The sequence below is a fragment of the Metopolophium dirhodum genome, chromosome 1 (genome assembly GCF_019925205.1).
Source record: "Metopolophium dirhodum isolate CAU chromosome 1, ASM1992520v1, whole genome shotgun sequence".
Classification (NCBI taxonomy): domain Eukaryota; kingdom Metazoa; phylum Arthropoda; class Insecta; order Hemiptera; family Aphididae; genus Metopolophium; species Metopolophium dirhodum.
In genome coordinates, this window is record NC_083560.1 from 29,424,335 (window position 1) to 29,496,423 (window position 72,089).

General features: G+C 29.0%; 5 protein-coding genes and 1 pseudogene across 5 annotated transcripts; all 6 read left to right on the plus strand.

Moving 5' to 3' along the window:
• Positions 1–1,343: 1,343 nt before the first annotated feature.
• Positions 1,344–5,480, plus strand: LOC132935231 (polyadenylate-binding protein 4-like). Its single transcript, XM_061001708.1, has 9 exons — positions 1,344–1,552; positions 2,821–3,014; positions 3,312–3,590; positions 3,657–3,773; positions 3,843–4,037; positions 4,178–4,393; positions 4,502–4,658; positions 4,840–5,237; positions 5,310–5,480. Exons 1-9 carry the CDS (start codon positions 1,387–1,389, stop codon positions 5,478–5,480), a joined length of 1,893 nt encoding a protein of 630 aa, XP_060857691.1. The 5' UTR covers positions 1,344–1,386.
• Positions 5,481–9,447: 3,967 nt separating this feature from the next.
• On the plus strand, positions 9,448–13,840 carry LOC132936658 (kelch-like protein 2). Its single transcript, XM_061003421.1, has 11 exons — positions 9,448–9,503; positions 10,460–10,597; positions 10,657–10,885; positions 10,959–11,134; positions 11,207–11,303; positions 11,424–11,580; positions 11,658–11,749; positions 11,809–12,111; positions 12,197–12,340; positions 13,059–13,311; positions 13,395–13,840. The coding sequence occupies exons 2-11, from the start codon at positions 10,491–10,493 to the stop codon at positions 13,580–13,582; spliced, it is 1,746 nt and encodes a 581-aa protein (XP_060859404.1). The 5' UTR covers positions 9,448–9,503; positions 10,460–10,490; the 3' UTR covers positions 13,583–13,840.
• Positions 13,841–22,869: 9,029 nt separating this feature from the next.
• On the plus strand, positions 22,870–26,207 carry LOC132935981 (DET1- and DDB1-associated protein 1-like). Its single transcript, XM_061002630.1, has 4 exons — positions 22,870–23,297; positions 24,138–24,267; positions 24,791–24,849; positions 25,989–26,207. Exons 1-4 carry the CDS (start codon positions 23,295–23,297, stop codon positions 26,124–26,126), a joined length of 330 nt encoding a protein of 109 aa, XP_060858613.1. The 5' UTR covers positions 22,870–23,294; the 3' UTR covers positions 26,127–26,207.
• A 3,583-nt stretch (positions 26,208–29,790) lies between these two features.
• LOC132935767 (kelch-like protein 2) lies at positions 29,791–34,124 on the plus strand (annotated as a pseudogene).
• Positions 34,125–35,914: 1,790 nt separating this feature from the next.
• LOC132936659 (peroxynitrite isomerase THAP4-like) lies at positions 35,915–39,245 on the plus strand. The gene is made up of 4 exons (XM_061003422.1): positions 35,915–36,196; positions 36,516–36,653; positions 37,020–37,097; positions 37,237–39,245. Exons 1-4 carry the CDS (start codon positions 36,047–36,049, stop codon positions 37,492–37,494), a joined length of 624 nt encoding a protein of 207 aa, XP_060859405.1. The 5' UTR covers positions 35,915–36,046; the 3' UTR covers positions 37,495–39,245.
• Positions 39,246–64,174: 24,929 nt separating this feature from the next.
• LOC132935777 (uncharacterized) lies at positions 64,175–64,885 on the plus strand. The gene has a single exon (XM_061002391.1). It carries the CDS (start codon positions 64,175–64,177, stop codon positions 64,883–64,885), a length of 711 nt encoding a protein of 236 aa, XP_060858374.1.
• The last annotated feature ends 7,204 nt before the right edge of the window (positions 64,886–72,089 follow it).

Here is a 72,089-nt window from a genome sequence, read left to right on the forward strand (position 1 = left end):
CAGCTATCGACTCCACTTTTTTAAACATCCAAAAGCTTCGGATAGACGGCAGGAAACCGTGTCCAGTCTATCCAATTACAACGTTCGTGACGTATTGCTAAACGCTCAAACTTTTAAACATTCCCGCCAAAGCGCGGATCCTTATCTCCAATTCATAACACTAATCCTTATCACAAATCCTAAACTTTCGTCTTACTTTTAAAATTCAAAAGACTTTTACTCCAAAATCGGAACCCACTCTCAGTCCAACGGGCCCCGACTTTCACTTAAAACTTGTGGTATAGTCCCTAGGTATATTCGACCCATGGTACGGAAAACGCCGGCTATAAATGAACCCGTGGCGTAAAAAACTAAACACCGCTCCGTCACCATATATAGACCTATAAACTAATGGACTGCGCCTGCCACACCCCCTTGCCAATAGTTCATGGGGACAATATAGAGTGAGAGAGAATAAACTATGCGTTTGGGCATATCATGGAGGACTTTTCGCATTGTTTTTTCAGCCATGTGTTTTACATATATTCTATATCTATATCATGGCTATAATGTTGATAATACTATTGATTATATAATAATCTAACCTAACCTAACCTAACCTAACCTATAAACTATTGAATTTTATATTTTAATTGGAGCATATTAGAAACATTATTATTTTATACATTACAATATTATGACGTTTATGGAGTTATCACATGAAAAATGTATACATTTAATGGTTCAATAAAATCTGTACCAGTCCAGCGGCCCCCGAGTTTCACTTAGAGCTAGTAATTAATATCAAACTAAATTTGTCATAATAACAGTCTAATGTCTATAACAAAAAGCTGTATTGGAGCTGTTTTGGTGGGAGTAAAATTCGAATATCGAATGATTTTTTTGTCGGTCGAAAGAGGCACACCTGACAATCGCAACCTTGGTCGAAGGTGGTTGTCAGGTGTTCCAAGTTGTTCATGTTGTCATCATCCAACCGATGGTTGCAGAATCAATACGCATGCGCACAACTGCACCCGACTGTGTGGAGGGGGCCGTCGACGGGAGACCTACGCGTCATCTCGTAGTGGTAGCTCAGTGCGTTCATTTTTTCCTCCAATTTTTCTTTTCAATTCACGAGGTTGTATCATACGTGTCTACGGAACACAACCCACGAGGAATAGTGTAGTTTTTCAATTCAAATAAATTAATAAACCCCAACAAATTTATAAAATTAACTAAATTAACTTAAAAAAGGTCACATTACATTAAACATAAAAAAAATTATAATTATTTTGTCTACGCGCAAAATCCGAAAGAAAAAGTATATCGCGCGCGTTTTGCCGTTGTTATCATTTTGAATTTTCACTTCATCGACGCTAAATTTGGCGCTGCAACCGAAACAACGAGATGGCTTCGTTGTACGTTGGAGACCTGCAATCGGACGTGACCGAAGCTATGCTGTTTGAGAAATTCAGCATGGTCGGTGCTGTCCTGTCGATCCGCGTGTGTCGTGACAACATCACCAGGAGATCGCTGGGATACGCCTACGTCAACTTTCAAAACATGGCGGACGGTGATTTTTTTTTATTGTTTATTTTTTTAAACGTCGTACGTGGCCGCCGCGATTGGTTTGCGACCGAATTCTCAAATCCGTCCCGAGGAATTTTGTTTTCTCCGAATTTCCCCCCCTCCCCCAACCCATCGAAACCGCCTCATACCAATGCCACGTGTGGTTTTTTTATATCGTTGGCAAAAATCTAGGAAACTGTTTTTTTCTGATTTTCCACTGTCTAGCATTAGTTTTTTGTGGTGGGGAGGGCGAGGAGGGGTCAGGTGCACGTAAGTCTCTGTAGTTAATGTAGGTAAAAACGTGTTTTACGTGGCCATGGCGCCATGCGTCTGTCATGTTTTTTCTCCCTACCCTTCCACAAACTCATCTGACACCGTTTGTTCACCTGGTGGCTGCCAATGGCCAACGGCAAATGGCTATGATGGCTGGGTGGTTTCCACCGGAACAACCAACACTCATCGCGTGCTTACGTCTTTTGACACTGACTGTCGATGTGTGACAAATAATTCGCACACATCGGATTCTACGCGATCGAGTAGTCAAATGGTTCATATTTTTTCAGGTGTGAAGCGATAAATAAATGATCGAGAATATCCACCTATTTTTTTTTATAGATCATACCTGTTGATAAAATATGATAACCCATACGGCCATACCCTCCACTGACTGCCCACTTTCTGATCAAAAATGTAGATCATCATTTTAGGATCTGGAGCGTTGTCAACTGCAATTAGATTGAAATCTCAAGTCTCTTTTAAATTCTGTTGGTAGCTTATTGCAGATAAAAATTTGATTTGTTCCAATGGAAAATATATTATAGTGTGTTGTACATTATGCTCTTGATGCAATAGCAATACCTTTTATCTTAACATAAATTTCATTTTTTAATAAGTAAGTAGGTAGAATTGTTGATTAGCATACTCAAATCATAAAAACTAGATAAGGTACCAATCGAGTATCAACTCCTAATTATTTTTTAAAACATAATAAAAAAAATAATTGTATATATATTATAGGTAATAAACCTAATACTTATTATACACAATATGATAGGTAGGTACTTACTATATTTACTTATTACTTACTTAATAAATAACAATCAGTAGGTATTTACATATTGATAACTGATAAATAATTAAAACAAGTTTTACTTAATATATAAATAAGAACACTAATAATAAAATTATCTGTAATCTAAATGATTAACTACTATTGTAATTTACATACTAATATTACATACTAATTTATATTTTAACATTTTTTTATTGTAGCTGAGCGTGCTTTGGACACCATGAACTTTGATATTCTTAAAGGACGTCCTATGAGACTTATGTGGTCTCAAAGAGATCCTTCTCTTAGAAAATCTGGTGTAGGCAATGTGTTCATCAAGAACCTAGATAAGAGTATTGATAATAAAGCCATGTATGACACATTTTCTGCTTTTGGAAACATATTGAGTTGTAAGGTAAGAGATATTTTTATGTGCATAAATTCATTAAAATTATTTAGCTAAGGTTTATATTCTGTAGGTAATCATTGTAAAAGTATTGGATCAGTTAAATTGTATGTTATATTTTTTAATTACAAAAAACATAAATCCTATGAAATATATAATAATTGAATACAAATTAAATTTAAATAAATGGATAAAAATATTAAATATATTTGATAAATAAAAGTGTATTTGATAATAGCAGTTAAACAATTAGGTATCTTAATTATTTTTAAATACCTAATTGTATTTATTTTTAAACTTGAATAGGTTGCACAAGATGAGACTGGTCAATCAAAAGGCTATGGCTTCGTTCATTTTGAAATGGAACAATCAGCCACTCAATCGATTGAAAAAGTTAATGGTATGTTGCTCAGTGGAAAAAAAGTATTTGTTGGTCGGTTTGTTGGCAGAAAAGATCGTAAAAAGGAATTGGGTCAAACAACTATACTTTATACAAACGTTTACATTAAGAATATAGATGAAAATGTCAATGACAAAATATTGTTTGAGATGTTTAAAAAATATGGATCGATTACTAGCTTCAAGGTTATTATAACGCATTTTAATTTATTTGTAGAATGTAGGTATTTATTAATTTGTTTTACATTTTAGGTCATGTTCAGAGACGACGGAAGTTCTAGAGGTTTTGGATTTGTGGCTTTTGAAGATCCAAAAGCAGCTGAAAAAGCAGTAACTGAATTACATGGCAAAGAAAGCCCAGAAGGAAAGGTTGGTATAAAATAATTATTCAGAAAATATGTTATATGATAAGGATATTAATAAAACGAGATATGTTAGACTTATTATGTAGGTCGTGCTCAAAAGAAAGCTGAACGCCAACAAGAATTGAAACACAAATTCGAACAGTATAAAATTGAACGTATGAATAGATACCAAGGAGTAAATTTGTTTGTGAAAAATTTAGATGACACAATTGATAATGAACGCTTACGCAAAGAATTTAGTGTCTTTGGAACTATTACAAGTGCTAAGGTAAATATTTAAATAGTTAAAAATTTAAATTTTATGATGTGTGTTGTCTATTAAAATGTCTTATATGTAGCGCTAACTTGGCAAAACAACTTGTCTTTTAAACAAAATTGTTGTTGATAATATATTTAAATTATTTTTAGGTGATGATGGATGATGGCCGTAGTAAAGGGTTCGGTTTTGTTTGTTTTTCATCTCCAGAAGAAGCTACTAAAGCAGTAACAGATATGAATAGTCGTATTGTTGGTACTAAACCATTATATGTTGCATTAGCTCAACGCAAAGAAGATCGTAAAGCCCATTTAAACTCCCAATATTTACAACACATTACTAATATGAGAATTCAATCTATTGGCCCAGTAAGTCGATAATAGTTTTTTTTATTTTAAATAGTTCAATTTGTAGAATTCTAGATTAGTAATTAAATAATTCCAAATATATTTTAACATACCATATTTGAATTATAGATATATCAACCTGGTGCTTCAAATGGTTACTTCGTACCTACTATTCCTCAGCCACTGAGTTTCTATGGACCTACTCAAATGACTCAAATTCATCCACAACCAAGATGGGCTTCCCAATTACAAGTTAGGGGTGGAACACCGCAAGCTGCTGCTGCCGGTACTTTTTGCATATAATTAATATAATCTTGCATCTAGAGTTGATTTTATTTTTTTCACACTCTTGGATAATGTTTGGTCATTATTTGCGTATACACCATTGTGATGGAACGATTACATATTATCTGAATCAAAATATATTTCTTTACATTTGGTATTATGATTTATAAAATATTTTTTAGGTTATCCAAATATGTTTACCCAGTATCAGAACATTAGAGCTCGAGCTCCTGTACCAGCTGGTCAACAAGCTGCATTGGCTAGAAATACCATGGTGGATGGAAATGCTAGACCTATTAGCATAGCTCAACAACAAATGCCAGGTGCTGTTGCTGCTGGAGGTGTACGTGTTCCAGGAGCACATGGTACAGGCTCTGAATATAAATATACAGCTAATATGCGTAATCCTCCTGGTCAAGCTCAAGGCATGGGACAAGCACAACCTGGTAAACCACCTGCACCAGTTCAAGCAGCTGTACATGTACATGGACAAGAACCACTTACTGCAACAATGTTGGCCATCGCTAGGCCGGAAGATCAAAAACAGATGTTGGGAGAGAGGCTTTTCCCTCTCATTCAGGTAAAATTTTAATTTATACATGTAGTAATTTATTTAATGACTTATATTAAATTATTCAATATTATATTGTAGCATATGTATCCGGAATGGACTGGTAAGATCACTGGTATGTTGTTGGAGATCGACAATTCAGATTTGCTTCACATGTTGGAACATCATGAATCTTTGAAGAAAAAAGTAGAAGAGGCTGTAGCTGTTCTTAAGATCTCCCAAGCACAACAAACCCGAGTGAAGAAAGAATAGTTGCGCAATTATTACATTTTATATAAATATTCATTAAAAATTTCTTTTTCATTAATATCTAATTTTTTTAACAGTGGGAAAATTAAAAACTTTGTATGAGTAAAAAATTAAGCGATAAAAAATTGTAATTAAAAAAAAACCAACAATAAAATGGAAAAATTGATATTGGTAAAAAAAAATTAAATAATAAATTGAATCAAACTGAAATATAGTGCGGCTTAAATTTCAGTAGTAATGTAACAACATTTTTATGAAAATTTTGTTTTTGATAAATTATTAAATTAAAGAACTGACAACTACTAAAATTATCTTGGACATTTGTCCTCTATTGGCCTTATTCAACAACTTATAAATTATTTTTTTTATAAAAACAATAATTCTTATTGTACTTGCCAATAATATTTTTTTTTTAAATATGACTTTTAAAGATCATCACATTAAATTTGTTGTACTTACTACTGCTAATTTTCCGTTTATTCATATTACATAAAACAATGCATTTCATTGGTCAATAGAATTTTTGTTAACAATAAGAAATCTTTTATTCTACAATATAATATTTAAAATATTACACTTTTGGACTATTTGTTGCATATTTATTCTCTGCCGTTTAAATTTGTATTCCAAGTACCATTGAATTATACATAACATTTTACAGATCAAAAGATGGTATATTATTCAGTCATCATTTCCTTGCTTATTCAATCCTGAAAAATATCTTTTATACACTATTACAATGTTCATTTAAATTTTACTTATTAACATTGATTATGATTACTATAGTATTCATAGTCAATGTTATTAGTTGAAAATGCAAATTCACACAATGTAGTGATAATTTAAAACTTGTGTTTTCACTGTATAGTGAAAATTGTTGCTAACAATCTAGTCGAAAACCATAATATCCTGTATTTTATACCACAGTATTAAGTTAAGGAATTCCGGCTCAAACCTTCATGCATTTGCTATTCATAATTTGATTTGTTATGAATTTGTTTAATTTAAGCATGACCAGTTTCAAAAAAAAGATGTTGTTTTTTTAGTTGAACAAAAAAAAAAATAACATCAGATACACGATTTTGCCGAAATGCAGAATATTTATATTAGCAATTTCTATGCACTGTAACATTTTTAAAATATTGAAGAAAATTTCTAGTAATAAAATAAAATAAAACATATTTTATTAAACATTTTTATTATGTAACCTACACATTTAATTGTATTACTTTACTGTACTCATATCTAGTTATGTTAGCACATATATATACCTACGTATTTAGTTTTTAGTACGTTCGTACTGTACACTAATGTAGTTTAATGTTACATAATACAATTATTATTAATAAAGCTAAGATTATTAAAACTATGACAAAGATTCATGCATATTTTATGCCTCTGAACTTGTTTTAATAAAAAATATTGATAAAATGTATACAGACTTCATGAATTAATTTAATACTAATAAATATTTTAAATATCAAGAATGTATCAAAATGTTTACAATTAATGAACAAACATCATAACTTGGAGAATACTATTCAATTTACTAAGCTAACCTACATATTTTAAAAATAATGAACAACAATTAAGAAATGTACTAGATAATACTAAATTAATATTTTTTTGATTTTAATTTTTATATTACTACGTATTTTATTTTTAGCACTTTAGTACTGTACGCTAATGTAATATAATGTAACCACCAACAATTATTGATTAAGCTAAGATTATTAAAACTATGACAAAGATTCAGTCATATTTATATGACCTTGAACTTGTCTTAAGAATAATCCGAATATTAGCTCATTCATTATGAAATAATTATTAGAATTAATTATTTACCTACTTTACGAATGTAACAAATAATGAACAAATAATAATAACAAGAAAAGCTAAATCATAATTGTTTTTTAATAATAAATAAATAAATTAACTTGGAAATATATCTAAATTTTAAATACATGCTACAAAAAAATGAAATAAATAAAAATATTTCAGAAATAATAAATAAAATTATTCTAAATTTAATTAAGTTTATAATATAAAATATATGATTACCTTGAAATGTTCTTTCTCAAATTACATCTCGTCATCATAAAATTGAAATGGTAATAATGATATTAAATTTAATTTAAAATTTATAATTATAATATTTGATATTATTAAATTAAAAGTATTTATAGCTATTAAAATTGGTCATGGACTTAAATTTTAAATAAAATAAAGTTGATTAATTTGTATCGTTATTCTCTAGAATATAAAGATGAAATAATTGAAAATACATATCTTTGAATTAAGGCTACACATAATTCAAAAATTAATATAAATATTTAAATTAAAATAATAATAATTATAAATTAATTAAAGTTTAATAATGTTATAAGTAAATGCCATGCAATTAAATTTACAGTTAATCGAATAGATAAAGAAAAAGGTAGAATAATAATTCTTATTGTTTCAATAATTGTTATTAATGGGGCTAAACAAATTGTTGTATTTAGTGGAATTAAATGTGGAATTATATTTTTTGTATTTTTATATGTTGAAAAAATTATGTAAAATAATCAGAATGGTTAAATATTATAATAAAAATTCTTTCAAAAATTTACTTATAAATAAAAAGTTATAACCGAAAAAAACCGAAAAATTAATGATGTTTAATTAAGTGTTTATACATATAAATTTTTGAAATTTATGGATTAGATAATTTCTTGAAATATAATAAAAGTATATATAACACATGATTTACTCTATCAAAGTAACCCCTTTTCAGGCATTTTATTTTTAAAAATATTGTTTAGTAAAAAAATGTTTCTTGTTTTAGATAGAGATTGGAAAATTTCTCAATCAAATTTAAAAAAAAATATGTTTTAGTGAGGCAAGACGTCTGTAGTTGTCTAAAAAGAGGGGCATGTTGAATTAAATTATTAAAATTTGTATAGTTTGATAATTTAAAATTTGCAAAAATAAAAATCTTTCATTCGATCTTTTATCATTCGTTAACTAAAATATTTTTCTTAGAAATTTCTGGGTATAACTACATAATTGTGTATGATTTTCACATTCAAATTTGGAAAATTTATTTTTATTTATTCAGGTTTTATTGTTCGGTTTAAAATTTTAGTTGATCCAATGTTGACGCCTAGTTTGACGTCCGAATTATACTGTTAGTAACAAAAGAATTTTCGGCGTCTTACGAACAATTAAAAAAACCAGAAGTACTTGAGATATAAAAATCGCCTCTCCTTTTAATAATAAAATAGGAAGGTATGGAGAGTTACGCGAAAACGATAACGCTCGAAAATGTTCACTGCACAAGCAGAAACATCTGAACTCCGTATAAGATGTTTTCACATCAAAAACAAAAAGTCGTCAACCGGAGATCGCATCGGTATATATTATAAAATTGACAAACAAATTAAACTAAAAAAAAATAATACCTCCATGGAAAATTCGCTCAGCACGAATTATTATCTCGACCGACCTCCAAGGTTGACGCCCAGTCCGACGTCCGAACAAATCGTGCTTATAGATCTTTATTATTTCTCAATTGTTATTATAACTACTTATGAGAACTTTATATTAACTTTCAAGCTTTTCACACATACAATCAGTGGCATAATTACAGAGGGATTTGGGTGTCGTATCCCCCTCATGACATAATTTTTTAAACCGGTGAACCATATTTATGTACTTATTTATTTACATAAATATAAATAGGTACTATAATTGTCCTTATATACTATATTTTATAGAAGGTGAGACTGAGAAGGGACAAATAAAAACCCAACGGTGTGACAGTGTAAATAATAATTAATAAATAACAGAGAAATAAAATGAAATGGTCCACACCGATACGCAACGGAACGAAACGTTCCGCGTAACTTTTTGTTCTGAAACTGTTTGATTATGTTGACGTGGATGTTGTTTATCAATATTTTCCTCAATTATCATATTGAAAAATAAAAACACATTGGTTTAGTTTTTCGTATCTTTCGTACTTTCGTGTAATTTCTTTAAAAGGTATGTATTTATTGATTTATTACATTATATTATATGAATAAGACAAAAATGCCTATTCTGAGCAATAATTACTCATATAAAACTTTGCGTTTAGATATTTTTATTAAATATTTAACTTGAAGTGTATACGTGCAATTCGTGACGGGGCACAATGAGACACATTTTTCTTGTCTTACGCCGTGTCTAAAGTAAATCCGGCAAGTGCGTGCGATTTATATTCTGACAGTGCTGTTCCAATTGCGTCCAACGCGGCGAAATACAAACTGTTTTGTTTTTCGACGCATCGGACGCGGCGTTATACTCTTTAAGAGCCGTTCATAATGGCTAGTTAAGTATCGGTCAAGACTATACTGCAGAAATCCATAAGTAATACTAAAGAAATTTGTCGGTTAATATTATAAGACATTGTAAGAACAGCCCTTAATGTGTCACATCTAATGTGTTAACACGTTGAATGCGTATTGACGCAATTTGGCGTCATGAGAATCATTCAGCAATGTTTTTGACGCCATCTGGCTTCTAATATACATTTAAAATAAATGGTTTAATATTCCCTACGCGTAGCTGAATGTTATTTTATTATTATTTAGCGTGGATTAAACGCATGCTTTTAAATATGTATACATACGTCGTTATGAGCAGTTTCTTTATTTTTTTTTAAAATTTATTTTGTCTTTACTTTTATCATACGCGCTGGGTGAAAACTGTAAAAATGCATACGCAGTCAACGTGTTAAATTGTATTAAAATAAGGAATAGTTATTAATACATAGATAATTAATATTCTTTTAGGGCTAAGAACCGATTTTAATTTTGTGTTTGCTTTTTTAAAATTATTTTTTTCTGATTTCAATTAAAAAAAAAAGTATTGATTTTATTATTTTTTCATAGAGGATTGTTAACGATTTTTATCGTTACATATAATTAATTTTTAAATGTTCTTTTTTTTGTTTAAAGGCATTCATACCTCGACTTAATATAATTCACAATGCAAAATACTAATGATATACCAGAATCCAGAAGATGTGAACCAGCCAAATTTTATAAAAAATCAACTTTCGTTGATATGTATGAAGGATTGCAATCCTTACGAAAGTAAGTGGTGGGTGATTTCAACTTCCAGATAAATATTAATAAAACATTTTTGTCTTTAGTAGTGAGATTTTTTGTGATATTAAACTTGAAACGGACGATCACAAAATAATAACTGCACATAAAGTGGTTTTATCAGCAGCTAGTCCGTATTTCCATGCTATGTTCACAAATTTTGCAAAAAGGAATCATGATCTTGTGGTAATAAGAAAGATAGATTATAACAGTTTACTACTCTTAGTAAACTTTATTTACACGGGGCAAATCGTGGTCACCGAAGAAAACGTCCAGGTAATAATAGATAAAGTTTGGTTTAATTATAGAAAACTAAATTATTTTAATTGTATATTGTTTATTTCTCAAGGACTTGTTACCAGCGGCAAATCTCTTGCAATTACAAGAAGTTAAAGAGGCATGTTGTGATTTTTTACAGTCACAACTCTGCCCTACAAATTGTATTGGTATTAACGCTATGGCTGATTTACATAGCTGTACGAAATTGATAAGAAGTTCAGAATTATATATTCTTCAACACTTTCCGTACGAAATATAATTTATTATTAAGTTTCTATAAGGACGTTTTATTTATTATTGTATTATTTTGATTCTTAGAGATGTTTTTGGTGGTGACGAATTCCTATCCTTATCATCCGAACAAGTAATTAAGTTGATCTCCAGTGACAAACTTACAGTTCCATCTGAAGAAAAAGTAGGCAAACTAAAATTGATTATTGTTATATTATATTATTGGGGAAGGAAAAATGCAGTAACCTTCTAATATGTAATATTATGTAGTCTAATTAATTTATTAGTATATTTATTGTTTTAGGTATTTGAAAGTGTTATCAGTTGGGTAAAATATGAATTGGATTCAAGACAATGTATTTTACCCCAATTAATGGAACATGTACGTTTAGCATTAACATCGAAAAACTACTTATTAAAAATAGTAGCCAAGGATCCTCTTATAAAGAAATGTCTTAAATGTAGGTTTTTTCTTTAAGTTTGCTTTAATTGTGAATTAATTTATATTTTAGATATATATTTATGTATAATTTTTAAGGTAAACATTACGTATCGGAGGCATTAAAAACACTCAAAGCAGAAGAGCTTATTCCTCAAAGCATCCGGATTAAACCCAGACATCAAAATAAAGTATGATTGTGTATAATTTATTTATCTTTCCAATATATTTAATAATTTAATTATAACAGGTTATATTAGTTGTTGGTGGAATTGAGTCGGGATTAAGTAATAGTTTAGAATATTTTGATCCAATCACGGACCAATGGCATTTTGGACCAGAATTGATTACAAACCATAGAAGACATAATCTAGTCGTAATTAAAGATAATTTTATATTTGATGTGGGTGGTTATAAAAATGGTTTATCACCTTATCGGTGTGTTCATGTTCTTGATTTATCTTCCAAACCACTTTGTTGGCTACCAAGTGACGATATGTTAGTTGAACGACAATTTTTAGGAGTTGGTGCAATAAATGATAATATCTATGCCGTAAGTAATGTTGAATTATAATTTATTAGTTTGATTGTTATTTCTGTAAAAAACACGTACCAATAAATTATGAATTTAATTTAAGGTAGGCGGATTAAATGATAGAGATGGAGATTTAAAAAGTGCCGAAGTTTTTGACTTCAATACTCAAGAATGGCGTATGATATCCAGTATGAATACTATGAGATCTTTATTTGCGGTTGGAGTCTTGAATGATCTTTTATATGTGGTAAACTTTTTTATGATTTTAATTTTGTATTATATTTATAATAATAATAATTGGAACGAGAATAATAAAATTCTTGTGAAAGAATTGTGTAATATATTTACAAAATAAAATATTTCGATAGATTCAAAATTTAAATTGATAATAAGCTAATAAAAATATTTGTATATATACCTCTTCAATACAATTATTTAATAATTTCATAGGAAACTGATTCATTTTCATTGAACGTCAAACCTACCTACATAATGGAAGTAAAAAAACTCAAATAGATTTTTGTTACAGATTTTTACTAAATGTAATACAAAAAGTATTATTATTCTCTTGCTTAATATGACCTTATTTATTAGTTTTTAATACTGTTCATACAATATACACAAAAAAAATTAAACTTTATTAAATGTTTATTTTTAACATTGAATATAGCTTAATTAAGTTTTTAAACTACCTAACTTTAATTAGTTTTCGTTCTGAATGATCTTTTATATTTGCGGTAAACTAATGTTTTTTTTATGATTTTAATTTTGTATTATATTTATTAAATATATAATATTTTTAATTTCTTAACATTTTCGTACCTGTGTAATATTGAAATTAATAATTTATAATAGATACATTTTTGTAATTCAAAATAAAAATGCAATAATATTTTATTCAGGAACTTTTTTTAAGCGTGAGGTATTTTTATTCCACAATTATTTGTATTAATTAAATTTTGTAGGTAGGAGGTTTTGATCAATCATTACAGGCTTTAAACACTGTTGAGTGTTATAATCCCAGTATTGATAAGTGGACACCAGTCGCAAACATGTGTGAACGTCGCAGTTGTGCCGGTGTAGGAGTTTTAAATGGTGAACTGTATGTTGTAAGCGGTCGTAATGGATCAAACCTTTTAAGTAGTGTTGAAAAATACAGACCAAGTACAGGAGTTTGGACAACTATTGCAGACATACTTTTGCCTCGAAAATATGCAGGTAACTTTTTGTTGAATAAATGTAAACTATTTTATGAAACTTTTTTTTATATATTTTGAATAAAATTTAATTTTTCATTATAGATGTAGTCGCATTAGATGGTTTATTGTATGTCATCGGTGGAATGAACAATACTTCTGTTTTGAATTCTGTAGAATATTACAACCCAAACACCAATACCTGGGCCATGGTCACATCGAAAATGAATATGATGCACTTTTCACCTGGAGTAGTAGCCATTAATAGGCCAAAACATTTTACAACTTGTTAGCATTAATTTTTTTTGGCACAATATATAAATGTTTTACTATTTTGCATTATAGTATCTTACATTATGTATAGCGCATACAATACATGTATTTTTTTTTAATTTTTCAACTTTTATGTTCAATTTCTATAGCTAAGGTTGGACATTTAAATTAAGGTTTCTCATAAATAGTTAATAATGCAACCGAAAAAACTTTAAAATATATACCCAAACCAAATTTCTTCATAGATATTTTTACTTCAAATTTGAATCAAATTAGAGAGATATTTAAATGGAGATTAACAATTTTTGTTATCTTGTTTTAATTTAAAAATAATATTGGTTGACACTTGGAATTATTCAAGTATATTATAATTTATACACACAATGACATGTCTTTGGCAATAATTATTCCAACTATCAGTATTACCAATAGTAAAATAAATTACTTTCATAGAAATAATACCACAGATTATGTCTGATTATGTTGTAGGTAGTAATACGCTACATTGTGACTGCCGTAATATGAGCACAACTGTTTTTCCCATTCTATACAGGAAAAATTTAAACAACATTATATTCTCATAATAATAATACTCGTAGTAACTTAAACTGGTATATTGTATTATTAAGAATAAAAATAAATTTGTAATACATTATTAAAAATCGGGTTAGTGGGTAAAGCTCTGCTGTACATTAGGTGAAGAATTTGCTGTAAATTATAATGGATGTGTACGTTTTAATGCATTGTATAATATACAAAAACCAATTCTAAGTGAAGTTGGTCTGTCCATATATAATAATACCAGATATACCTATATACCTATATACACGTTGATGGACAGTCTTGTGGCCGCCGTCGAAAAAAAACCATCCTTAAAACGATACTTTTCATTACTGCTATAGCAGTAATATTTTTAGTACTGCTATAGCAGTACTGACCTCCGACATCACATTTTCAATTCAAAAATTACTGCTATAGCAGTATTACATTTAAATGTTAATTTTTTAATTATAATATATGTTGAAAACTTTAATTTATTATAGGAAATTCTTAAAAATATAGGAATTTATAATTATTTATTAAATAAAATATAAAACCAAATGCAATGCAAATCTTTATTACTATCGAAAAAGTACATCTATACAATACCTAGATCATTATTTAAAAAAATTACGTTTTAAATTTAATTACTTTTTAATTATTATTTATTTTAATAATATTCATCCTTCTGGTTGAGCAGCATGGAAATCTTTGAAGCATAGTGTACACAAAGGTACTTTACATTTCTGACATTGAATGGAAGTTTGTTTTCTTGTTTTTTGCTTATAACACTGCATACAGTTTTTAAATTTTTTTTGTCGTTTAAAATTTGGTGGTAAAGGAATGGGTTCTTCGAAATGATCGTCTCTCAAATGATCTTCACGTTGGTTTGATTTTCTTGAATATTTTTTTAATTGAAAAAGTTCAGTTGCTGTTTTATTCTTTGGAATTTTAATTAAATCTTTTATAAGTAAGTCTGTATATATCGATAAATGTTATCGAAATATAAATTATAACTTATCAGCTGAAGAATAAAAATGGAAAATACGTGTATATTATAAATACGTGTATAAATAAGCTAAAAATAGAGTGCCCGATGGCCCGATGAGATGTCCGGGGTCAGTAAAACTTCCTCTCTCATAAGAGACCATTGAAAATATCACTGCTATAGCAGTAATGACACTTTTTGGACGGTTTTTGTATTACTGCTATAGCAGTAATATTTAAAAACGACCCCTGACATCAACATTTAATATTACTGCTATAGCAGTAATATCGGCAACTGTCCACCAACGTGTTAATGATATTATTGTAATTAAAATATTTATTTTACTATTCGGCATTAGTAAAACCATAGCTTAAATTCATTTTCTTAATTAATTAAATACAGTATACACATTAATACATTATTATTATATGAACTTTTGAAATTATTATTATTTTTAATTACAAATAATCCTTTCATAAAATGATGAGTTAAAGCTATTGAAACAATGTAGAGGTTCTAAATGTTGAGCTGTAATAACTAAATGTTGAAAACTTAATAAAAAAACTAGAAAAAAACTTGAGGTTCCACGGATAAAAAAAGTTTATGAAACGCTGATTTACAGGTAACACACAAAATCGTTCCAAAGAGCTTTTGTATAATAATATTACGTTTAATCAGCTTTTCAAATTATTATGATATATTCAACCAACAACAATTTCCTTCCCATTTTATACAGACTCAGGATTGGCTAGTTCTAGAATACCTAGCCACCTAGGTATGATTAAAAGTGTTTCTATAGTAAGTCTATATACATACATTATATACGCTATAATATAATATATAATATGTATTTGTTAAGGGGATGTCAGCGCACTATTTGTTTTCTCTCTCTGGCCCACATGCAACATAGACAAAACGCATTTGCGCTAAATCGTTTTTCTATGTTTTTAAGTAATCTTAGAGTAAAATCACCCATTACAAAAAAGATAGAGAATAACATTTTTGAGGGAATGACATATCGATTTCTCTAAATATTGTTTCAAAACAATTTAAATATCATTTAAATTTACAACATTTTTTTGTTTATTTTGAAATTCGAATACATAGTCAAATAACAATAAAGTATCAAATTGATATGTCATTACCTCTAAAATATTATTCTCTATCTTTATTGTAATGGTTGATTTTACCCTAAGATTACTTAAAAACAAAAAAAAACAAAAATGCGAAAATGCGTTTTGTCTATGTTACGCGTGGGTCAAAGAGAGAAAACAAATAGTGCGCTGACATCCTCTTAATGTTAATAATAATAAAAAAAGTAATATGGTTTCATTATAAAACAGTTGATCAAATATTTAAAAAATAATAGATTAGTATGCGTTTACAACAAATATTTTAAGTTCAAAATTTGGCAATCATTTGACTTTTTAATATTTTATATACAAATAAGCTTCTTTTTTTTCAGCGATCTATTAAATATATTCTATATAAAAACTTTGTAGACATCGTAAGGCCTAATAAAATATCATACAAATATAAGATTTCTGCTATTATAGTATTATAGATAATACGGGAACTAATTTGAACCGTGTATAATGATAATTAATTTTTATCGACAACCAATTCATAAAATGATAAGCAGCCTTTGTGGGGAGCACGAGGGAGTGTTTCCCCCCAGAAAAAATATTGAGGGGACAAACTTATCATTTTGGCCCCATCCTAAGTTAAATATTATTTAAACAATTTTTAATTTTTATAAAATTTTTATGTTAAAATTTGTAAACTTTTGTACAATTATATAAGAAAATTATTCCCCATGTTTTATTATCAATATTACCATAAATGAATATAAAAACATATTTAAGAGTAACTATGGATCAAGAACACTTAAGAAATTTAGCAATGCTTTAGGTACATAAGGAATATCCAATTGATTTCATGTTATAATTGATAGATTTGATTCAGAAGCAAAAGTAAGAGGTCAACGTTTATTGATGAAATAACTAACTGGCTTATAAATTATTTTTATTATAAAAGATTAATTATATACTATTTTATGGGTACTTTAAATTTTAAATATATGTATCTGTTTTCACCAAAATATTAGTATACCCGTATCTACCTATATTTAATTATTTAATATATATATTTTTTTTTTAATTAGATGTGCACAATTTTTACTTTTTAGCACAGTAAGTGTATGTGGTGACAGAACAAAAATACAATTAAAATAGGAATAAGAAGCCACTCATTAATGGGACTTGACTTAGAAATTATTTAAGTATAAAATATAAAAGTGTGAAATGTTATCTGTTCTTATTTAGATAGTTAGTAAAAATGTAGGTAGAATATTATTATAGGCATAAATTTGGCTTGCTAGATGGGGGGCTAAGATTAAAATTTAAAAGTTATAACCATAAAACGTTAGAACAAGCCCACGACGCGAGCTTTGTTCTCCCCCGGACCATCTACATCAACATATTTTTAAGATTTCATAACAAGTATAGGTTTATAAATATTTTAAAATTTTTTATTTTATAAAACCATACAAAATTTAATTTAATTATTGATAAGTGATAACTAATTACCAAGACCAAGTAGTGAAGTACCTACCTATAAAAATGACACCCACCCCTGACTTTTTGGTGATTCAGTGACCCACAAATTGCATGATCTCTGCTTATCTCTTCGTATCGTGAGATGTGTTATGTATCGTGAGATAAGCAGAGATCATGCAATTTGTGGTTTCACACATTATATAAAAATAAAAGTAGCAAGTTAGATTTTTTAAACAAAATATTCCGTACACTATACACTACGCACGATAAAGACCATACTAAAACTAAATTCTGTGTTACCCAATACGTATTATTGTACAGTATACTATAATGTTATCTAATGTGGACGTGTTTAGGTAATAATAAATTTACCATTAGAAAATCCAATATTTGTCGTCATTCGTCGACCGTCGATAACGATGATGTCGATTGACATATGAACTTATCGATGTATAATGTGTTATTTATAAATTATAATCGACAGCAGGTATCTTTACAGACGTAAATTCTATGAATTGTAGAATATGCAACATTTATGCAACTATCAATAAATATGCAATAAATATGCATTTTCATACAAATATGCAAAAATATGCAAAAAAAAAATTGAACCATAGAATCTACACATTACGAAACGTCGACATTTATAATCAAAATTATTCTAGGTGAATTGTAGAAGAACATGCATTTGCATATAAATCCGGGCCCTAGTAATTACTAATCAGTGTCCGGTATGGCCTTATAGGTAATATAAAAATGGTTAGTTTGATGGCCAATTCATTATTAGCAACAAATAGAATTGCATTAGCAATACAATGACATACATAAACAATCAACTTGTGATGTTATAAACAGCTTTATAACGAAAAAGGTGGGTAAGTGGATACTGATACCAGATAATGTATATACTATGTATACTGCTGTACAATAGGTTACAAGTGGGTCACTATAAGTATATAAATGATATAATAATATTGAATACAAAATATGATTCTCAGCGGTAACGGTTTGTCAGTGTGGATATCTTATATTATATTTATATTGTTAAATGTTATTAATTATTATTAAGACGGTAGTCGGTTGAATAAATATTGTAAGATTACAATAAAATAACTAAAATAGCTATTCTTGGTTTTTAATATGTAATTTCATCCAAATTTGAATTTAAAATAACTATAAAAATAACTGTGTTTATGTGTTTTTAGATTTTTTGCTAACAGAATTAATTACTTACGTGGAACATTGTTTTAAAGTTTTAATCCTTAGCGATAAAAGTTGAACAGTTTATAAATTTTTAACAACTAAATAATTTATTTGCTATATAACTCAATTTGATAAATTTTGTCAAAATTCAAACTTTAAATAATTATAAAAAAAAAAATTGTGCTCATGTATTTTTAATATTTTCCAACTGGTATTGTTACAATATAACAGGAGCCTTGCATTAAATTTTCACGCTTTTTTCCCCAACAAATAAAGTTTTATTGACATTCATGGAAAAAAAGACTAATAAAAATGGAAACAGAAAATGTTCCTTAACAGTACAAAACAAATCAAATTTTTTTGAAAATTTTATCGTGTATAGAAAATGCAAATATAAACGACAAGTGGAAATTTCATGTACATACGTTCATTTGATATAGAGTTACACCAAAAACCAAAATCGATTTCCTAGAAAACAGATTTTGAATAAAAATTCAAGTTTTTCCTTAATTTTTCTTTTGTTTTTCACGGCGCTTTTGAAAACTACTAGGAAATTTACTTTTGATTCCTCCCCCCCCCAATGTTTCCTATCAGAAAACATACTGTTGAAGAAAATCCAAGCATTTTTCTGTCCTAAAATGTGATGACATATACACAATACAAAGACTAACACTGTAGTTGTGTAGTAGTATAGAAGTCTGTGCTATAATATTGTAATACAGTCGGGTCTCAATAACTCGAATTTTTTTTGTCCCATGGAAATTTTTTTAAAAAATTTCGAGTTATGTATCTCGAAATATACATAAGTCAAATTAATTTTTATCTCCCTTGACATTCGAGTTATCGAGACTCAACTGTATTGTTAGTTATATGATCATCGAGATGAAGAATATTTAATAGGTATTATAATAATATGACTCTCACAAAATAAAAAGTAAAACATAATAAATAACCTAGAAAATACTGTACATATAATTTTGTTCAAATTTGAACTTAAAATGTTTATAAAAATAACTGTGTGAATATATTTTTAGAGATTTGGGTTACAATATCAACTACTTATGAAAAACTATGTTTTAATTTTTCAATATTTAACTAAAAGAATTGTCATTTTATACATTTTTAACTACAATACCTATAATTTGCAATTTTTGTAATTTTCTTTTCATCACTTACATTTGAAACGTTTTATTAATTTCTAACTGAAAAGTAATTTGCAAACTTTCGAGACTGATGAATTTCGTCAAATTTCTAACTTCAGACAGTCGTAAAAAATTATTAAGGACTTACGCTCAACTTTTTTTTAATTTCACTGTTAACAACTTATGCGGAACCGTACCAATTACACTTTCAAGTGTATTGCCCTACCAAAACATTTTTTACCAACAGCAATTAAAAAAAATTACATATATAGCTATAGGTACATATATAGATATATAATCTAAATATTTTTCCAATATTCGGTAAGACAATTTCATGTACCTATCTATACGGTTGTTATTTCATTATAAATCGATTTTGTTGAAAATTGGCTTTGCGTGGAAATTTTCATTTTAGATTCTGAGTGGAGCGACAGTATATTGATTTTACAATAAAATGTGTTTTTATTTTTTTAAATTTTTAAATTTTTTTTTTTGTATTTGTCATCACCTTTTAGGACAGTGAAAATGCTTTGATTTTCTTCAACAGTATCTTTTCTGATGGAAAAATAAATACGTTAGGGGGTCTAAAATCTCAAAAATCCTAATAGTTTTTGAAAGCGCAGGGAAGAAGAAAAGAAAAATTAAGAAAAAACGGAAATGTTTACGCAAAATCGGTTTTTGACAAAATTGATTTTGGATTTTGGTATAACTCTTAAACAAATGACATGCAAATTTCACTGAATGTTTATATTATCATTTTAGTGCCGAAATCACCTTCCGTGTGGCGAACGGCGGACACCCAGCTAAATGGATATTATACAATACATTTAGGGGCACAACTCAAACTTACTGCACCTACTTGAATTGATTTTAAAATGTAATATCTTTTGCCCTGGGGCATAAAAATCCTAATAACTGCGGTATCTACTGACGCGGTATAACACATTTACTTTACACACAAAATCACCTCCCAAAACAACCCAACTTTGAAGAACAATATCTCATCAACGGATTAACGAAAAATGACAATTTAAACGTGATAATTCATAAAAAATAGCCTTATTAATTTATGACATTTTAAGTATAAGTTACCATTTGAAAATCAAATTTGATAGTAGTTTGCTTAATTATTATAACGGTGAAAAATATAAAACATTTATACAAATGAAGAAATACATATAACTAAAATTAAAAAAAAAAAAAATTTGGAAAAAAATCAATACTTTTTGAAGTAATGAGTTTCAACGATAAAAAATCACCTTGATACACAGTAAAATTTTCAAAAAATATTGATTTGTTTTGAACTGTTTACTGACATTTTTAGTTTCCAATTTTTTTAGTTTTTTTTTCTATGAATATCAATAAAATTTTATTTGTTGGGTTAAAAAACTTGAAAATTTAATACAAAGCTCTTATATATTGTTACAGTGACAAGTGTAAAATATTAAAAATCCAGTCACAATTTTTTTTTCATAGGTAAGCATTTAAAATCAAATTTTGAAAAAAAGCGTAAAACTCACGAAAATGTGCAAATTATTTTGAGTTAAAAATACCTTAAAATTTTTCTTTTTAACTCTAAGATTTTGTAATACAAGACTATCTACCTTTATAAAAAATGTCTATAAGAAAGTCAAATTAAATTTTTATGAGCGTTTGAAGTTCAAATTTTTACAACATTGGATATTCACTCGACTTCTTATGTAGCTATTTATATAAGAAATATGTTATAATTCAAAAACGGATAACTGTAGATTCTTGAAATTTCTATCATATATTCCTATACTTGATAAAACTTTCAAAATATTTTGAGATGTTTAGGTGCAATTTAAAATTAAAATTTTTTTTTTTATAAATTACAACAAAATTGTTTTTGTTTGGCCAAAAATCATCAAAGTTTATTACAAAGCTCCTGATATATTTGTTAAATAGCAGTGTAAAAATGCATAAGCACAATTTTTTTGTAAGCATTTAAAGTTAGATTTTTGACAACATTTATCAAATTGAAAATTAAAAAATGGTTTTGTAGTTAAAAATGTATAATACGTTCAACTTTCATAGCTAAGGATTGAAAACTTACAACAAGGTTCCCAACAAACCCAAAAAATCTCAAAAATATAAAATGTTCAAATTTGGAGGAAATTACATATTAAATAACCAACAATAACGATTTTAGTTATTTTGGAAATTTTACAATATTAATTCAACTTTCCGGCTACCGTATTAATAATAAGTAATAACAATATAAATATAATATAAAATATCCACGCTGGCAAACCATCAACGCTCAGAATCACTTTTCGTATACAATGATATTATATAGTTTAATTCAAATTGAATACCATCCATTATACAGTGACCCACTTGTAACCTACTGTACGGCAGAGGGACAATCACTTGCCCTCCTTTATTACTTACTTTTTTCAGTTTTTAACCACGTTTTTGAAAATGACTCAATTTTTTTTATTCTACCCCCCCCCCCCCCCCCCAAAAAAAAATACCCACTAGATTGACTTTCCTATCAGAAAAAAAGTCTCCAGCTGTTTAATTTAACATTAATACTGATTATAGAGATTCATTTCGGTAGACACTTTTCAAGTATGGGAATCCAGCTGTTTAATACTGATAATGGAGATTCATTTCGGTAGACACTTTTCTAGATTCGTTGGGCAACCATACTATCTTAAATCGTGTGTTTTTCGTAGGTTCAGACTTCCGAACCAAGACCCCAATCAGCTGATCAAGTTTCGCTTCTATATTGTTCTATTATGGTATTGTGGTGAACCAGCACCACAAAACTTCTCCTCGTTGGCTGCACTGCCGTGGTTGGCACCACCGCCCGACCCACCACTACACTACCGGCGTCCCGGCTGCTCGGGCCCGTTTCTCTCTCTTGTCACCACTCTCGACAGTCGACACGCGAAAAACTTAGCGATCTTTTCCCGCCATCTTGTCCGACGACGAAAAGCGTATACGATCTCTGCGAACGACGGATCTCGGCTCCCGCAACGAGACGTATCACGTAAGTACGATCGTGGCCAACTTGTCAGTTAAATCGCGAAAGTCTGTCGCGACTCCGATCACTCGTTCGCGGTCTTCAATTATTTACCCTGACGACCACATGCAGTGCCGCCGCACATTTTAACAATAACACCACCATAATATACAGTTATCCATCAATCATCAGTCATCAGTCATCACCTAACTGTCATCACCACAGTCATCACCAACTACAATTTCGATTTTCTAGAACGGTTTCCAGACACAGTTATCCGTGCACATTTTAGACATCTTAGCTTCCGACATGGTAAGTACAAGATACCATACCTCACACAATAAATAAAATATGGTGTGCACGTTCCGTTAAAGGTCGTATCAGGTTTACATTCTGCTGTAGCAATTCTTGATTGGGGATTGGTTTGAGAAGATTGTAGACAAAAACTGAATCTACAGCACATCAAATTATTGTATATTTGACATATAATAATAAATAAATTAATAGATAGGTTAGGTTAGGTATAATATAAAATTAATAATGTCACATTTGAATATTTTGATAATAGTACAATCATACCGACCAGATCGTTGTCGAATGCACTAAGTGCAATAAGTTAAGGTCGGACAACTATACATTATCAGCATTCCGCTTAGTGAGGTAAATCCATTTCAAAACTTGGCCGCTGTACAATTAAGCGCTGCACTGCAGAATTTTTTTAAGATTATGGCATTATAGTATTATACAAGTTTAAAATAACCTTTGACCATATAAACTAGTTAGTTTATTATAAACCAACTAGTTTATATAGTCGGAGAAAATAATATAATAATATAGTCCATAAAAATAACCTCGAATGCCATATAAATATTGTTCTTAAACTAATACATATGAACTTGAAATTTCGAATCATGGTTGCTCTAAAGCTCTAGATGTCCTCGGAAATTGCTTATAATGCCACTGCAGTGTTGTATCTATATACATCATAAATAATACTTTTAATCATAATTGTATACATAAACTATTAGCTATTAGTTTTCCAAGCACTTGGAATTTGTTATTTTTAAATATACTAGTAAGATTCAGAATCACTTTTTGTTTCTAATCTATCAAAGATAAAACAATATTTAATTATACTTTTATATATTTCAGTCTATAGCCGAATTCTTGGATGGCTTGCCATCCTATGACGAACGCAATTTTTCCAGTTTCACTTCAAAAAGTTGTGGAAATAAGTCTTCACTAGTTTACATAACAACAAAAGATCAACCTTCCGAACAAAGTTTGTAGTAGTTCTATTATTGAATAGTACATTATACTTTGTTCTAAAAGAGAAGATACTGTAGCAAGTGCCTATGTGTGAACTTAATTAACTTTCGTTCACAGTAAATTTAATCATCAGTTTAGTGCGACAGTTTAAGTCCAACTTAGGAAGTCTGGTATCACGTGCATTTGTGAATAAAATCAAGTAATTTACATGTATCTTCTCTTTTTGAGTAGAGTTTTGGTATTTATTTTAATATACTATATTTATCTATACTGATAATTATTATAATGTAATGATAATAGAAAATATTAATATAAATACTAATACATTATATATTTTTAATTTTACACTTTTTTTTAAATACTTATCAACTCAAAATTTATCTGAATATTACAAAATGCATTCAGAACTGTTCATTTAATTTGTATACATTATAGAAGAAAATAATAAGAATTACTGTAATATGTGTATGTTATTTAATATAATATGTAAAATGTTTTATGTTTTTAAATTAAAATTATATTGTTTTTAATTTCAGTTGTTAATGACTATTCAAATTTGTCATTCCAGGATTTACCTATACTTTGGGATTTAGAGGTAACCTATTTAAAATACTAAAACTTCATACAAACGGGTTTTTAAATAAATATCTTATTTTAACATATAATACCTACTAATTAATATATTTATAAAATTAAAAAAAAAAAAAAAAAAAAATACTGTTCTTACATTAAATTCGATATTAGAATTGATAAAATATTCAAACAGTTCGACTTATCAGTATAATTTATTTTATTATATAATGAATGTTTATTATACATGGTGATCCATTTAATGTAATACTCTAGTTATTTCAAAAACTTTTTATTTATTGTTTATTAATTGTTTTTAATTTTTTTCAAGCATTTTCAATTTCTTTTTTTAAAACAGAATAATTTTTGGAGTATCTTGATGTATAAAAATGTATTTTATTTGATTAATTTATGAGTTGTAAGTATTTAAAATTTAGGGGTACATCTAAATTTTAAAGTATCCCTTAAAAATAGCCACTGCTGATCTTAACTTTAAATACTTATAAGTTAAAACTAACAAACTACATGTCCAAAATTATATTTTATAAATGGTATTACTCTGCTTTGGAATATAAGATTATTATATTCAAATGAGCATTTAAAATTATTGTATTTTCTAAAAAGTTGTTTTTTATTACTTTAAACTAGGTATGTAAAAGACTTTTTTTGAAAATGTTAAAGTTTCCTGAAATAAAGACTGTCTTATGTCAAATGAATAGCCAGTAAATGATATACTTAAATTGAATGCATAAATATAACAGTATAGGTTATTACTTATTAGTTATTACTCAGGATTTTCAATCATAAATTATTAAGTTATCTTCTTAGAATGTAGCCATATAAGCTTTTCAAATGTAATAATTTAATAAATAGCTATTTAGTATTTACTTAACTTTCATATTGTTTTAGAATATAATATAGTATCTATAAAATCACATAAATATTACTCCAGATATCCATATATAATTATTATTTATATATATGATATTTATTTATTTTTATTAAAACTTTAATATGTACCTTTTATACTAAAACGTACCAAGCTTGTTCTATTTTTATCTTATATATTTATTTTTATATAATTATAAATTATAGTAAAATCTTATATTATTTACACTAACATTTATGTTGTATTAATATTAATATGTATTAATTATATTCTAGAATAGATGTAATGCATTGGATGAAACGAGTGAAGAATCTGACACATTGGATGAAACGAGTGAAGAATCTGACGCATTGGGTGAAACGAGTGATGAATCTGACACATTGGATGAAACGAGTGAAGAATCTGATAACTAACTAGAAGACGGCAATTCAGAAATGTAGATATAGATATTATATTGTAAAACTTCTTGCGATTAAATAATTCCAATGCAAACACTTTTAATGTTTTTTTGACTATAACTCCTGATTCGGCTGTTTTTAAGAGAAATACAATTTGCTAATTTAAGAATATATTTTATAGTCTATAGACTATTGTTTAATACAACTATTTACTAATAGGTACACAAGGTATTATTTTGAAAGATTTTTAGAGTCAGCAATAATATTAAATTTACAACTGTTTCTTCGGGTAGCACTTTTAAGCATAAAGGATTTAAAAAATGTTTTTGATGTGTAGGTATTTTCATCGTTATCATATAATTTTTCTTTTTTTTTCATTGAAATTTCCTTTGATAATTTCTAAGCCTAATCCTTAGTTAATTTTCCGGATTTAACAAACATAATTTGATTACTTATTACTATAGTAAGTTAACTGTTATTCACTCGCATATTTTAGCTGTTTGCCTGAGATGAGTTTGGATTAGGATTACCGGGTTAGAAATATAATCATAAACTACATCTCGAAAATTTAGTCTCTGTTGATATTATGTATTCACATGTCAGAAAATAGTATACAGAATTTGGAAGCGGCAGGCGTCAGTATTTTATAATATATGGTAGTTGTAATGATTGTATTGTTTGATACAATTGTACATCTAATAATAAGTGTTTAACTATCAGTTCTAATATCAGTTGTTTGACCTTTTTACATTTGTTTTTATTATATTGTATTTATATGTTAGTTTAATTTAATGTATCACCAAATTAACATTTATTATTTGTATAACAAAACTATATGCTAAGAATACTATTGTAGGCCCTTCACAATATTATAATTAATTAATGACTTGGGTAAAAAAATCTTACAAAATGACTATATTTTATACTTCATAATAAAATCAATGTGTGTGGTTAACATTTCTAATATTAGACATTAGAGTGAATTTTGACATATAAAATTTAAAGATATGAATATAAAATAAGGTATCTTTTAGGGTTTTATTTATATTTAAATTTCTAAGTGATTTATGAACATTTTGAAATTGTAATATTTACTATTAAAGATAGAAACACAAAATTGGTTTTGCTGAACTTGAATTTGCCATTGTACCTTTGTAAGACAGAGACAACAGAAACGTGACATTAAGTCTTATTGCTATAATATGAAATATCCTTAGCCTTTATCCATTAGAACTAAAGTATATATTATAATACTATAAGTACTGTTTTGTAATTCTACAGGGCTATACAAAATATATAGTATTATAAACATTAAAATCTACCACAGTTAATTAAATACTTCTCTGTAATATTGACTATTTTTGAACTAAATACCTTGCTGGACACCATAAGCAAATAGCAACTACAAAACATACATATTTGCTATTCGTATTAATTCATAATATAAGAATTCTAATTGAATTCTTTATTGCGATAATTCTTGAGTTTGAAGACAAGAAATGGCCGTTATTTTCTGTTGTTAACATAATATTATAAACTATACAATACATTATGCTTTATTTATAATCATACACTATTTTAATATAAACCAACAGAGCAGTACCTACATAATGTAGTATGATTGTGTATTGGTTTCTAGTGCAATACAATATGTCAATGTTTCTTGATTTATATGAAATAAAATATATGGCTATCGTATTATGAGAAAAAATATAATTTGTTTCGTGTTGAGGTCTGGCCTATACCATGAGGAGTAATGGCAAACTGACTTGTATTATAGATGCTATGCATGCTGTACGGTAGCGCTTCGTGGATAATCATTGTACTAATAGTAGAAAACATCAAAATTTATTTTTATGTAACATGTATAGGATACAGTGGTTTTTTTTTGTTACAATCAGAATGAATATTAATTAATTAGAATAAATAAATAAAATATTTATAATGATTATATTCACTAGGTTATAGGTAATAAAATACAGTACTCTACTTGATAGTAATTTGTGATTATAAGTTCGTACACAATAACATATAATTTAATATCAATTATCATCTCTTATTCAGTACCTATTCTCTTTATTTTGATATTTAACTAAAAGTTAATTGTACTTGTTAGTTTTCATTGCTTACTAGTATTATTTAAAAATTATTATGAATAACGAAAAAAATATATAATGTATACAATTTGTGATTTAGTGTTGTGTAGTGTCATAAAACTATGTGAACACCTATCAAACAGGGCATAAATTATTCAGCTTACTACATTTTTATTATTACCCAAGTTAATTTAACTTTGACCTGTCGCCTAAGATTTTATATATAGATCAGGCCAGGATTCATATTCAACACTAATGTAGATGTAAGAAATGGGGAGACTTCGGACACATATTATATTTAATTAAAAAACCAATGTTATAATAATTGAAATGGTTGACTTCGGACAGTATAGTTATTTTTTTTAAAAATGTAATAAATTGAAAAAAAACCCCCTCATACATTTATCACAAATACAACATACCTAATTTATTTAATATTCTAAAAAAATAATTCTTTATTTTTCTATAAAAATATCACCTTAAAATTTATTTTTTATTTTTCAGTTTTTATTTGTCTAACCTATTGTCAATTTTTTATATCTGATAGCGTCACTAAATTTTTAATATTTCTTATACGAACGACCTCCTATATTTTTGTCATATTATGATCTGGGCATAGTTAATGTGTTGTCCGAAGTCGTCCCACGTTTCGTAATAATTCAGTCGATTTAACAATACAGTGTTAGATAAATAACTTAACAATTTGCACTTATATTTATTAATACAGACAAGTAAACGAGTAGGTTATCGAAAACCGCAATGAAATATCATGTCTATTTGTTGTTGTGCTTCAGTAGTTATCAGTTATATAATTTAAAAATCCAAAATTATAATATTTTGTATTTACCTCCATAACATGTACTATGGAGCATTATTTCATCAATAAATATTATTTTCTATGAAGGTTATAATAGATATTAAAGTGTAGTAGGTACCTATAAGTTTTCAACTTTCATTAAACATGTATTCTTAAATTATAAGATAACTAAAAAACCATGGTATTTTCCGGAATCGCCTCATATTGTGTCTGAAGTCACCCCATTTTACGGTGACACTTAACTGGAGGTGTTAATTGTACTTTATGCTATAGTTTTAAATTAAAATTTGTTTTTTATCTTTCATTAATATGAAAAATTTCATAAAAGTTTAGTGATATAAATTTCATGAAATTTCAGAACCCCAATGATAATACAAGAGTGTAGTGATAACGGCAGCATAATATGATAAATGATAATGTTGTGACAATTTAGTGTATATTGCTTTAGGCGGAAAGGTTTGTGGTGAGGAACCTTTGAATAACGATATAAGTGTAGTAACCCGTTGCTGTCACCAGATTGGTTATTGCATACTTCTTTAACGACAAAGGCACGTAGGTACCTACAATACGCCACGATAAATACGGCGGCATTAAAGGTGGAACTTAAAAAAATAATATAATAATATATTGATTTATTGCAGCGGTGTATTATTAAAATATTATAATGTATTGTAGACACCCGAGAAGAGCGATATCCATAATACATATAGTTATATATACCTATTAAAGTCAGTTTTCCGCGGGATGGATTCGAGATCGTTCATTTTTCCGCGGGCAAGCCGGCCTCGCACAATCCACGGCCCTCTTCATAGGTAAGTTTTTATTTCGCATTATTATTACTATTATTTAATAATATGATCTAACTATATAAGTTGGTAGGACGTACCTAACTAGAATAATATTATAGTTCGCCCTCCATCAGTGTATTCATTATCTGTGTGATAAAGAGATGAGAAAAATAATTGATAACCCAACGATAGCCGGTCGATTAGTCGCATACGGCAATCTGCTGCATTCCGCCGCGACGGCAATATTATAGTGATAAGAAATAATATTATGTTCTTGACGTTATATTATGCTGTCTACATAATTCTTATTCTGTAATATTTCTATTGACTACAGAATAATATAATATAACACGGCTTTAAACACGTATAACACTAACTGATGTTAACTACAAAACAAAATAGGTAAGTTCATACATAATATTAATATGTGTATTATATTGAATCAAATATTTTATCATGTTTTTAGGTACTCGTGTATAGTTACCGTACTTAATGTCCGTAAAAGAGATGGATTCTGTAAAACGTGTTTTACCATGGATAAGTGGCCAAAAGTAAGTTCTGAAAACTAACGGATGTAAACCTCAAATACATATACATACAGACCTCATACATACAGATACATAAACAGCTGTCACATTAACAGTTTATTTGAAGTCCTACAAAGTTTACGCAGGTGCCTATTACGTTTTAGTCATTTTAACTGTTATCAAAATAAATAATAATAACGAGTTTTATGTTTTTAGAGAAGAAGTGTTATGTGATATTAAGTTAGAAACAGATGACGGTAATAGTGTGTGCACATAAAGTTGTTTTAATATCAGCTAGTCCATATTTCCGTGCGATGTTCACCAGTTTCGCCGAAGAGGATAAATGTGTTGTAAATTTAAGGGAGTTTGACTCCAACATCTTACAACTGTTGGTAGATAATATTTATACTGGTGAAATCATGGTCACCGAACATAATATAATGGTAGGTATATAATATAATTGTTTAATTTTTGATAGCCATAGGCTATGTGTCAAATAAAAGGATGTAGTAAAGAAACTCCAACACAATATGGATTTTTATGTAGTGTTTACGGTGTACTTACCATAGGTCATACAATTTAAAAAAAGAAAAAGGTAGGTTAGAGGGTACTGGTCAGCTGTACGCATGAGGAGTCGTGTGGATAACTATAATGGATGTGTTAAATTTGAATTCAATGATATAATATTGAAGATAATATATTGTTATACTATTCTTAAGTTTAATTTATATTATAATATTTACCCAAATAGTTATTTCAGATTGCCATTTATTCCAAAATAAATTAATTTATATATAACGATTAACGATGGTATAAGAAAAATGATTGTGAGCTAAAACTAGGTCTGTCAGTCTATATAATAGTTATCATTATATTTTTGAATTATAAAAATTAATTTAGATTAAATTTGAGCTTAAAATATCTATTGAAAAGACTGTATGTGCAATTTTTTAATTTTAAGTTACACTATGAAATAGGTACATATTGAGGAGAAATATTGTTTTAAATTTTCAAACCTTAAACTATGATTTTTAAATGCTTATGAAATAAAATCATGACAATATCATTTGATAGGAAATCATTAGTTTACGGTTTGAAGAAAAAAATGTATGAATTTCTATCTTAACTGTTCATTTTCTTTTTTAAATTAACTAAAAACAATTGTGATGATATAAACAAGACTAAATGATTTAACAGTACTCCACGTATCTAATAAAGAAACATTCTGAAAGATGTAAGTTTCTACAAAACTATTTTAAAAGATTTGTTTTTTTATGAATTCTTCCAAATTTACTGAAAATTAAAAAAATTTTATGGAGTTTTGAATTAGATCATATGCATCATCTAAGCTTTTTGTAATATTTTAATTTTAAAGGGAGTTATGAATATTATATTAAGATGTACAATCAATTTACAATTCTAAAATACTCAACTTGCTTAACAATTAAAATATAATAAAAATCCATAAGTTGCCCTAGATTATAATCACACCTTTAAATTTTATAAGAGGTTATTCACTCTAATTTTTAAACAAACAGAGCTTAACGTTATTTGCTGACCGTATCATTTGGTATATTACGCATTTTTAAGACGTAGACAACAAAATATGTCTGTGTAGAGTCCTCTTAAGTTAAGAGAACATAAGATGATATTTTAGAAGTTAACAGTTGAAAAATAATAAATTTGACTCGATAAGTTAAAAGTTATTCTTGAAAAAATTATTAACTTAACTCAGTTTAATAAAAAGTTTATGTACTTTTTTTAATTAGTATGTGGATTACATAAAGAATGACTGCGTTCTTTCTAATTACTTAAATTATAATATTTTAATGTACAGTATCTATTTTACATCACATGATTGTTTTTTTTTTTTTTTTTATTGTTAGATAACTCACGGCAACATAGGCCATTGGGTGTGGGGGAGGGAACTGTAGGTTTTTAAATTGGGTAGGTTGGTATATGTGTGTGTTGTGTTTTGGTGGAATTTCTAATGGGGCACCTGTAGGTTTCTGCCATGCCCCCCGAGTGGGGGGATGGCGGCACTTGTTCTCCGGACACCGTGACTTGCCCGAAGAAAAATAGTATTTTTTAAAAACCTTGAACCCCAAACTAACACCATATTATGTAATTATTCACTATTCATAAGTTCAATCGTTTAAAACATAATATGTATATTTAATTTTTGAGCAATACCCTGAAATATTTTTTTTTGTTTTTATCTTAACAAATAAGTACTTCTTTGCGCCAAGGAAAAAAAATGTTTGCTTATGTAATTTGATTTAGTTATATATTAATTTAACCATATTTATTTGTTGCAGATATTTGAATGTGTTATTAATTGGGTAAAACATGAATTAGATTGTAGATATGACAGTTTGCCTAAATTAATGGAACATATCCGTTGGTTGTTAGTACCCCAAGAGTATTTATCAATAATAGTAGAGGAGGAACCTCTTCTTAAAAATAATCCTAAATGTATGTTTTTTTCGGCATTGTGCTTTTACTGTAAATTTATAATCTTATATAATATTTATAATATTTTAAGATGAAGATTTTGTCAATGAAGTTTTAAATTTCCATATTCTAAAGAAACAACGGCACATTACTATGTCACAAACAATTCGTAATTCACCTAGACAGACTGGACTTAAAGTATTACTGAATTCAGATTTCAAATTATCTTTTCAATGCCATTATATTTACTTATTTTTTTTTTGCAGTTTCTTCTTGCCATGTGTTATACAAGCTGGTATGATCCAGCAACCAAATTATTGTATAAAAAAATAGAAATGAGTATGCAGTTTGGAGGAGGATGTCGTCTAGCCTTAATAAAAGAACATTTAGTTTTTGCCTTGGCTAATAAATATATTAATTCAAGATCAATTGAAATGCTTGACTTATCTTCACAATCACTCCAATGGAAATCAACAGTTAACATGTTAGTCGATCGCAATTTTGCTGTTGGTGTATTAGATGATTGTATATATGCTGTGAGTTATACCAATAAATAACCTAACCTATAACTTATTTTGTGTTATTTATAATTATAATAATATTGAATGCTAGGTTGGCGGAGCAATTGGTGTTTCTCCTTTAAATAGTGCAGAGGTGTTTGACGTAAGTATTCAAAAATGGCGTTTGATATCTAATATGTAGAATGGACCCTGGTGTTGCAGTACTCGATAATCTTTTATATATGGTAAACTTTTATTTTTAATTATTAGTTTTGAATATGTACATTTAATTAAATTAAATTTTGTAGGTAGGAGGTCATAACCACCCATCTTCTTTGAGATCTGTTGAATGGTATGATCCTAGCCTTGACACGTGGACACCAGTCGCACAGATGTCTACAAATCGCCGAGCCCCTGGTTTAGGAGTCTTGGACGGTCTAATGTATGCTGTTGGTGGTCAGTGTCAGGAATCTACTGGTACGGTGATTCTTAAAAGTGTTGAGGCCTATACACCAATTGCTAAAATTTGGTCTCCTATAGCTGACATGCACATATGCCGATTTCATCCAAGTAATTATAAAAAAAAAATTTTTAAGAAAAACTTTCCAATGAACTTATTAAATTTAAATTTCATTTTCAATATAGGCGTTGTCACATTGAATGGTTTGTTGTATGTTTTTGGCGGACATGATGAATTTGGATTCTGTAGAAATATACGATCCTAATACCAACAAATGGACTTTGAAAACATTGCCAACAAGTGTTGAGGTAATTCATGGTGCAATGGTCGTTGATATGCCATTACATTTGAGAACTGATGTTTCTGCATAAGCTATATGTGGTCTCATTGTTGGCTGTTATATATTATATTCATATTAATTTATAATACATAAACACTTGTTAAGTATCTTATACATTTTTGATAAAATGTTTGAATAAAATTGTTTTAAATAATTTTAATTTTCTTTTATATTATCTCTGAGTAGACTTCTAACTAAATCATCTACATATTTTCTTTAAATATTCTACTGAAAATAAGGTTATTTATTTACAGAGTAGGTAATAGCGTAATACTATACAGTTGACAGAAGTATTACACATTTTTGCCCTTCACCTAAATTATTTTTAGTAGAAAAGGGTAGGTTCTGATTTGTATAACAGAAGTTTGTATCGACACATTGCACTCTTCAAGTAGTACAAAATAATCCATGCATTTGAAAAAATAATCCCCATAGGTGCTTTAGTATATACAAATTTCTTTCTATGTAATGTTAATTCGTTGAAAATGTATTGTGTGTTGTTACCAACTTAGCGTGTTTAGAAAGACTAGTAGACTAATAAGAGCAGATTTCTCATTTTTTACCATTTTTTACTGCATTTTTTACGATTAATGATAATATTATGTTTATAACAAAATATTTAATTTTGAAAGTTTTAACTAGGTATTATTGTATCGTGTTTTTCAAATTCTTAGTTGACATACAATTTCCTGGTTTTATTAGAATATTTAGTACAAATTCTAAAATATAAAAATATTCTTTAGAAAATATTTATATTAATGATAACTGTAAGTAAAAATAAAAATAAGTGCATATTTTCAAATTATAAGTGTACTATTTTTAAGTCCATAAGTGCATGCATATTTAGTACTTTTTAAGTTCCAAGCCTCATGCATATTATCATAGGTAAATTCATACTACGTATTGTTTGTAATAATAACTAATAGGTAGGTAAGAAAAATTACAAATTAGTAGAAACGCTTCAAAATGAATTATATTGTCAAATAAAACTAAACATATCATAATAATATTATTGACGATTATAATGTAAGTAGGTGCTAACTAATTTTCGTTGAGATAAAACAATAAAATATGTTACACATTCAAATAATTAATTTGCTTATGATTTTTTTTGCTTGGTGTGATATCATAAATTCTAGCCACGATCGTTACATACTTATGGGCCAGTTTTCACAATTTTCCAACTGCTTACCCACGTAAAAGAAATTGCACATTTAAACACGTGCAAGTCAATTCTTATAACAATAGCCGATAACAATAATTTGTTATATTAATTTTTTTATTATTATTGATCCTAAGCATCGGCAACTATGGCTATTAGCATAGAAAATAATAATAATAATAATAATAATAATAATTTGTTTTCATCCAGTTTTATTAATTGAACAATACACGAGGAAGACGGCGTTGTACAGGCAATTTAGGTACATAACTGCTCGCAATACTAGAAGAATAGCACCAATGAGTTAATACTAGTAATAATATTTAATGGAATAAAAGAAAATAGAGGAATATATTTCTCACATTATTGATTAAAACTCTATGTTATCATTCAAAAAAGAAAAAACTTAAAAAATTATAAGGTTAAGAAATATTTAAAAATTAAATTTTTTTATAAAAACGTTGTATAAAATAATTATTCTGTATAATCATGTAGATTATGTAATTAGTGAGTTTGGGGCAACAAACCAATAACTAATAATAAATTTATTACGTACTTACATTTAACTTACCGCGGCACAATCTATAAAGAAGTGTAGCTTATAATAATATGTAGTAAGGCTCTATAATATGTGAGTATGAGCATCCGCCATTTTGTTTGCAATAACATATTCTAGATAACCGTAAAATACCGCCAAAATCACAGAACAACATAATAATATGTACGCATTTAATTTTATCTGATTAATTTCTTTACGTCTTGACTTCTTCAGATCTTAATATTATATTAAAATGTCGTGTTCTGCCGTAAACTGCACGAATCAAAGTAGTCAGGGTATACGTCTATTCAGATTTCCGGCTCAACTTGAACGCAGAAAAATTTGGATAAATAATACCAGAAGAGCTCAATGGCAACCTACAGAATCTGCTCGTCTGTGTGAAGTAAGTATTATTTGATATTCAATAGTGATTAAATAGGTACTTCTGTTTATTAAAACTATTAGAGTAACACAAAAATATAGAAACGTAGTTTCTTACAGTAAATTTTCATACAAATCTACCGAATTAGCCTAAAAATTATTAACATTATCATAGTTTCAAATAATTAACAAATATGTGGGCACATTTAAATTAATTACACTACCTGCATTTTTATGATTTATCAAGGTTTAAAATTAATATACGTAAATATTTATGGTTTAATTCATTATTTTGATTAATCAGTTGTTGCTGCCATTAATGTATTTTTTTTAAATACCAGGTTCATTTTGAAGAGAACCAATTTGAAAGAAAAAGGATAGATGGCTGGATTAAATTAAAATGGGACGCCATTCCTACAATTTTTAATGTTCCAAATCCATCGAAGAGAACAATGACAAAAAGTAAATCCAAATACAAGGTGTGCATTATACAAAATACATTAAATTATTTTAAATTTGTTTTCTTTCTTGTCAAGAATTAAATGTACCAAATAATGTATTTTATATTATTACTCTATGATTTTGGACTATCACCACAATTGAAAATGTATAGGTACACAGTGAGGAATACAAATATATAATAATTTAGTACCTAAAGCAACCTTTTAATTCCCTTTATAGTATTTTTTAAATTAATTTAGTAATTGTACACACAATTATTAGTTAAATATTTAATTTAATTAAGTAAATATGTAGTATTATGTAGCTACGTTACAGTCTCCCTTCAAAAAAATAATAAAATAATGTTTTTAATTATTTACTGAATAAATAGTTTAATGTTTTAGATACTTGATCCTCCTTTGAATGTTCAACCAAATGAAATTGAAAATACAACTGGTGCAAGTATGCAGTCATTGCAGTCTGTAAGTATGATCATAAAATAAAATATTAAACTAACTACCTATGTGATTTGGTAGTATTTATGAAACAATACATTTAATTGTGTTTTCTTTGTATTATGCCATACACTAATTTATTTTTTATTTTTATTTTTATTTACAGTCATTACAAATGGAAAATGAAGTGTTGAGAAAGGAAAACGACCATTTAAAAAGAGCAAATGAGCAGTTTGTTAAATATCTAGAACAGACAAATGAAAATTTTAAACAACAACTAGAGGATCGATCAAAGTTGTTAGAAACATTTTTGAATAAAGACCAAATTATGGCGTTGTCAACCAACAAAATGCATGAATGGTCTAAAGAAACTATTGTCAAATCACTAAAGCTAAGATTCAGTCTTGGTGTGAGTGTGGTATAATTACTTACACGAAACAAAATTTCCTATACCTTCATACAGCACATTAAACCGTAAATTGCAACAATACCCACTACAAACAGGTATTTACAATCACATGAAGGATCCACTCATTCAGAAAGTTCAGTTTATGGATGATCTTGATAAATTCTGTGCCCTATCTGTAGATGAAATGATGATTTCCACTCAACGAGATTATGATAAAAATTTACACAAATACTTTGGGCATGTAACTTTAGGGAACAATGGAATAACATTAGGCAATCACATTACAGTAGTTCTTGCTCGTGGAGTTAAAAATAACTGGAAGTAGGTTATTGCCTGTGAAGTGACTGATAAGACAACAAACCGAGAACACATGAAGACATTAATTACAGATAGTATTTTATTTGTTGAAAGTTGTGGTCTAACTGTTTTATCTGTTACATCAGATATGGGTTCTAATAATAGAGGATTGTGATCTCTTTTGGGAGTGACAATAAAACCAAATGGTGATCGAGAAAATACATTTCAGTGTAACAATTATAGTATTTATATAATTTCGGATGTTTGCCACTTGCTCAAGAACTTGAAAACTGCAATACTTCGCACAGGACTTCATATATCTGAGAAATTGCAAGAATTTGAAAAAATGCCTTCCTCATTTGTGTCAGGAGTTTATATTTATGATCTTTGGAAAGCAGAAGTATCTGCGGAAAAGCCTTTTCGCTTGCTTCATCATCTTAGAAACGAAGATCTCAATCCCTCGAATTTTGATAAGATGAATGTAGGAGCTGCAATCCAATTTTTTTCATTGAAAACTGCTGCAGGTTTAGAATTAGCAGTAAAATTAAAACTGATTCACGAAGAAGCCCTTACTACTGCTTGGTTTATAAGGCGAGTGCATCAGTGGTTCCAGTTAATGAATTCAAGAGTAAGAAAAACAAGTATCACCAAACGCAATAAAACGGAAAAGCGCAGTTTTTATATAAAATAATTAACATCTTTGAAGGTATATCATTTGGTAAAAATTGGAGACCTCTAAATTGCGGTCTAATTCTATCAACCCTATCTGTAATAGATGTAACAGATTATTTGATAATGTGTGGTTATGATTTTGTACTAACCCACCGATTCAATCAAGTAGCCTTGGAAAATGTATTTTCACAAGTTCGTCGCAGAGGAGGAACAACACCATCTGCTCTTGCATGTTTAAGAGCTCTAAAAATCATAACAATTTCTCAATTCGTTTCGGATGTGAAAAAATCTTCATACTGTTCTGACACTGACGTTTTCCTCATTGACTATTTTTCAAAGAAGAAAACCCAAGTGAAAAAAGTTAATTCTAGTGTTCCTGTTATTAATATAAATGCTGAATTTGATCTTTCTATTATTTAAATGTGCAAGATCAAAATATGTTATTTTTTATTGGAGGAGCTGTTGTAAATAAATTGCTTAAAAAATCATTATGTGAAGAATGTAAAATATTTCTAGAAAAAAACTCTTTAAAGGATTCAAAATTAAATTATAATTATTATGTAAAGCAGTTGGATAAAGGTGGCTTGATGTATCCAAATTCATTTGTTTTTCAATTAATTTTAAACTGTGATATCGTCTATAAGACATTTTTAAATTATATTATGCATAATAACTCAAAAATTATAATAGATAAATTATGTAATGATATAAATATATCCTTCCCATCTTGCTGTAATATTAAAGAATTCATTGTTAATTATTTATTTACTATACGATCATTTGCCTTAGTTAGTTTGAGTTGTGCAGTTAAATGTAAAAACACTATGTAGGTACTGCTACTCTAAAGAAAAAGAAAAATTGATGTAAAATTGATTATCCATATTAAATATTGTTATTAGTAATCTATTGTTTTATTTTTTTTTAATTGAATTTTCCTCATTTCATTTTATAATATGTTAATATTTTGGTAAACGGAACTACAAAAAAAATAAGATGTAGGTATATAATATATAATATATAAATGAAAGGGTTGAAAATAAATTGTATCCTCTTGAAAATTAACAGATTAAAAGATACCAGTCCAAGTGCATTATGTTACTAAGTTATATAAATTGTTGTATTTAAATTATGTACGACTATATTAATATAAATGATACAAATTTTACAATAATTGTCAAGTTAACAAAGTTATATAGGTACTAGTGACTTTTAAAATAAAAAAAAAATGGTACGGACATTTACCAAGACGCTTAGCACTGTGCAAACATACAACTTAAAATTATTATTATATTTCATTGTTAGCAGAAACTTATAAGTTATAGGTTAACTTATAAACTTTAAATTATACTAAACTTGTTAGAGTCTAGAGAAGATATTAATTATTAGTAGTAGTATACATTTTACTGTAAGTCTACTATCCTAGTTAGACTTATTATATTTTATAATATATATTAAGTTTTAGAGAAGTTTAAAACTAAAAAACTACCATAATGATAATTATCCTTAAAAATCTAAAAAAAACTGTTTGATTAACTAGTATAATTAATAATAAAATCATAAATACTGAAAACCCTATAAAGTGAAAATACACTGAATTACTAATTACTATACACTTTTATAAGAAAAATTATTCATAAGTACCTATTAAACAATAGAAACAAAAAATACCTAGTACCTTAAGTAACAACAAACCAAAATAAAAATGTTTTTAAAATATTATAATACCAAAAATAAATAATATTTGATATTTAAATTTTATGATTTATTTATAGCATTATTCAGTCAGGCACTTACTAACTGTAATAATAATAAATAATAATATATATAATATAATAATTATAATAATAGTAACAACAAAAAGAATTTATAATTTAAAATTGTCAACTTAACACTTACAAACAGGAAATTACCATACTTTTGGTAAAATAAAATAAGCTATAAGAATTTCAATGTTATTAAAATTAACAATTAACAATTAAGATATTTGTTATGCTTAAGTAAATACGTCATCTCAAAATTCTTGTCAGCCATTTTGCCTCTTTTTTATCCATCAAATGCCCTCCACCACTAAAAAGTCTTTCCACTGGAGCTGATAATGGAATGGCTGTATTAAACTTAAAATATGCTTTTTTCAACTGTATTGGTAAGTCATTAGGAGTTTTTATAGATGCATTGGATAAATAATTATCCACCAACATTTGAATATTAATTTCATTACAATTAGAAGTAGGAGTAACACTAAATGATAAGAAATCATCTTCAGATTCACTTTCTGTATGTTGTTCAATTGATAATAAAGTTTGTGAAGTAGAAGTAGTATGTACTGAGTCTTCTTCACCAATGTCTTCAAATAAAAAATCTATTAAACATTGTCTTATAGCAATCTTTTCCTGAGGTTTTGCCCAATTCAATTTAAACTTTGGAACTGAAACCGCAGCCATTTGACAATTATCACAAGTGATATAACGCTGGAATCTAATAAGTAATAGTTAAATTTTAAAATTAATATCTTATAAGTTATATATAGTAATGAATAATGATTGTGTCAACCTTTGAGATAGTCCTATATTTAAAGTCTGGACTAAAGGTTTACAATATTTAAGGTTTCCTATACCATCATAAGCTCTATTGATTGCTCTTAATGCTCTTATAGTAGATAATCAAAAACCAATACAGATTTGTTTATCTCCTTGCAAGACATCTAAACCTCAAGCAATAGGTTTTATTACCTGAAAAATGAAAATACACTTAAATATTTTAAAAATTATTGAAATAAATGCAATACATTACCTACTCATATTATATGGGATATATAATAACTATTACCTTACAATATTCATTTAAAAAATCGACATCTTGGGGCTTTGTAAAAAAAGGCACCTGAGGTTTAGCACAGACTTCATCCATTTTGTCAATATTTTCAAACAACAAGTTAATTGAATCATAAAATGAATTCCATCTAAAAACATATTTTACAAAAAATAGTCAGAAATATTATGTAGGCCAAGTAAAATTATGACTGAAAAAACAATTAAAAATTAAATTATCAACTAACAATTAATATAATAATATATACCTTGTGGCATTTGGAGTAAGTAAGTAACGACCAAGAATAGCTTTAATTTGATCTGCACTTTGACTAGATTGGTTTTGCTTATTGAACAGTGATTAACATTTTCCAAACACGTGTCTATTAAGCCTCTTGAAAGCCACATCATTTTCAGCTGCTAAAATATCTACTGTTGCAATAAGGTTCAATGTGTGAGCAGCACATCGTTGGTGAGGAGGTAAAGTCAAACTATCTAAATTATCGATTACAACATTATCCAATACATCAAAGATTTCAACACTCCTAACAACTTCTTCATTTTCATCTTCATTTGGGGTAATTCCAGTAATTTCAGAATTCTCATTGAAAATTCTAAAACAAATCAAAAATATTTTAAGAAATTATTTAAGAACCTACCAACATCAAGAATATCACATTAAAAATATAAAATAATAATGTATATTTTAACTAGTAGTAACTAAGTAAATACTAAATTGTTATTAAGTACAAAATTGAAAATAATAAGTACACATTTGAAGTTTAATTGAAAATTTAACTGAGAAACTAAAAATTAAAACATACATGAAAGCTTTTACAAAGTTTGATGCATTATCTGTCACAATTAATGTAATTTTATTTTGTAAATTAAACTCATTGACTATTCTATCCAGAATTTCAGCTATGTTATCGTACGTGTGTCGTCCAAGCATTCGCCTACAAGCTAAAGCTTTATTGTGTCTTTCCAAATTGCTGTCAAGCCAATGCACAGTTACACCAATATAAGCCCTTTAAATTTTAATAAGCATAAGAATTTAGCATATTTAATAAAACTAGTTAATTTCTCTATAGTTTAACTAGCACATTAATAGTACCTACTTTCAATAAATAATTATTTTATTTTATAATATATTTGGTATTTACATTTAAATGTTCATTATCAATTATCATATTGTTTCTCAAAACTGAATGAAATTAATAATATATTTATCCAAACAAATAAAAAATAAACATTGGTAAAGTAAATACCTATTATATTATTATAACAATGAATGAATTATTTAAAGTTCATAATACAATTAAATTATTAAGAATTAGGTTTTTAAACATACAACTATGTAAGAAGTAAGAATAGACTGAATATTAAATAGTAGTATAACTTACGGAAGAAGAACATCGAAATATTCGATTAAGAGTGGTTAACTTGATGGTAAATAATTGGGATGTGTACAAAGAATTTGTCATTGGTGATCTTTCGTATAGACTACCTATTTATAATTCTAATGATTACGAACAGTTGATGAGCCTAGATGGCGAGTATGCTGGTCACGTCGAACTTGAATGCATTAGTCGACTTTATTCAAATCATACATTTCGTGTGTATAGATCTAATGATCTTAACATAGGCGTGCGCAGGAATTTTGTATGGGGTGTGCCATGAAGAAAATTCGGCCGCTTTCCCTTATATGGGCCTAAGCAAATCTAACCTAACCTCAATCTAAAAAAGGATAAATTTAATGCAAAATATCAATTCATAAAAATGTATATTGATTAAATGTTGTGCTTCACAAAATGTTGATATATTTTTACAATAAAGTATATACCTATATACCTAATGGATAGTAACCTACGTTAGAACATAAAAAATAAAAATAAAAATATTATAATGGTAATCTTCTTTCTACAGGACTTAAAACTTTAAACTCTTCAATTACGGTATTGAAATCTACTGATTTTGTCATTTCTTGCTCAACGAATAAAAATAAAAGTGATTCTAAACGTTCTTGTGACATTGTTGAACGTAGTTTCGATTTAACAATAGATAATTTGGAGAAGGCCCGTTCACAACCAGAACTTGTGACTGGTATAACAACGAACTTGGTAATGGCTTCGTAGAAATTGGTAAAAATATTTTTCCTATTTGAAGCCATTAACCAATCCAACCATTTATAAATAGTGTGAGTACATGTACCAATTGGAATATCTTTTATTGATGCAAGTATTTTGACTTCAGAGTCCAAATCTTTATTTAAAATGTTGAAAAATGTTTTTATAACTGAATAATCTTCAATAGTCGGTTGTAATTTAATTAAATTACCAACCGAAGTAATTACTTCTAGAGTACTATCTAAAAATCTATTATCAATTTCTCCTAGTAAATCATCTAGAATAGGATAAAATACATTAATCCTAATTTCATCATATTTAGTTTCTGAAAAAAATTGTGATTCTCCATTGTCATCAATTTTTCTAGCAACTTTTCTTTTTAATACTTCTGGAATATCAATTTTGTTTTTATTGCAAATATCAATGGTGGTTTGGTAAATGTTATCATACTCTTGTTGATCATTTCTCATTTTACTCAAAAACTTTTTCAGTCCTTTTACAATTTCAACAGCAGCTAATAAATCTAGAACAGGAGCTTGGAGTGAAGCACTAACCTTTAATACTGCTCGAAAAATTGGTTCCATTAAATTCATTGCAAAAACAAAGTTAAATGATTTTAATTGATATTTTAATCCTAATCCTTTTGCCCTGACATCGGGTACTTGAGTATTTTCACATATCTCATCAATTGCTGGTACCAACATATTATGGATACGGCATAATGATATCACTGGTTAGATAATGGTTTGATTTATTGGTTATTTAAAGTTGTTCATAGCGATAGCGTTCATATTGTCTGTATTATCATTTTTGCTACAGCGCTTAATTTATTTTCTCTAATTTTTACTATTTGTAGCTTAAAATTTAAACGAAGTCCCTGAATGAATAAAAGTTGTACAAAAAGCCACGGGCCACGGGGTGTGCCACGGCACACCTGGCACACTCTGTACGCACGCCTATGGATCTTAATGAATTTGTAGATTATGGTTCTGGTGTTACAATGGGTAATTTATTTTTTTCTGGCAATGGTGACGCAGGACATTCCCAGACAGCATTTTGTAATGATAATATTATAATAGTATTATAATAACGTTATACTAATATTATTCATTATTACAATGTTATAATAATATTATTAATCATAAAATTGCTGTCTGGGTTATAGTGTTTTAGTTTTTGGTAATAATATGAATATTCAAAATTCATTTATCCTACCTAAAGAAATAACTGCAAACACTAATAGTAAGCGTAAAACACATTCTTTAACTGGTAGACGAGAAAGAAAAAAATATAAAGAAATCCGGAATCACAGTGTATTATTGTTTAAATTATTTTATAAACGCGCTTTATCACATAATATAGTTCACGTTACTCCTTATAATTTGGGTAATTTAACATTTGAATGCGAGCATTGTCATTCGTTGCACTTTGAGTGTGAAAAAACGACTAGAGGGCATTTCAGTTTATGTTGTGGTAATGGCAAAAATCTTTACCGGAGAGCCGTTTGCCTAGTGAAATATTTGATTTGTTTGTTGGTGAAAATGATGAGTCCAAACATTTTAGAGAACATATACGTCAATATAACAGTGCGATGTCATTTGTCTCTTTTGGTTCTCACATAACATTACCATCGGGGTATGGGCCTTATTGTTTTAAAATACATGGTGATATATATCATCGTATTAGTTCCCTTTATCCTAGCTCAGGCTAAAATCCATCGTATGGTCAATTATATATTTTAGACTTTGCTGAAGCAAACAAAGTTAGATTAAACAAATCACAAAATATATTACTTAGAAGTTATTTACTTGATAAATTACACAATGTATTATCTAAAATAAATCCATAACGAAACAAATACTACCAAACAACAAAAAAGATACAATGAATATTGTTTATAAAGAAATTCTATAACAATATCAATACATCGTTGAAAATCATTTGTTTATCAATTGTTATGTTTTAGGTGGAATATTTAGTTTTCCCGTGTATAAATATCTTGCGTATACCTATCTATAAATGTAATTAAATCTTAAGAAATTAAATTATTGTCCATTATATGTTTTTCCTTTACATTAATTGCACATTATTCTAACGATGTATACATAAAAGTATGATACATCTTTATATTTATTTATAATATACAATTATTCAAAGATTTGTTTTTTCCCACCGTACCCCGGCAGCGACGGGTAATTCAGCTAGTATATATAATTTATTGTTATTAATAATGTAACTTATTCAACCTGCATTATTTTTATTATTAAAAACAAGAAAATGAATGCTAAAATATTAAAAAGTATAGGTCCTAGGTACTTACTTTTATACTAGGTATAAAATAAATACAATTTATTGTTATTAATAATGTAACTTATTCAACCTGCATTATTTTTATTATTAAAAATTTAAAAACAAGAAAATGAATGCTAAAATATTAAAAAGTAAAGGTCCTAGGTACTTACTTTTATGCTAGGTATAAAATAAATAAAATTTATTGATGTGTATGTAGGTAGGTACATATCAGGGGCTAAAATACCATGTCCCTTGACACACTTTGTGTCCCCTGAAAATCAAGGCATGTCCCATGGTCATGAAGTTAGCCCCCCCACTTTGGCGGATTCACTTCAAACCAGCGTCAATATTTAGCAAATTAATTGCAAATAATTGCAAATTGGTTTTTAGGATTTGCAAATTTAGTGCACGCTCGCAAACTAAAAAAATGATTTGGGGGGGCTAACTTCATGCAGCCCCCCCACTTTGTCCGATCCGTTCCAAACCAACGCCAATACTTAGCAAATTAATTGCAAATAATTGCAAATAGGTTTTTAGAATTTGCAAATCAAAATTGGAATTTTGGCGAATTTTTTTGCAAATTTGGTCAGCCCCCCCACTTTGTCCGATCCGTTCCAAACCAACACCAATATTTAGCAAATTAATTGCAAATAATTGCAAATTGGTTTTTAGAATTTGCAAATCAAAATTGGAATTTTGGCGAATTTTTTTGCAAATTTTGTCAGCCCCCCCCACTTCGTCCGATCCGTTCCAAACCAACACCAATATTTAGCAAATTAATTGCAAATAATTGCAAATTGGTTTTTAGAATTTACAAATCAAAATTGGAATTTTGGCGAATTTTTTTGCAAATTTTGTCAGCCCCCCCCACTTGGTCCGATCCGTTCCAAACCAACGCTAATATTTAGCAAATTAATTGCAAATAATTGCAAATTGGTTTTTAGAATTTGAAAATCAAAATTGGAATTTTGGTGAATTTTTTTAAAAATCGATAATAGTCGCATTTTTTTATAAAGTACGAATTTTTTATCAAAAATCGATTTTTTTTTTTATTAATTTTCCTTGAAATACAGATTTTTATTGATTTTTATCCAACATTCCAACAGATACATTTTTTCAGACTAGATTTTTTAAATTATGAATTTTCCATCAAACAGATTTGTATTCAATTTATATTTTTTACAAAAACCTAAATTGAATTAAATTCTAAAAAAAAACTGTTAGATAAAAAAGCAATAAAAAACTAATAAAAATGTAAAATCAATAAAAAAACCATATTTGATAAAAAAAAAATTTGGGTAAAAAATTCACTTTAAAAATATTAATTAAAATATGTTTGATAAAATAATCTTATTGTATAAAAATTCTTAGTAAAATTAAAATCTTAAATGATTAAAAAATATTTAAAACAGAGATTTATCATTTTGAATCATTATAATTATTATATTTAATATAATATATTATATCTTTAGTCACTTTAATTTTTAGTTTTTATTAGCATTGATCATTTTATTAAATACAGATTTTTATTAAACATAGATTCTTTTAACAGATATATATTTTATATCGATTTTTTTATCAAATATAGATTTTTATTAAATATATATTTTTTAATTAAATACTGATTTTTTTTTTTTTGAATTTTAATGGTTTTATCAAATATAGATTTTTATTTAATATACACAGCCCCCCACTTTTTCCGATTCGTTTCAAACCAGAGCTAATATAAAATTTAGCAAATTAATTGCAAATAGTTGCAAATTGGTAAAAATATATTTGTATTATTGTTATAATGTTTATGAATGTTTATGAATTTTTTTAAATTTAATAATAATGATCAAAAAGATTTCTAAAAATAATTAATTAAAATAATGTAGGTTTACTAGGTATAGGTATCTAAAAGTTATAAGAATAATTAATAACAATGATTTATACATAAATAATTAATACATTTAATTAAAATTAAAATTAAAGTATTGAATTAATTTTAAATAAAAACAATAAATTGAATATACTAATTATGGATTATAAATACAAAATATCAAAACGCTAAAAGTAATTAGTAAAAATTATGTTTATTGAAAATTATTAAAAGTAAAATATTTATAAATAGTGCATAAATAATGTATATTACAGAAGCTCGAGACTGTTTAGTAGCATGGTGTAATAAATAAGAGAAACAAAATACAAATAATAAATCATATAATCATATAATCGTATTCTAAAAACCAATTTGCAATTATTTGCAATTAATTTGCTAAATATTGGAGTTTGTTTGGATCGGATCGCAAGAAGTGTTAGTTTTAGTGTTCGTAAAATTCATAGACATTCATAAACATTATAACAATAATACAAATATATTTTCACCAATTTACAATTAATTTTCTAAATATTGCTGTTGGTTTGGAACGGATCGGACGAAGTGGGGGGCTGACCAAATTTGCAAAAAGATTCGCCAAAATTCCAATTTTGATTTGCAAATTTTAATGGTCTTATAAAATATAGATTTTTTATTGATTTTTTTTCAAATATACCTAAATCTTTTTATCAAGTACATATTTTTTTATTTAATACAAAATTTTTATTGATTTTTATTAAATACCTATAGATTTTTTATCAAACGGATTTTTTTAAGATTTTAATTTTACTAAGAATTTTTATACAATAAAATTATTTTATCAAATAAATATTAATTAATATTTTTAAAGTGAATTTTTTACCCAAATTTTTTTTTTATCAAATATGGTTTTTTTTATTGATTTTACATTTTTATTAGTTTTTTTATTGTTTATTGTTATATACGCATTCGATTTATAATCACAACAATATTTTACAAAATTGCATTATACATTAAAGTTGTGAACAAAAACACATAATATATTTTAACGCATAGTACTATTGTATTTTATTATTATTGTCCATAATATAGAAATAAAATAAGTATGTAATTAACTTAAGTTAACAGAATAGGAAACTAGAAAATTAAATTATTAACCGTTTAATGTTTGTTATTTTTAAAAATACTATAAACACGTTTTAAAACTTGGGACACACATTTGTCATTCAGGGGACATGCATGGTCATGAAGTTGGCCCCCCACTTTGGCGGATTCACTTCAAACCATCGTCAATATTTAGCAAATTAATTGCAAATAATTGCAAATTGGTTTTTAGGATTTGCAAATTTAGTGCACGCTCGCAAACTAAAAAAATGATTTGGGGGGGCTAACTTCATGCAGCCCCCCCACTTTGTCCGATCCATTCCAAACCAACGCCAATATTTAGCAAATTAATTGCAAATAATTGCAAATTGGTTTTTAGAATTTGCAAATCAAAATTGGAATTTTGGCGAATTTTTTTGCAAATTTTGCCAGCCCCCCCACTTCGTCCGATCCGTTCCAAACCAACACCAATATTTAGAAAATTAATTGCAAATAATTGCAAATTGGTTTTTAGAATTTACAAATCAAAATTGGAATTTTGGCGAATTTTTTTGCAAATTTTGTCAGCCCCCCCCACTTCGTCCGATCCGTTCCAAACCAACGCTAATATTTAGCAAATTAATTGCAAATAATTGCAAAATGGTTTTTAGAATTTGCAAATCAAAATTGGAATTTTGATGAATTTTTTTAAAAATCGATAATAGTCGCATTTTTTTATAAAGTACGAATTTTTTATCAAAAATCGATTTTTTTTTTTATTAATTTTCCTTGAAATACAGATTTTTATTGATTTTTATCCAACATTCCAACAGATACATTTTTTCAGACTAGATTTTTTAAATTATGAATTTTCCATCAAACAGATTTGTATTCAATTTATATTTTTTTACAAAAACCTAAATTGAATTAAATTCTAAAAAAAAAACTGTTAGATAAAAAAGCAATAAAAAAACTAATAAAAATGTAAAATCAATAAAAAAAACCATATTTGATAAAAAAAAAAAATTTGGGTAAAAAATTCACTTTAAAAATATTAATTAATATTTATTTGATAAAATAATTTTATTGTATAAAAATTCTTAGTAAAATTAAAATCTTAAAAAAATCCGTTTGATAAAAAATCTATAGGTATTTAATAAAAATCAATAAAAATTTTGTATTAAATAAAAAAATATGTACTTGATAAAAAGATTTAGGTATATTTGAAAAAAAAATCAATAAAAAATCTATATTTGATAAGACCATTAAAATTTGCAAATCAAAATTGGAATTTTGGCGAATCTTTTTGCAAATTTGGTCAGCCCCCCCACTTCGTCCGATCCGTTCCAAACCAACAGCAATATTTAGAAAATTAATTGTAAATTGGTGAAAATATATTTGTATTATTGTTATAATGTTTATGAATGTCTATGAATTTTACGAACACTAAAACTAACACTTCTTGCGATCCGATCCAAACAAACTCCAATATTTAGCAAATTAATTGCAAATAATTGCAAATTGGTTTTTAGAATACGATTATATGATTATATGATTTATTATTTGTATTTTGTTTCTCTTATTTATTACACCATGCTACTAAACAGTCTCGAGCTTCTGTAATATACATTATTTATGCACTATTTATAAATATTTTACTTTTAATAATTTTCAATAAACATAATTTTTACTAATTACTTTTAGCGTTTTGATATTTTGTATTTATAATCCATAATTAGTATATTCAATTTATTGTTTTTATTTAAAATTAATTCAATACTTTAATTTTAATTTTAATTAAATGTATTAATTATTTATGTATAAATCATTGTTATTAATTATTCTTATAACTTTTAGATACCTATACCTAGTAAACCTACATTATTTTAATTAATTATTTTTAGAAATCTTTTTGATCATTATTATTAAATTTAAAAAAATTCATAAACATTCATAAACATTATAACAATAATACAAATATATTTTTACCAATTTGCAACTATTTGCAATTAATTTGCTAAATTTTATATTAGCTCTGGTTTGAAACGAATCGGAAAAAGTGGGGGGCTGTGTATATTAAATAAAAAATCTATATTTGATAAAACCATTAAAATTCAAAAAAAAAAAAAATCAGTATTTAATTAAAAAATATATATTTAATAAAAATCTATATTTGATAAAAAAATCGATATAAAATATATATCTGTTAAAAGAATCTATGTTTAATAAAAATCTGTATTTAATAAAATGATCAATGCTAATAAAAACTAAAAATTAAAGTGACTAAAGATATAATATATTATATTAAATATAATAATTATAATGATTCAAAATGATAAATCTCTGTTTTAAATATTTTTTAATCATTTAAGATTTTAATTTTACTAAGAATTTTTATACAATAAGATTATTTTATCAAACATATTTTAATTAATATTTTTAAAGTGAATTTTTTACCCAAATTTTTTTTTTATCAAATATGGTTTTTTTATTGATTTTACATTTTTATTAGTTTTTTATTGCTTTTTTATCTAACAGTTTTTTTTTAGAATTTAATTCAATTTAGGTTTTTGTAAAAAATATAAATTGAATACAAATCTGTTTGATGGAAAATTCATAATTTAAAAAATCTAGTCTGAAAAAATGTATCTGTTGGAATGTTGGATAAAAATCAATAAAAATCTGTATTTCAAGGAAAATTAATAAAAAAAAAAATCGATTTTTGATAAAAAATTCGTACTTTATAAAAAAATGCGACTATTATCGATTTTTAAAAAAATTCACCAAAATTCCAATTTTGATTTTCAAATTCTAAAAACCAATTTGCAATTATTTGCAATTAATTTGCTAAATATTAGCGTTGGTTTGGAACGGATCGGACCAAGTGGGGGGGGGCTGACAAAATTTGCAAAAAAATTCGCCAAAATTCCAATTTTGATTTGTAAATTCTAAAAACCAATTTGCAATTATTTGCAATTAATTTGCTAAATATTGGCGTTGGTTTGGAACGGATCGGACAAAGTGGGGGGGGGGGGGGCTGCATGAAGTTAGCCCCCCCAAATCATTTTTTTAGTTAGCGAGCGTGCATAAAATTTGCAAATCCTAAAAAACCAATTTGCAATTATTTGCAATTAATTTGCTAAATATTGACGCTGGTTTGAAGTGAATCCGCCAAAGTGGGGGGGCCAACTTCATGACCATGCATGTCCCCTGAATGACAAATGTGTGTCCCAAGTTTTAAAACGTGTTTATAGTATTTTTAAAAATAACAAACATTAAACGGTTAATAATTTAATTTTCTAGTTTCCTATTCTGTTAACTTAAGTTAATTACCTACTTATTTTATTTCTATATTATGGACAATAATAATAAAATACAATAGTACTATGCGTTAAAATATATTATGTGTTTTTGTTCACAACTTTAATGTATAATGCAATTTTGTAAAATATTGTTGTGATTATAAATCGAATGCGTATATAACAATAAACATGTGTTGTTTTTTACACGTGGTGGCTCCGCCAGGCAAAACCGTGCGGTTAATTACTGAAAAGGACCCCGAAAAGATCAAATGGAAAGAGTTGCAGGTTGAATACGTTATAGAAACGACAGGAAAATTCACAGAAGTCGAAACAGCTAAGGTATACGTTTTACGATAGATATTCATATTTCTATATTTCTTTAGATTATATTATTATATGATTTATGACCGAGCCTTCTCAATCGATTATAAATTATAATATTATGACGTACAACGACAAACGTATCTAGAAACACTTGGCGGCGGGCGTCAAAAAAGTTATTATCAGCGGTCCGAGCAAAAACGCGCCGATGTTTATAAGAGGCGTCAACTTCGACAAGTATGAAAAAGATATGACAGTGGTGTCGAGCGCATCATGCACAACCAATTGTGTGGTGCCATTGATAAACATCATCACCGTTGTTAAAATGCCTATATTTCCTTGTTGTTTCATTGTTTAGTCACCACTCTTCATGAAAAACGAATAAATAAAAATAAAATATGCAATATTTAGGTGGGTTACTGGGTATTGACGATAGCTATTATAGAAAGTCAGTAAAATTATTAAATTTCTTATTTAAAATATAATGCATGTATTGTAGTGCAGTTTTTTCAATGTTATAATATATGACTATACCCTCTCCTTTCACATAGTCTAAAAAGTATAAAAAAAAACTTACAAATATGATATTGTGACAAAAAAAAAAACGTAATTTAAATATTTAAAAATGGCCATTTTGTTGTTTTTGTATAGGTATTTTATTATATTACAGAGAAAAAAACCTCTCGGATGTAAAATGTAAAAACAATTTAGATGATTATGTCGTCGTTATACCGTGGACAATAACTATTTGACAGCCATCGTTATTTATCATTTAAATTTCTTCTACCTTTTTTGCGCAGAGCTTTTATAAGTACGTACGCTACGATGCAGAAATCAATTGACCCGAAAAAGACGTAACGAAAAACACAAATACAAACAATAACGGTTGTCACATTTTGTTAATTTACAGCAAACAATAATACCTAGCACATAACGTGATTATAAACAATTATAATACCTAATAATATGATGGTTAAATAATTTAAATAATCGAGTGCTGGTATAAAGAATTTCAACAACAAAAGTTAATGAATAAATAATAAATTATTATATTATATTACGAGAATGCGACGGGTCTTCTATTCATACAATTATATTGCCCCCCACCCCCCCCCCCCCCTCTAGTTGATCATAATTGTTAATACATTTTCAGTACTAGCCATACTTCTGAGTTTTAACCTATACATTTACCTAACAGGTACCTAACAGTATTTATCTACGCTAGCGCTAATGTAAGATGAAATACTCAACAAACTTTCTGAACACAAAATTTGAATTCAAAACAACGCAAGCGTGCTCGCAGGATAAAATTCCACTCTGGGCAAGATATAAAAATTACTTATAATCTAATTACAGTTGTAGTGGTATTGATATTAAAATGGCCTCTTTGGCTCCATCCCTGCGGAAACGATGAAAACGATTTTGAAACGTTTATTTCACACTGTATTATTTTGACACTTGACATTTTTATTTTAATCTATATACACTACATATAGTTTCCTACTATTGTTTTTATTTTTTCAGCTTTTTAAAGTTATTATTTTAGATTCTGAGTGGAGCAATGAATATGTATTGAATATTGATAATACAAGTACGTGTATTTTATTTATTTAATAGTTATATTTTCGTATCTGAAAACACTTTATTTCTAGGATATTTTTATCCATCTCAAATAGTACAAACTTTCTAACTTACTTTTCAAATATTGACTTTTGTTGAGTTCCAAAAGGAACGGATTCCTGGAACGAATTCCTTTTTATAAAAAAAAAATGAGAAAATTAACTAGTTCTTTTTTTAAAGGAAAAATAACAAAATTGTTCGTTCCTTTCTAGTTTTATTATTTTACACAGATAAATATGTAAATAATTGAAATTAAGATATATTTTTTTTAATGTGTATAATGTATACCCAGGCGCGTACTGCAGGCCCACCGGGATACCGGGAAAATCCTGGTAGGCCCTCTTAAATATTATAAGACCAGGGGTATAGACCAATATTAAAATTCCGTAATTGTATTATTTTTAATAATAAATAATAATTGTTTTAAAATTGAATAATAATTGAAAAGAGAAAATTACGTAAGCGACAAGCAACAAATGTCGTTGGTTAGTTTTAGTTTCTGGTAATGCAACTTTTGGTTACTCGGTTTGATCATATTATACTATTACGTATATTCATTGAAAAACAAATATTTTATTTTAGAATTCTAATGATTACTAGACAAGACAAAGCGGTATGCGGGTATACGGACAGTTTAGGTTAGGCTCCGAATGTTTCTGTTTATAATAAAGTTATTTATAAATTACATGGATTATTCATTATCAATGATAATATTATTAACCTAGTACCTATTATACATATTATTTTATTTCATTAATTTGAAAATTTCGTCGACGGGTTTAGTTATTTTCTTCAATTTTAACAGTTTGTACTGATTGCCATACAGCCCAAACAGGTAAGTTTCTGATTACCTACTTTTTATTTTTAATTTTTCAATAATTCTTATTACGTAACTACTACTATTGTTGTGTTTCATAGGTATTAGGTAACACATAATATTATTATGAATTTTGTTTATGTTTAATATATAATAGTTTTAATAAAAATCATTACTATTAGCATATTATTATCCATTTATTTAGTATTGATCATAATAATATAACATGGCGCTCTTTCTCGGCTAGATTGTATGCACAATATTTTGTGTTTATGGCGTTTTGTTTAATATTTATTAAGCCAGAATAGCTGATATAAACCTCGGAACAAGTAATAGACTTATTGTGTGAAAAAAGTACAGAAATGTTAAGAATGTTGAAAATTTAGTTTTTAAACATTTTATTCAACTATTTGTATATTATTTTTTGTGTATAGAACTACTTTTAAGAACATACTATTCGTATTTTATAATTTATAATATGCAATCAAGATCATTTAAATAAAAATAACTATGTTAATATTGTTGTGTATTTATTTTTTTTATAGAACTTAAATTTAAATGTAGATTTGGTTTATTATTTAGGTCCATGTTAATTGAATAATTTTTTCTTATTTCTTCTGGCTTAGGCTATAGGTATACATGGGACCCATTGCTATTAGTAAGTATAGTAAGTGGGCCTTAATTATATTCAATTTTCCGGTAAGGAAAATAGACCCAGTACGCGCCTGTTTTTACCTATTGGTAATTGGTGATCGTTATCGAGTATCGACGTTAAGACAAAAAATAGTGGTATGGCCTGCAACTATTTAATGTTGAAGAAAATAGTTCGTAGTTATATATTATAATTAAAAATTAAAGAAGTATGCATATGAAAAAAAACATTTTAATGATTAAATTAGAATTTTTATTTTATTTGGAACTAAAAAAGGAACTCGTTCATTTTCCAAAGGAACGACAAAGGAACGAATTCTTTTTTTTTAAGGAACAAGGAACGGAACGAATTCCTTTTTATAAAAAACTTGCCAAACACTGCCAAAAACAGTAAAAACTCTCCGCGGTTTTAATTTTTTCTAGATGACCGTACAAAGTGACCTACAATGTTGGTTGTGTCGCTGGTCCAATATATAGGTAGGTACGTCGTTGCACTGGATCGGAAGATGGTTGCTGTTGCGTGCGTGTGACAATAAATCAGATAAGAAATGACAATGAAGTGTAAATTGATGCGGGTTGTGGATGATGGTAGGGGAGTATACATTAATGATAATTTACTACACACACAAAGACGATCAGTAATCGCAGGAACGAAATAATTGCCTAAACACAAGTCCTTGAAAATGATACATTTGCAGGGGCCTTAAACAAGAAAATGATATAATTTAATTTAAGAATTTAAGTTTGTCGACAGAATGTATAATTCTGCCGGAGAATAATTATACTTTACACTTAGCCTGGGATTTTGTACTTAATGAGGACGGCGATGCGGCTGTTACAAGTTCGCGACCCACACAAGTACGGTAAGCTAGGATAACTACTTCTGAAGTGTCTGTGAAACAGTAGATATTTATATGGGACATGCCGGGATTTAGGAAAGTGTGATTGACGTCATAAGAATGGTGTGATGTGTTTTTGTTGTCCCAAACAGAATCTGGGCTGCTTTTGTTATCACTTTGAACGGAAAACCCTTTTTTTGTGATACATGTATGACCTATTGATTCGTATATTATATATTTTTCTCCTCAGCGATATACGCGACTAATTTAGTTAATGAATAGATGGTTTCGAAATTAGTTTGGGTGATGTTCCGGTCTTTTAAATAAATACACATCTTATTAGTTGTATCTAAGTGTTACGTACCCACATATTAAGTAGTCATATATTAACTATGTATAGCGCGCCGCACGTTTCTAATAATATTTGACACTATAACTAATAAGGCAATTAGTATAGTATAACATGCGGAGGTCGTTGCAAAAGCGTAGAGAAAACAATTAAACTATAGAAGGTGTCGTCACAGTTATCTTTCCTGGAAAGCCAACACCCATACGCAGGATACGAGTCGACCAGCATACCAGACACGAGACCCGAACTCTGTCTCATGACCGAGCTTAGCCACTACTACAACCACCCACTCCAAAGGACACAATCATATATATATATAGAAGCCCAGGGCAAGAGCTCTTCAGACGGTTAGGGACATTCAGAGTCAGGTCGTAACACCACTCACAGTTTAAATTCTATCTTAAAGAGTCGTAACACCACTCTTTTACACCATATATTATAACATTGTAATTTTGTACTACGTTAATAAACATTCATCATACCTAGTACATCACGTATTTCATTTCTGCGTTGATGTATATATCGACGACGGTTGGGACGTAACATAAGTAATCGTCTATTACACCTTTCCTCTGTTAAAAATATGATATATCATAAAATGTTCCACTGCGTTGTCATTATTTTCATCGGACCTTCATTTTCAAAATATAGACCCGCTTGTGTAGTAAACTTTTCATTGGTATACTTTTCAATGCCGTGAACGGAACATACGCCCATTAGTATATACTCTATTCGGAATAAGATCGTACCTAGGTGGCTGAATTCTGCGCAGTGCTAGTCTCGCGAGCTTTCGTCAATGGGAGCGTCGTATTAGTATAGTATCGACAGCTCAAATGAACACTTAATTAAAAATGTATTGTGTGGTACGTGGCTGCAGTTTTATACGTGGTCGGTACCCCAATACGCGTCGTAAGATAAGTAATTTATTAATTATTATAATAATTTACAAACATTTTTGTTATTACTCTTTATAGTTTTTATTATGATTATATAAAATTATTTCGTAACGTAACATTATTATGCTGGTGTAACGAAAAAATATATGACACATATAATTTTTATAAAATATTAATAAGGCTTTTTTTTATAATAATCGTCAAAATATTTACATGTAGGTATTAAAAAAAATTAAGACTATTAAATAAAAAACATCATGAATTTTTTTTATAACAAACGTAAAGGAAAAAATTATTACAGGATTTATTATATATTTATACATTAACAAAAAATTATTCAGAATCATCAGAGGAAGAATTCTCATCGTTTATAGTTAGAACACAGGGTTCTAAGTTATCTATAATATCGTTCATCACGTGGAACATCGCGTGGGGATCAAGGGCGAACAATCCTAGAAGAGGCCCGCTGTCCGACATCGCCTCCAGCCTGGGATTGATCCTGGCTAACTCAGGAACCACCCCCATTTTCATGAGAGGGGTAGCCACCTCGATTATTGACGTCACGTTCTACCGAGGAGTAGACCTTATGGGATGGCAGGTAACTCACCTTGAAACCCTAAGTGACCACAACTACGTCTGCTTTAGCACGATCAATCGGGCTCAGGCTCCGGTCCAAGCTGAGCTTTTTATTAATGCTCTCCACGGTTGGTCCATAAAGAAGCTGGACCCAGATGCCTTGCACCGTTACCTCAGCACTGCGCGCCTAGGTGCTTCTGTCAAGGCCTATCCTCGGCTGAATCACTTGACACGTTCCTGTTAAGAGCCTGCGAGGCGTCAATTCCCAGGAAGAGAATGGGTCCCCAGGGCAGGCGACCGGTGTACTGGTGGTCAGAGGAGATTTCCAAGCTGCGGTGACTGACCCTGGCCCTTCGCAGGCACTATCAGGCCTGCCTCAGACGCGCCGGCCAGCCTGACGTTCAGGAGGCGAGGTCCTCCTACATCGCGGCCAAGAGAGAGCTCCGCAAAGCCATACATGAAGCAAAGAGCAGATCCTGGACTGACCTCAGGTAGACACCGACCCCTGGGGTAGACCATACAAACTGGTCATGAAAAAGTTAGGCGTCCGCAACCCAGCTACGGATTCCAGGGGCAGGGAGGCTGCCATCGCGGATTCTCTCTTTCCTGTAGCCCCCGTGATGAATTGGGACTTGGCTCCATCTCCAGCGGTGCTCAACATCTTTCAGGCATTCGACCAGGTCCGGAACACCCTGGAGTTCACCCGTTCCATCCCGGAGTTCACGCCAGCAGAACTCAGTAGAGCCATCAAGAGACTTGCACCGTGTAAGGCGGCAGGTCCTTCAGGAATCCTTAACGAGGTCCTCAAGGCTCTCGCGTCTACCCAGCCTCGTGATGTCCTCAGGATACTGAATGACTGCTTCGGCACGCTGACATTTCCACCCCGATGGAAAAGGGCACGGCTAGTGCTGCTTTACAAAGGCCCGAACAACCCATCCAGCCACAGAATCTGTATGCTAGACACCCCCAGAAAGTTGCTCGAACGGCTCCTTCTTCAAAGGCTCGAGGAGCATATTGATGAACACGGAGGACGGAGTAGGCCCCGAACCAATTTGGATTCAGGAGGGGAGTCAGAACTGAGTCAGCAGTCAGCAAAGTACTCAGTATTGCCACTCAGGCAGCCACCACTCCAGGGAAAAAAGCCTTTGCGTCCTGTTGACATTGGACGGGAAAAATGCTTTCAACTCACTGAGGTGGCCAGTCATCGACGCCGCCCTAAGGAGCATCAACACCCCCCAGTATCTAGTGGAGATGCTTCGATCCTGGCTTTCGGACAGAGTGCTGCTGACGGGAGAAGAAATGACAACAAGGCCAGTGACCTGTGGAGTCAAGTTTTTTTTCTTTAGTAAAAATTTAATTATAAGCAAGATAAAGTTTTTGAATAAAGAATTTGTAAGTGATTAATTTGGACTGTAGGTTTTAGAAAAAATTAAGTTTTAAGAGAGATAAACGAATTTGAAAGGATAAAATTATTATAAGTGAAATAAAGTTTTGAATGAAGGAAGTTTAAGTGATTAATACTGACTATAGGTTTTAAGAGGAATTTTAAGTTTTAAGAAAGATAAACGAATGTGAAATAAATAAATTTAATTATAAGCCAGAAAAGTTTTAAATAATGAATTTTGAGTGATAATATTAAGCATAGATTTTAAGTATTAAGGTAACAATATATTAATATATATGTTAAAATATAACGAATTGTTTAAAATTTAAACATACATAAAATAAATAGAAGTTAGCAAAGTTAACCATAGTTAATCTATTTAGAACGAGTCTTTTTTATTAATAGTGGTAGATAAATAATGGAATATGGTATTTAAAAAATAACGATAATCTTACTATAAATTTAAATACAGAAAATATTAAATTGGTGTCTCAGAGTTTTAATTTATTGAAAGCTGATAGAGAAGAATTATTAGAATTTCTTAATAATCTAACGTTAGAACAAGTACAGATTTTATTTAATGCTAGTAACGCAATTCGAGTAAAACATTTTGAAGGTAACATAAAAAATTTAAACGACAAAAAATTAGATATTTTTGAATCTTCCGCATCACAAGAATAATTGGATATATTTTTCAGTGGTAAACTAGGACATTTACCTTACATAAAGGAAGATAGGTTGCAAACGATTTTACACAAACAATTTGGCATAGACAATAACAGACATCTATACTCAGGAACAATTAAGAGGTTTAGCACGTAATATCATACGCAAAAATATTAAAATTAATAACGAATCAATAGAGACATTAACTAATAACGTAACGGAACACTAAGTAGTCATAAAAAATTCAGAAAACAAAGACGATCAAAGCAGCTTAAATCTTAACGACAAAATATTAGATAGTAACTATTTGGATATAAATCAAACAAATTGCATAGAACCAACTAAAATAATTAATAATTATAACATTAAAAACGAACTAAAATCAAAAATGGAATTTAAAACAATGATCCATCAACCACAAACTTTTTCGGGAAAAATGGGTGAGGACGTTGATTCTTTTATAGAGAATTTTGACTTAGCTACTATAATAAATAACTGAGCGAAACAGAAAAAATTACGTTGTTACCATTATATTTAAAAGACTCGGCATCAAAATTTTTTAAATTAATAAAAACCAAAACACCAAACATAAACTGGGAACAGACTAAACAACAAACAAAGGAGAAATTTACTAATATTGGGAATGATAAATTACTTAGAATACAATTAAACCAAAGAAAGTTAATGGACAACGAAACTTTAAATGAATTTATAATAAATATGATGGAACTTTGCTATAAAATTAATCCAAACATGATGGAGGAAGAAATTTGAGAGAAAATATTGATGGGTTTACCAGATGAAATATACAATAAAATAGAAATTTTAAACACAAACATAACGATAATAACAGAAAATTTAAAAAGATACGAATTAGCAAAAATGGTTAGAAAAACAGACGAAAAACAAAATTCAAATGTAGATAAATTAAATGAGGAGATAAATTTTCTAAAAAATACATTCAATAATTAACCACAGATATAAGGGAAAAACCGGTACAAAATCATACACCAAATTATACCAATGGAGGTAATAACAATAGCGAAGTTTATGATCAACAATTTCCAAATCAAGTAGTAATTTAAATATATTTAAGATCCTGGTATCTAAATATCTGCCCCTGGCTACGGTATATATATCCATAGGATTCTACGATTCTCCCTAGATATCTTATATTTAACTGGTTATTCCCCCGACCACGTTACAGTACTACAGGCGGGTAGTGTGTGGAGAATTTCTGGGCTGATGTGTATTACATCTTCTCCAGAATTCAAATGATTAATACTTACACGTTTAATTAATGTAGTGGACTGTATTTTTTTGATTTTATGGTTTAATGATGTTTCAATTACAATAACACTTAACAAACAACAACACGAATACATACTTATGGTGCACGTATGTGTACACTCATGGAATACGACTGACTTCATATTATTCGTTCTATCAAGACACAAAAAAAGGTTCGTCCGATAAGCGGCTATCGTAATAATACACATTATAACAATAATAATAATAAACTTAATGACAATAAAAATAATAGTAATAATTGGTTTTATAGATAATAAATTACATACGTTCAGGATTTACTAAACAGTGTGTTTCTTAAAGCTTAAGCTATAATAATTAAGCCAGCAATATAAAATAAAGTAAAATGTGCGTAATCGTGTTATGTTTTCTCAAATATAAAAAGGTAAAAAATGCGCAATCGTGTTGCACTGGTGTAGAACAAGCGAACACAAAGTACTTTTAGGAATCCAGACAGCGGTCAAAGTCGGAGGACAGAAATTAAACGTGAATATTCTTGTAAATTCTGCAAGTATTGTAAAAAAAACTAATCATGACATTATCAAATGTAGGAAATTAAAATTTAACGAGAAAAAGAAACTCCAAAACCATAAAATAAAAATAATACAGTCCACTACATTAATTAAACGTGTAAGTATTAATCATTTGAATTCTGGAGAAGATGTAATACACATCAGCCCAGAAATTCTCCAGTTTTTGGTCCATTCGAGCCGGATACGTACAACGACATCAAGTCAAATTCAAGCAACATCCATCAGTTATTGTTCAAGTATTTGTTTGAAAATATCATTAAACTTATTAAATCTATATAAATATTATAGTGCTCAGTGGAAATAACCACGCACACCGCATAATATAAGAAGTGGTTGACCTTGAGAGCACAGCATAGTAATACTATACTGTCTCCGTCAATGGCGTGACCGCTCAGATACGAGATTCAGAACGGCGTAGAAGAGGCAACCAGTTATACAGCAGTGCAGTCAAGGATATCGTCTCCGTCAACGGCGTGATCACTCAAGTACGAGATTCAGCACGGCGTAGAAGAGGCAACCAAGTATACAGCAACTCAATGAAGTAACAGTCCAAATCATTTCAAGGCGCAACTTTATTGGGCATGGCAGCGATCACATCGGCAGTAAGGTAATTGTAAGTAGGTGCATCGCATACACGCGAGATCACATGTTGTTTTTTTATTGTCATACATCATAAATACAGATCTCGGTGTAGGTCGCGTGGATTAAATCAATTGCATTGAACGCATTTACCCGGTAAGATTAATCTAAGTTAATAAATTAATATAATAGGTTAGACATTAAGTGAAATTATTAGTCAAGCTAAACATATTGTTCATTGTCGGGTCTTTTCCATAATTCCTTGTCCATAAAATTATAACAGCAAGGCATCAATATGGAAGAAGAAGTGAAACAAAAATTAGCAAAATTAATCGGCCGACAGGGTGTATATAAAGGTATGACCACCAAATTACAAAAATACTTCGACAGTTTTGACAATATGCAAGATATGCAGCAGTTGCAAGTCCGTCTGAGCAAGTATGAAAATGTATGGCAGTCATTTATGGAAACGCAAGAAGAAATTGAATTAATAGATCCATCGGAAAATCAATTCAATGAACGAGAAAGTTTTGAAAATAATTATTATAGACTAGTAGGCAGCATAAAAACATACATAGAAACGGAGACTACCTCAACAACACAGGAGGTTGAGTACAAATCCATACCACGCACATTCATGGCACCAGTGCCACTTCCAAAATTTAACGGTGATCCAACAAAATGGTTGAACTTTAAAAATACATTTGAAGCTCTAGTACACGATAACAAAACCTTCTCAACAATTCAAAAATTCCATTACTTAAAAGGTTCTCTTGAAGACACAGCAAGTAATGTAATTGAATCAATTACAATATCAGCATTAAATTACACGATTGCATGGAGTCTTGTGCAAGGACGTTACGAAAATAAACAGTTCATGATAGATCTACATCTGAATGGCATTATAGATCACAGACCCTTACAAACTGAGTCTCACCGAGGTTTGAGAACACTCTATGAAACACTAGAAGGCCATTTACGGTCACTAGAAAAACTCGGAATAGAAGTACATACCTGGGACTATATCTTGGTCAACATTATTGTGAGGAAATTTGACGAAGAAACGAGGAAAGCATGGGAATCATCAAGAAAAACCACAAGGGAACCCGCACTGTTGGAAGAAATTAAAGTATTTATGAAAAATCAATGCAACTACCTGGAGCGAATAGACAAGCCAACGCAGAAGCTAAGCACCCGACCTCAAAATAGATACTCTCACAAAACTCCAACTGTTGCAGCCGTCACATCCACTGCATCAGTAAAATGCGACGTGTGCTCAGAGGCACACCTGACGTTCAAATGCGAACAATTTCTAAACTTATCTCCCTCTGAGCGTTTTGAAAAGGCAAAACAATTACAATTATGTATAAACTGCTTAAAATCATCACATAAAACGAGTACCTGCAAGTTGTCAAAATGTAAGACATGTCACAAATTACACAAAGCGTTACTACATTTTGACGAGAATGAAAAGCAAAGTACATCTAACTCCAATGTAAACTCCATTATAGCTACAACAAGAAACCAGGATATGGAGTGGTACTGGCGACAGCACTTGTTGAGTTACAAGGCCCAACACAAAGATTTCAAGCTAGAGTGCTCCTAGATTCAGGCTCACAGTCGTGCTTAATAACAAAGTCACTATGCGATAAATATAAACTAGTGCAATACAAAACAAAAACTGGTGTACAAGGCATAAATTGTGCACAAATCAATATTTCAAACACCACCAATGTACAAATGACATCGAAAGATAGTTCTTACACTATTAACATCCAATGTTTAGTGCTACCATCTATAACTGCTCAATTACCAACATCACCATTGAATCCAAATGTAAAGGCCACTTTGCCGCGTCATGTTACCCTAGCTGATCCTTCGTTTGATAAACCTGGTCCAATTGACCTATTAATTGGAGCAAATGTATTTTATAATATATTATCCAATCAACGATTGAAGCTACAAAACGGTCTAGTTGCACAATCCACTAGTCTTGGTTGGATAATTGCAGGAGGTGGGAATGTACCTACTGAATTGCAACCCAGGCCAATAGCATGTCATTCAATTGACCAACTCCATCAACAAATTACACAGTTTTGGCAAACTGAAGAGGGCATGCTCACGCCAGCGGTAAGGAAAAACAGCATCGAGGAACAACAATGTGAAGACTTGTTCGAGAAAACTACATTACGTGATATAGATGGAAGATACATTGTGCGATTACCATCTCGTGATGATGTCAGAAAGCTCGGTCAGTCTAGAGCAATGGCTACTCAACGCTTTTTGTCCAATGAAAGGAAACGCGAGCGACAACCTAACATCAATGCCCAATATCAAAAGTTTATCCAAGAGTACTATGACATGGGCCACATGGAGAAGGTGCCAAAGCCTGGATTGCCTGGATTCAAAATCATTCTTCCTACCACACCACCATATCACACAAGAATCTAGTCAAACCACCAAATTAAGAGTTGTATTTGATGGTTCTGCTAAAACAACATCATCATTATCACTAAACGATTTACTAATGGTGGGTCCGACGTTACAAAAGGATTTGTTTGACTTAATAATTCGTTTCCGAACATTCAAATATGTTTTATCAGCAGATATTACAAAATGTATCGGATGATCAAAATTCACAAAGATGATCAAGACATACAAAGAATACTGTGGAGGAAATCGTCTAAAGATGAACTTGAAGAATATAGATTAACCACAGTAACATATGGTACAGCATCAGCACCATATCTAGCAATCAAAGCACTTAGAAGTCTAGCCAAAGATGAAAGTAAAAATATGCCAGACGTGGGGCAGGTTTTATTAAACGACTTTTACGTCAACGATTTGCTCACTGAGGGGAAATTCACATGAAGAGCTATTAGCTACAAGAGATCGGTTAATAGCCGTCTTGGCGAGAGGCGGGTTTCAATTGAATAAATGGTGTTCAAATCATCCGTCAATATTGCAGGGTCTCTCATCAGCTGGTCAGCTCAACACAAATAAACCAATTATAAATGATAATATAATCAAAACTCTTGGTGTACAATGGGATTCTAAGCGTGATCAGTTGCTGTATAAAGTAAATATTGAAACCCCGAAAAAACCAACTAAAAGAACCATATTATCACAAATTGCAAAACTGTACGACCCACTTGGACTATTAGGACCAGTGGTCCTAAAAGCAAAAAGCATTATGCAGAGTATGTGGGCCTTAAAACTTTCTTGGGATGAACCGATACCAGAGGAACTTGAATCACAGTGGAATAATTATACCAAGCAATTGAGTCAGCTAGAAACCATATCAACTCCTCGGTACATACTAAACGTAAATACTCAGTTCAATTGTTCTATTGCTGAGATACATGCATTTTGTGACGCATCCAAAAATGGCTATGGTGCATGTTTATATATCCGACACCAAACGCATGATGGCAAGATCGAAGTCCAATTATTATGTTCAAAGGCTCGGGTTTTTCCATTGAAAACCATATCCATTCCAAGATTAGAGCTATGTGGTATGTTAGTGCTCGCACGCCTTGCTAATCGAATCCGAACAAATTTGGCGATCCCACCAGAACAGTGTCATTTTTGGAGTGACTCTACAGTGGCACTTAGTTGGATTGCATTACCACCTACTCAACAAGAAACATATATAGCAAACCGAATCACAGAAATGCAACAGTTAACACAGCACGCTAACTGGTATCATATTAATACGAGACAAAATCCAGCAGATTTAATTTCACGTGGTGCCTTTCCTAGTCAATTGATTGAATCAAATCTATGGTGGCATGGACCAGAATGGCTTTCACAAGAACCAGGTCACTGGCCAACAAACTTACACATGCATCAAGCACCTACTGTATTAGTTACGCAACAAAATCCGGTAGAACAGTCATGGCTACACAAGTATTCCTCCTTTGAGAAGTTAACAAGAATTGTAGCATTTTGTCTACGTTTCAAAACCAAATGCTTGAAATCGAAATATATTACGATACCTGAATACCAATATGCATCAAAGGCTATTCTTAAATTCGTACAAAGAGAACGATATGGCAATGAAATTAAAGACGTTCAAAATGGTCACCAAGTGAAGAAAACAAGTACACTAAGGCATCTCGATCCCTTCCTCGACAGCGATGGTCTTCTTCGAGTGAAAGGGCGATTAGAAAATTCACTTTTATCATATAATCAAAGACATCCAATAATTTTACCAAAACACCATGTAAGCAAGCTCATATTTGAATATCATCACAAAGTGTTGCTTCACAGTGGTGCTCAAACTATACTAACAGTTATACGGTTAACTAATTGGCCAATCAATGGATTGACAATCGCAAAACAAACATACCGAAAGTGCATAAAGTGTGCAAAAGTTACCCCACGGCCATATACACCATACATGGGAAACTTGCCAGCACAACGTATAACACCGTCACGTCCATTCCCAATTGTTGGGATAGATTTCGCCGGACCATACTTTGCAAAGGAACAATTGAGACGCAAAATCCAACCGCGTAAAGTGTACCTAGCGTTATTTATCTGTTTTGCCACAAAGGCAGTACATCTAGAAATGGTCACTGATTTGACGACAGCTGCTTTTATAGCTGCGTTCAACCGATTCTCTAGTCGCAGAGGGTGCCCCACAAAAATCCATAGTGACAACGGTAGAAATTTTGTCGGTGCGCATAACGAAATGATGAAATTCACACATACTCCAACATTTCAAAATGAAATCAATCACATTATAACGTGGAAATTTATACCTCCAGTCAGCCCACATTTTGGAGGGATTTGGGAAGCTTCGATAAAATCAGCTAAGACACTAATCAACCGCGTTATTGGATTAACTATATTAACGTTTGAAGAACTGCAATCATTGTTCGCAAGGGTTGAAGCATGTCTAAACTCCAGACCGCTCACGTCAATCTCTTCAGATGAAAGTACTCCATTAATCTTAACACCTGGTCATTTTCTCATCGGTGCACCTATCACAGCTCCACCAGAAACCAATTACGGACCTAACACAATGATACACCATCCAAAAAATCGATGGGAACATTTGCAACTGATGATGTATCACTTCTGGAAAACATGGTCACAGCAATACTTACATTCACTCCAAACCAGGCAAAAATGGAATAGCCACACCTCCAATCCAAAGCCGGGAGACATTGTACTTGAAGAGAAGAATAAGCAGGGCAATCAAAATAGGTCCATTGAAGAAATACAGTCAGGAAGTAACGTGCGCGTAATAAACTAATAATGCCAATAACGCAGGAACACATAACCGGTTTTTCCGATAAGTTTATTAAAAACGAAATTAAATTTTTAATTATTAATAGCGGTTCTGAAATGAACACTATTAAAATTTCAAGTTTAAAAGGACATATAATCGTGAATGAAAAGGATAAGAAAACTATTACAGGCATTCATGCAAGTCCAATAGAGACAGTAGGATCAGTATAGTGATTCCAATTTATATTAACAATAACAACCTTTCGTAGTAAAATTTGACATTGTACACGATAATTTTCCAATACCCGAAGCAGGTAAACCTTCAATAAGTCTACAGTTATTCGTTTTTAAAATACAACAAAATATAAAAATCGATCAATAATTTACCGCTGAATAAATGTAGTAAAAATAATAAATTCAAGAGCTCATAAAAAAATAAATTTCTGTTGAAGTACTCTTTTGTTTGTTTGTTATAGGTAGGAAAACTTATGCAAAATCTTCTATTATGTTTCATCTTAGGTACCTATGAAAAGAAAAACTTATGATATTCTAACTAAATAATAATTTACAACATTTAAAAAATTTCTAATGGCTATTAATAGCTGAAAAAGTTTCAAAATTGTTTGAAAATATTAGTATGTATGGATAATGGTAATTTTAACATTTAGTAAAAGTTTCAAGTATTTAGGTTCATTCGTTTTTAAGTTACAACAAATTATCAAAAATTAATTGATGAAAATTCTTTAATTTACCAATCCAATATCGTAAATATTAAATTCTAACACTCATAAAGAATTAATGTTGCTTTTCGGTTAATATTTTACTGTGTATAGAGCAACCAACCTTTATCAAAAATGTTGTTTATATTTTTCTTCAATAACTACAAATTATGTTTGAAAAATAAAAAGTGAAAAATGTATATGAGGTTTTTAAATTGAAATGCTACATTACAAACATGATCTTTTACCGGGACAGCTAGTTATATAATATATTTAGATATTCTACAGTATAATTTAGTACTGTGCTTCTCAAATTTTTTTGTCATGAGGCTCCCTAAATTTAATGTAAAACTTTCAAAGCCCCCTTGGTTAAAATTATTAATTTTTTTTTCTAAATTAGGTATAATATACTAAAATAATATGTTCTATTTCATACAGATAAATTATTAAAATATATAATAAATTAATGTTTTAATATACTTTTGAAAAATATTAATAATAGTATTGAAATTTAACTCTTTAAACTTTTTTCATAAACGCTTTAAGTCTAAAGAAAATAAGCACTGATATAGGATGACCATATAAATCTATCAACCATTTATCATATATCTATCCCCAGGATCTTGATTAATAGAAAATAATATATAGGTAATAGCATTGATTTTATAAAATTCTATTCTATGAATATATTATAAAATCAATGGTGATAGGTACAACCATTTAATAAAAGCTTATAAAAAGATATTCAAAATATATGCATTTTAGTAGCACATAGTTAATATGAATATACTAGTATTAACATATTATGAATTGTATTTAAAATCAATATATTAATTAATAATTAATAATTATTATTTGTTAATTGTAACACTTTGAAAGCATTGTGTATGATAATTTAGTGAATTAACTCTTACATTTTTCATATATTTTTTTTTGTAATAGGAAATTTAAACATGACAGTATTTGTATATAATAATTATATTTTAAAAAAGGAAACATTTAAATACTTGCATATAAATAATTTAGAACATAAATGTCACTAACATAAAATAACATTTTGAATTTTATTCCTTAAATCATAATATATTTTCAATTTTCTATGGATTTAACGTACAATAGTGTTCAATTATCGGCCTCCATAGGACATATTATAGTGCTCCCGGTGGTGATGACTGTCTGTAGACAACTTATCAATACACCTTGGTCCAAAAACATATACCATCTACTATTTAACTATGTACCTACTATCTATTATATTATCTATGCATTGGTTAGGCTATCTATGGTTATCTATAGATTACCTATGGGTGTATGCCGCGGGTCGGCTTGTTTACCATAATACTATTCCTTCCCTATTTCACATATTCACCATATCATAAGCATAACAGTTAGTAGATAGTAGTTACAAAATTAATCCATGTTTTTATAACGGACTAGTGGAGACGTGGACTGTGGAGTGCTTTCGGTCTTAAGACTTCAAATTTCAATGCGCTGGATGTAAGTACTTGCAACAATATTACATACTTTTAAGCTTTAAATGTTTATAGTAGGTATATTGTTGTCAAAGGCGGGAAGTGAGAATATCAGTCTTGGGTGACGGCGTGCACGACCCGCAGGCGAGGTCCGCCTTTTGCCGAAGACTGAAATTGCCTTCCCGCAAAAGCCACACATATTATTTCTTGTCTCTCCTCTGCATTCATGACTTTAGTACAACCATTTTAACCAATATTTATAATGTAAGTTTAAAATTTGATTTGGCTTTAGATAAAATAAGTATATGTTTAGGTATTAGTTACCTATACATATGCAGTTTGTACATTGTAGGTATATATTTCTAATAATCCAGTTTTTGACAAAATTAGTTTATTTTCTTGGCATTTCATAAAAACAAATAACTGTAGATACTTGAAATTTCCAACAAATATTTATATTAGCATTTTCTGCCTAAATGATAAAATTTTTAAAATATTCTTTTAAGTTATTTATAGGCATAACAAATTTTCGATTTTTATTAGTTTTTATTTAATGATTGTCAATAAAATTTTAGCTACCAGCCCAACTTTTATACGGCTCCTCCGAGATTTTCTCTGTAGCTCACCAGTTTAATCCGTGTCGTAGGTATCTATATAATTAAAGAGATATTCACAGAGTTTAACAGTTGATATACATATATATATATATATATCATCAGACTAGATATTGTTCATTCCAACTAACAAGATCATTTAGTTTTTTAGTAATAACTAGTAATAGTCTATTTGTTACATTTCCCTCAAACTTTTTCAGCTTCCAAAAAAAATTTTGCCTTTTTAATTACATGCCTGATTGTGAAAACAAAAAAAAAGAGGAATAAACTACAGTAGTTTCCTAACAACAGACAAACAATTTATAGGTACATTTATGTCAAAAAAAATTATTTGAAGTAACTGATTGCTAGCCTATTTACGTAGGCAGGTATATTATTACCTATTGGAATTACAATCAAAACGCTATTTTACAATTTAATAATCTATATTAAAATATTTATAAAATGTAGATAAATAACACATGGGCTATTACAAAATATTATAAAACAAAAAAAAATAATTATAAATAGAACTCTCAACTGGTAAAATTAGATCATTAAATTGTGTATTTATTCTCTATTATTATTATTCTTCTATATTCTCTACCCTATAATTATTACTGAAATTTTATGGTACACAAATATTTAAAAATTCAAAGTATTACTTAACTGGGCACCCTTTTTAAAAATTTTTTTTTGTGTTTGGGTTACATGTACCTGCTGTGTATTGTTGTAACTTGAAACCCACTGTCCAATTGTCCTTTTTATAAAAAAAAAATATATATGGCAAAAATAGCTCTTTAATACTGTATGGTATAAACAGCTAACTTAAAATATAGCTTTAACTTTGAAACAAAGACTGACAGCCAAATTCTTTCACCGTCATTTTAAACGTACTAAAATACACAAGTCCTCCAAAAAATGGTTGAAAATCAGGATGCTTGGTAAAGGCATTCGGGTATTCCTATTTATTGTAGTGTATAATATCACTGGTTAGATATAAATATTTTATTTGTTTTAAGTTAAAATTTATACTTATACAAATCCTCGTAATTCTCTTCCGAGGTCTCTCCAGTTACATAAAATTGAACAATCACCATTGACAACAAATAGAAAACAAATTATTTTGTGTAGACAATTTGAATGAAAATGTCTCTTCATCCAAAGTGTATGATCCTGAACATACTTTTCCTGAAACATCTTTAAATATGGAATCCAACTGAATTAAGTCCTACTCTGAGTGAAAAATTTGATAGTCTTATTTCAAAATCAAAGAATGGACAATTATGTTTATTATTAATTGCCACAGTGCAATCTTCAACTTCTCAAAGATTTCTAAGAGATTTTACAAAAATACATATTATTCAACCATTCAAATTCCCTAATTTCCCACCTCTCCTCCCTTACATTTCCTGGGCCTCGACATTAAAAATAAATACAAAATACACAAAATAAATAAAATAAAACAACCTAGAATTATGAAGTAGGCTCATTGGACCCCACCCCACCCCATATTATCTATTGTATACATTTGTATTGATGTTTGTATATAAAGGGTGATTTTTAATCATGCTAACCCTATTTTTTATGTATTTTTAATTGTGTTATTACATTAAAATCTGATTTTTTAAAT

Excerpts from the sequence above, each read along its gene's own strand:
- LOC132936659 (XM_061003422.1), top strand. The coding sequence starts at position 36,047 with ATGTCGTGTTCTGCCGTAAACTGCACGAATCAAAGTAGTCAGGGTATA. Across the intron at positions 36,197-36,515 it reads AATCTGCTCGTCTGTGTGAA|GTTCATTTTGAAGAGAACCA; the intron begins GTAAGTATTATT and ends TTTAAATACCAG. Across the intron at positions 36,654-37,019 it reads AAAGTAAATCCAAATACAAG|ATACTTGATCCTCCTTTGAA; the intron begins GTGTGCATTATA and ends TTAATGTTTTAG.
- LOC132936658 (XM_061003421.1), top strand. The coding sequence starts at position 10,491 with ATGCAAAATACTAATGATATACCAGAATCCAGAAGATGTGAACCAGCC. Across the intron at positions 10,598-10,656 it reads GGATTGCAATCCTTACGAAA|TAGTGAGATTTTTTGTGATA; the intron begins GTAAGTGGTGGG and ends TTTTGTCTTTAG. Across the intron at positions 11,581-11,657 it reads TATAAAGAAATGTCTTAAAT|GTAAACATTACGTATCGGAG; the intron begins GTAGGTTTTTTC and ends ATAATTTTTAAG.
- LOC132935981 (XM_061002630.1), top strand. Across the intron at positions 24,268-24,790 it reads AGATCAACCTTCCGAACAAA|TTGTTAATGACTATTCAAAT; the intron begins GTTTGTAGTAGT and ends TTTTAATTTCAG. Across the intron at positions 24,850-25,988 it reads CTATACTTTGGGATTTAGAG|AATAGATGTAATGCATTGGA; the intron begins GTAACCTATTTA and ends ATTATATTCTAG.
- LOC132935231 (XM_061001708.1), top strand. The coding sequence starts at position 1,387 with ATGGCTTCGTTGTACGTTGGAGACCTGCAATCGGACGTGACCGAAGCT. Across the intron at positions 1,553-2,820 it reads CTTTCAAAACATGGCGGACG|CTGAGCGTGCTTTGGACACC; the intron begins GTGATTTTTTTT and ends TTTTTATTGTAG. Across the intron at positions 3,774-3,842 it reads AAGAAAGCCCAGAAGGAAAG|ACTTATTATGTAGGTCGTGC; the intron begins GTTGGTATAAAA and ends GAGATATGTTAG.
- LOC132935777 (XM_061002391.1), top strand. The coding sequence starts at position 64,175 with ATGACATCGAAAGATAGTTCTTACACTATTAACATCCAATGTTTAGTG.